General features: G+C 33.1%; 7 protein-coding genes and 1 non-coding gene across 8 annotated transcripts; 5 read left to right on the forward strand and 3 right to left on the reverse strand.

Moving 5' to 3' along the window:
* Nucleotides 1-18,145: 18,145 nt before the first annotated feature.
* LOC144546713 (phosphoenolpyruvate carboxylase 2) lies at nucleotides 18,146-25,196 on the forward strand. The gene is made up of 11 exons (XM_078295260.1): nucleotides 18,146-18,511; nucleotides 20,660-20,821; nucleotides 20,922-21,154; nucleotides 21,283-21,367; nucleotides 21,671-21,893; nucleotides 22,039-22,142; nucleotides 22,222-22,309; nucleotides 22,571-22,725; nucleotides 22,832-23,830; nucleotides 23,950-24,336; nucleotides 24,656-25,196. The coding sequence occupies exons 1-11, from the start codon at nucleotides 18,350-18,352 to the stop codon at nucleotides 24,947-24,949; spliced, it is 2,892 nt and encodes a 963-aa protein (XP_078151386.1). The 5' UTR covers nucleotides 18,146-18,349; the 3' UTR covers nucleotides 24,950-25,196.
* A 2,107-nt stretch (nucleotides 25,197-27,303) lies between these two features.
* On the forward strand, nucleotides 27,304-28,404 carry LOC144547068 (heavy metal-associated isoprenylated plant protein 28-like). The gene is made up of 3 exons (XM_078295680.1): nucleotides 27,304-27,408; nucleotides 27,626-27,701; nucleotides 27,927-28,404. Exons 1-3 carry the CDS (start codon nucleotides 27,403-27,405, stop codon nucleotides 28,280-28,282), a joined length of 438 nt encoding a protein of 145 aa, XP_078151806.1. The 5' UTR covers nucleotides 27,304-27,402; the 3' UTR covers nucleotides 28,283-28,404.
* A 3,480-nt stretch (nucleotides 28,405-31,884) lies between these two features.
* On the reverse strand, nucleotides 31,885-33,573 carry LOC144546714 (putative carboxylesterase 2). Its single transcript, XM_078295261.1, has 2 exons — nucleotides 32,946-33,573; nucleotides 31,885-32,402 (listed from the first exon to the last, which is right to left on the reverse strand). Exons 1-2 carry the CDS (start codon nucleotides 33,477-33,479, stop codon nucleotides 31,989-31,991), a joined length of 948 nt encoding a protein of 315 aa, XP_078151387.1. The 5' UTR covers nucleotides 33,480-33,573; the 3' UTR covers nucleotides 31,885-31,988.
* Nucleotides 33,574-37,479: 3,906 nt separating this feature from the next.
* On the forward strand, nucleotides 37,480-39,143 carry LOC144546605 (uncharacterized). The gene is made up of 2 exons (XM_078295147.1): nucleotides 37,480-37,919; nucleotides 38,391-39,143. Exons 1-2 carry the CDS (start codon nucleotides 37,893-37,895, stop codon nucleotides 39,141-39,143), a joined length of 780 nt encoding a protein of 259 aa, XP_078151273.1. The 5' UTR covers nucleotides 37,480-37,892.
* Nucleotides 39,144-47,860: 8,717 nt separating this feature from the next.
* Nucleotides 47,861-50,008, reverse strand: LOC144546606 (uncharacterized). Its single transcript, XM_078295148.1, has 3 exons — nucleotides 49,555-50,008; nucleotides 48,364-49,083; nucleotides 47,861-47,988 (listed from the first exon to the last, which is right to left on the reverse strand). The coding sequence occupies exons 1-3, from the start codon at nucleotides 49,579-49,581 to the stop codon at nucleotides 47,905-47,907; spliced, it is 831 nt and encodes a 276-aa protein (XP_078151274.1). The 5' UTR covers nucleotides 49,582-50,008; the 3' UTR covers nucleotides 47,861-47,904.
* A 4,731-nt stretch (nucleotides 50,009-54,739) lies between these two features.
* LOC144546890 (putative carboxylesterase 2) lies at nucleotides 54,740-56,835 on the forward strand. The gene is made up of 2 exons (XM_078295478.1): nucleotides 54,740-55,367; nucleotides 56,318-56,835. The coding sequence occupies exons 1-2, from the start codon at nucleotides 54,834-54,836 to the stop codon at nucleotides 56,729-56,731; spliced, it is 948 nt and encodes a 315-aa protein (XP_078151604.1). The 5' UTR covers nucleotides 54,740-54,833; the 3' UTR covers nucleotides 56,732-56,835.
* A 4,669-nt stretch (nucleotides 56,836-61,504) lies between these two features.
* On the forward strand, nucleotides 61,505-65,976 carry LOC144546715 (bifunctional riboflavin kinase/FMN phosphatase-like). Its single transcript, XM_078295262.1, has 10 exons — nucleotides 61,505-61,828; nucleotides 63,180-63,366; nucleotides 64,275-64,405; nucleotides 64,488-64,557; nucleotides 64,649-64,714; nucleotides 64,823-64,977; nucleotides 65,077-65,166; nucleotides 65,244-65,383; nucleotides 65,479-65,568; nucleotides 65,705-65,976. Exons 1-10 carry the CDS (start codon nucleotides 61,768-61,770, stop codon nucleotides 65,813-65,815), a joined length of 1,101 nt encoding a protein of 366 aa, XP_078151388.1. The 5' UTR covers nucleotides 61,505-61,767; the 3' UTR covers nucleotides 65,816-65,976.
* A 983-nt stretch (nucleotides 65,977-66,959) lies between these two features.
* TRNAM-CAU (transfer RNA methionine (anticodon CAU)) lies at nucleotides 66,960-67,031 on the reverse strand. The gene has a single exon. It is a non-coding gene; the product is annotated as a tRNA-Met (tRNA).
* Nucleotides 67,032-72,089: the final 5,058 nt, after the last annotated feature.

The following is a 72,089-nucleotide window of genomic DNA, read 5'->3' on the forward strand; positions in this document are numbered from 1 at the left end:
ATAATTGCGAGGCAAACAAATGTACAATTAATGTCCTTTATTTTAGCATTGATTTAGTATAACAAAGAAACTGATATATTGTAAAATTTTACATGGATTCATCCTTTAATATAACAAGATTAATGATTTAGATTTAAATGTAAGTTTCAAATTTCAACATTTAAAAATTAAGAAAGTCAATGATATTTTATAGTAACAAAAGTTTAATGATTAAGATTTAAAATGTAAGTTAATAAAAGTTATTTACTCGAAGGATCTGACATAATTAACTTAGAAAAGGAAAAATATTGCTTGTCGGTTAATATTGACACATTATTGCTAGAAAATAACTTGGTGCTTGCATGCGGAGCACTTACTTTCGGAGTATCATTATTTGTCTAGTCGGATAGTGGCTATCAGTTTAGTTACATCTTTATAATTACAACCGAAGTAGAAAAAACAACAGCACTCTAATACAAAAAGTAAAACAACCACAATAAACTTCTACAACAGTATAACTCTAACAGCTGTATAACCCTAACAGTATTGCAACTACAGTTGACATTCCCGCCTTGCCTGTGCAGCCATTATTTCTGCCGGACAAGGCGGAAATGTCAACTGTAGTTGCAATACTGTTAGGGTTATACAGAAATTGTCAAATAAACATAGTATTATTAGCCTCTGAAAAGTTAAAATATCATTATTTATCGATTCAATGATTGCATTAAAAAAAATTAAAATTATGATTAACGAGTCAATAATGAGATAATTTTCACAAGTCAAATATGAATTTTTTTTTTAAAAGAGAAATGCATATAATACCAAAAATATTGCATATATGTTTATAATTCAAGATTCTCTACAAAAAAAGCTATAGCGAAAGTTATGTTACATAACGTTTTCTTATTTTTATAAAAAAATATATCATATATTTGTACTAAATATCAACATTATCTAAGTCTCATGTAACAATAAATAATATCAACGGATCGGACGGTCCGAATTCGTTATGTCAAAACTCAAAATTTAAGTTAGTGCGAACGATTATAATTTAGTTTAACCAGGCCAGCAACTAATGGTTAAAGTTTTATTGGGCTTCAAGTTGGGTTAGCTTTAATTTAAGAGTAAACTATTTACCGGCCTCACTTCAAAAAAATATAATATTAACTCCTGGCCTGAAATAATTAGAAAGCCCATTTTGCCATTTCTGTCTTTTATTTGTTTGTATAACATTGTCACGACGAGAACTGCTGCTTGACAGCTTGAGTCTTTATTTTCGTTGGCAGTCATTTGGTCCAACATTTTCGAAAGGGATGTTTGAATTTTGAATTTATTTTAACAATAGCCTCTGCACAAAAAAATTCATAAAAGAGACGTGGAGAAAAAGCACTAATTGAGAAATTTATAAACGAACCAGACTGTATTTCTTATTGTGGCACTTATTATATATTTTTTTTCTTGATTCTACTTTTAAACGAACCAGACTGTATGACTAGGATGGCTACAATAATTGAGAAATTTATGTATATCTTTTAAAAAATTCAAAATTATGTATTTCTCCTTGTAAAATTCATAATGTCATATTTATCCTTCTACAAAAAAGTCATAAATTTACTCAATTTATTACTTTTCTATTCAAACTCATTTAAAAATAATATCACATTTATCCTTCTAAAATTTTAAATCTCACAAATTTGTCCAATTTATTCATTTATTTTCTTATGTATTATAACTCATTTTAAATTTATAAAGTTCTCATTTTATCCTTTATTTAAAAATAAAATAAAAACATAGGTAGTGTGGAAAAAATATTCACTCTTCTAATTGACTGGTTTGTAAAGACAAGCAGTTCATTTTCTAACTTGTGACGCACAATCAAACGCATGTATACATTTTTTCATTTTTTTAATTAAGAGTAAAAATGAGAAATTTATAAATTAAAATGAGTTTAATAGAAAGAGTAAGGCTTAGGTGCTATGGATAGCATATCTTATGTGCTATAGCTTCAAAAACCTATCGTATAAACTTCAAATTTCGATCTAAGTAGCTCAATAAATTATGTTTGAAAAATATTTATCCATGTAGCATAAAGTATTTATCCATGTAGTATAAAGTATTTATCCATAACATAAAGTATTTATCATTATGTCTGAAAAGTATTTATCCATAACATAAAGTATTTATCATTATGTCTGAAAAGTATTTATCATTGGGTGAGGGGATTGTTTATTTAATGGTCCCCAGTTGTGCGGGGACAATCCAAAAAAAAAAAAGGAAATTTTGTGCGGGGATAACTAACAAGTATTTATGAGAGGATTGTTTATTTAATTGTCCCCAGTTATGCGGGGACGATTCAAAAAAAAAAATTGTGCGGGGACATTTGATGGATTGATTTATTCTTTCATAAATAGAGATCACTGCATAGGGATTAATACTTTGCAAATTCAAGATAAATACTTTGATGTTTCAAGTTAAATACTACCAGTTTAAGAAACGTTTATTAATGACTGAGCGGCCTCTCCATAATTTTTTTGACAGTTTGTACGGAATTTTTTGCGGGGATAAAGCTGCGGAGATTGTTATCGGAATTTTTTTTTAAAATGCATTATTGCATTAGAAAAATTGGCGCATTGGGTACATGGAATTCTTAAAGTGCAATTGATACGTTGACTTAGGGAACAGCCGGCATGGGAAAATTTAATTGGAAGCAATTTTCTCATTTATTAAATTAAACAATTTCTTTATTGAATTATGCATTGAATTTAGAACTTGTGGACAAGATTGTCTTCTAAATTGACCAACAAATAGAAACAAAATTTGGAAAGCACCACCACATCTAATAAAGAGCAAATAAAAATGAAGTTTGATTCCTCTGGTCTAAATCTTTGGACCAAAAATTTTCAAATCCTGTCATCTATCAATTGATGGGAAGTTTAAACGGTAAAATTAAACTGTATAATTGTTTGTGATCCAAAAAAAAAAAAATCGGATTTGATAGATTACAAATTGTTTAATGTGAGTTTGCACGAATTTTAAAGTGCACCTTTGTATATTTCAAATAGGACTAAATTATTTTTTGTTTCAACTTTGACTAATTTTATGCGGTCAGATATCGAATATTCTCTCAAGAAAAAATATGCATTAGAAGTTTTGAATTATTCAGATATAAACAGATCAAGATTTCAACAATTCAACATTGTGATTAGGCGTGGATTTATTTTATTTTGAATTATTAGAGACATGATAAGGCTTTTTAATCACAGAAATATTAACCTACGTAAGTGTGAACATCATGATCTAATAAAGTATCAATTTTAATATGTCACTGTAACGTGTACCGATGCTTTGATGACTTATTATAAGTTATAAATACCGGCCACAAATAATGTCATTGATATTTTTATTTTTGGAAAGGAGATAGAAAGCTCCTAAGTCCTGTCAAAGACTGAAATTCAGTGAGACACAAATGTCAGAGTCTAAAAATATATATTTTTATTATGAATAATTATAAGACGACAAATCTTTTCCAAGAAGGTATGCATTGTGGGCCCTATCAAATTCCCCAATCAAATAATTTACATGTTAAATTAGGAATCTATGACCTACTAAAGAAAATTGTGCTCTTGAGAGATAAGTAGGAATCCGGATAAGTAGAGCATGAAATGAGACATCAAGCACCTAATAGCTTATTTGAGGAAATAAATTATGCCTTTAATATTTGATTAATTCCTTTTCTCTGTTATTTTTTTCATTTAATGTTTTAATAGCCTTTTATAAGAGCTCAATATTCCTTTCACATTTTAATTTTTATATCCCATGCCACTAGCAAATTAAGTAAAACTAGTTTTTAAGCTCATCAACATTTTTGGTGAGCTTAATTTTGAAATATCTCGGTTTGATTTCAAATGATGAATCTAAATCGTTGAAACCATTTTTACCTCATAAATGATACGTTTCCATGCAAAATTTTATATATTTATTTAAATTAATCTAATATAAAGTCAAACAGTTAAAGTGAGAAGATTTATAAATTAATTTTCAAAAATTATATTATTTATTTGGAATAATTATAAGATAACAGATATTTTCCAAAAAAGTGTGCATTGTGGGCCATATTAAATTCCAATATTCAATAATTTACATGTTAAAATAGGAATCTAAGACCTATCAAAGAAATTTGTGCTCTTAAGAGATATGTAGGAATCCAGATAAGTAACATGAAATGAGACATCAAGAACCTAATACCTTATTTGAGGAAAAAAAATGCCATTAGTATTTGATTTAATCCTTTTTTTTTGTTTTTTCTTTTCATTTCATGTCTACATCACAATGCCCTTTAACAAGAGCTTAATATTCCTTTCACATTTTAATTTTCACATACCGGGCCACTAGGAATCCTTAATTTGAGTAGAACTATGGTGTATTTAAGCTCATGAAACATCTTGATGAGCTTAATTATGAAATCTAGCTAGCAGTTTGATTTCAAATGCACAAATCTAAATCGTTGAAACTATTTTACTTCGCAAGTAATATGTTTAAAGGACTATAAAGTTATGTGATCAAATAAAGGTGTATAAGTTAATTTTGAAGATATTAATTTTTCTTTATTTTTTTATTGTTTGATTTTATACTAAATTAATTTAGAAATTTATTCCTTTTTCATGTAAATGTGTTACTCTTGAAGTAGATTAGTTTCAACGGTTTAAATTTGTTGTTTGAAACCAATTCAATATATTTTAAAATTAAACTCACTAAAAATTTAATGAGCTTATGAACATCCTAATTCTACTCCCTTTATTTATTTATTTTTTTATCTTAATTTTTTTTTTTTTGCGCTGATTGGATTTGTATTGCAAGTTGGAATTAAATACTTAGAACTTTATGTGCTGTTTTCTTATTATTTTATTTTGCGAGTTGGCACTTTATGCTCGACAATTTAAATCTATTTTGCCTTTTGTGGATTGGGAGATGCTCAAGATTTAAAGCACGTGGTAAGAAATCATTGGCCGATGAGAATTCAAAAGGCCGCCATTAATTTTTTACAAAAAAAAAAAAAATATAGTAGTGATTCTTATCAATTTTGAAATATTTTGTTCTCTTGGACTGTTGCAAAAAAAAAAAAAATATATATATATATAGAATCATAAAAAGAATCACAATATTTGGGACCGCATAAACTCTACGTGGCAAAAAATTTGATATGTGATCAGCAGCTCAAATCCCTATCTTATCTTCTCAAATTTTTTATATGAGAAGAGCATCATGCAAGTGATATACTATTGGTCTTATCAATTATTGAGCTATTTTATTCTAAGGCCGCAGACTTTGAAGACCAATTGATAGCAATTATTGAAGTATTTTTTTATAACTTCCGTAATTCTATCAGTTCTCAAAATTAGCAATTAATTAATTACATATAAAAGCTCCTTATGACTTACTAACTTAAGATGTCATATTTCCGATTTAATATTAATATTAGATTTTGGAAATGATTCTGATTTAGGATATTTTCCCCAATCATTTCATTATGTATGTATTACACTATTACGTATATATACTTCTTTAAATTCTGGTAAAAGAATATACAAGTTATTACGTATATATACTTATTTGAGTAGAATTAAAATATTTCATTGGTTTTGTATCACAATTATGCTCCGTATATTTATGATCTCCGTATTAAAATATGTTTGGAAACCAAATTTTATAATTTTTAGAATATTTTTACTAATTGTCTAGAGAGGTCGTACAAATCACTGTTTTTGAATGGTCTGAATCTTCTGAAAACAATGATTTTTTTACTTCTCTAAAAAATAATAAATCTTTTTAAAAAATTAAATTTGGTCTCCAAGAACATTTTAATATGGAGATCATGTTGAGCAGTTTTGATCGGATTTTTAGATTTTAAAAATAGAAATAAAGACGTAGGGGCATAATTGGGGCACAAACCAACATGGGCATTTAGTTGTCTTAATCCATGGGTGATAACTAAGGAAGTTTTAAGGAACTGATCTTCGGTTGTCATAATCCGTGGATGATAGCTAAGAAAGCAAAAGGAAGGGGTAAAGGTGCCTTAAGGCCCAGGCAAAGGATTAAGATCCGGGCAAAATGAGACTAAAATAAGTGATCTTAATATGTGCTGAAGAACATATGTTTGGCAGGATTAATTGGCTAACGAAGCTAAATGAGACTCCTTAAGAAAGTTTATGGAAGTCTGGCTGAACAACACCATATATATATATATGCTTCCAAATTTTATAGATAGATATTGACTGTGAGTAAGGTTAAAATGTCTCATTATTTTTGTGTTTCAATGATACCTCACAACCTTATCTTTATTTTTATAGTCAAAACAGTTAATCTAAACTACTCAGCATGATCTCTATATTAAAATATTCATGAAGACACATTTTATATTAAAAAAAAAATCCTTTTTTTTCTCTATAAGATTCTGAATCATTAAAAAGCAGTGATTATGTAATGTACTTATCTTATCTAAAAAATAAAAATTGGTCTTCTAGTATATTTTAATACAGAGATCATATAAAATAGTTCATATTGACTGCTTAAACTTTACAAATAGAGAGATGAGTGTGTGAGACATTACAATTTAATCTTACCCGTTGTCTATATAGTTTTAGTGATTTATACACCTACAAAACAATAACTCCAAAAGTTCCAACCATCGAATTTCGTTATTTTCTTTTTGTAAAATTAAAATGTCATTAGAGAAAGGGCACATTAATTGGGACCTTTTGATTATCAAAATGTCAATATTTTATACAAGAGCAATTCCATATTGAGATCAAATATCATTAAAAAAAATTAAAATTAAAAGTCCCGCTTTACTTTGTGTTATGGAAAGAGAAAAAAATAAATCTTATTGTACATATGTCCTGTATGATGTATTATATGTTATATCAGATCCTGACCTGAATTTGAAATATTATACATGTTTGAAAAAAAAAAAACCATGAAAAATTGATGAAGAAGTTGGACTTCTCCTTAAAAACAAAAGAAAAAAAAAATTCAAAATTAAATTTTCTTGATAATTTATTCTTTTAAATAAACTTTTTCTTTAACTCAGACATTATTATATTTTTTATTCACGAGTCTCGTACAAAAATTAAATATGAGTATTTCTATAAAGAGACGAATCCATTGTAAACATATATTAAATCAGATCTTGACCTGAAATTAAAATATTATACTTGGTTCAAAAATTGCCATGAAATTTGGACTTCTCTTTCAAAATAAAGAAAAGAAAAGAAAAAGATTCTCTACTTAATAAAAGTTGAAATTCGTTCTGAGGCAGTCTCTAATCTGGGAAGTCGGAAACGCAGACGCTGTTCATTATTAAAATTTAATTATTCCATTATTAGTTGTTATTTACTAATTTTGTACTCTGAATTCAATTCAACGATTGTAATGCTTGACTTCAATTAAACAAATCTAAGATTGATGTGACTTGATCGATCTGATCAATCTCTCTCCATATTACCGAAATTTGTATTAATATCCAAACAAAAATATTAAATTTAATAAACTATCAAGATTTTTGCATTTTTTTCAAAATCTATCCAAACCTAAATTTTTTTGACAGTAATTCAGTCTAAAACTGCAATTTTTTTTGCGGTTTTGAAATTTCAAAACAGAAAAAAATAATATCGGTTGCAAAAAGAAAATAAAAAACCGCTATAATTTTTACCGGTTTTGCATTTTTCATAAATTTTTGAGTAAAATATAAATATTTATAATTTATTTATTTTTTGATATTGAATATTAGAAACATTTTATATATTTCTTTGAAAATAGATGAAATATTATATAATTTAATTTATTAGAAATATTGCTACAAATAATCCGGATCAACATTTTTCATGTCGGATTTTTTGCTGCTGCAAGAAAATTTAATATATTTTTTTATGTGTTATTGGAAAAAAAATAAAAATATTTGAATTCTGAGTTATTGATCCCGGTTCAAAAGTCACTTCTAAGTAAATACATTAAATATTGTCATCATTCTAGTACATTTAATTTTTAAAAAGTTGTATCTATTTTTGAAAAAAAACAAAAAATTTAAGTTATTTAATGTTTGTTATTAAAAAGAATTTTCAAAATAGATACAACTTTTAAAAAATTAAATGTACTAGAGAGATCACAATATTTTATGTATTCCCTAGAAGTGACTTTTAAACCGTGATCAATAACTCAAATTCAAAGCATATTTATTTTTTCAATATAAATACATTAATTTTTCTTACAATTGCAAAAATCCGGCATGAAAAATATTGATCTGGGTTATTTGTAGCAGTCTTTCTAATAATTCAAATTATGTAGTATTCCATCTATTTTCAAAGAAATATATAAAATATTTATAATATTTCAATTTAAAAAATATATAAATTATAAATATTTCTATTTAACTAAAATAAAAATATGAAAAATGCAAAACTGGTAAAAATTATAGCGGTTTTATTTTATTTTTTTGCAATCGTAATTTTTTTGCGGTAATTCAGTCTATAACTGAAAAAAATTACAATTTGAATAAATTTAAAAAAAAACACAAAAATCTGAATAGTTTCTGAAATTTAATAATTTTTTTGGATATTAATAAAAATTTCGGCCATATTGAGTCCATTCTCAAATTCAAGCATGAAAATATGAAATGAGACGACACGTGGAATGTCATTCCCCACGCGAGTTACTAAATTACTATTAAGAGGAATCTGGATTTTCTGTGCCGCGTACAGGTCTCTGCATGGTGTAACGAGTGATGGGAAGAAATTATATGAGATGAAATTTGATGGGATGAAAATATACTTTTGAAAAAGTGAGAACTTATGAGTACAAATATGAACAAAATTAATTATGAAAATGTGCTAAGAGTATGACTCAAAAAAGAAAAATAATACTATTTAGTTTCCGAAATGGATCCAACACAAGAGATAAGATTGGAAAAAAAATGAGTTTGAGTCGATGTTTATGAACCTAAAAAATTGCAACTAAATTTGTTGTTATTCCGGCTAGAATAACATAATATTGTTTTTAGAGAGAGAAAGAGATAAAGTCTTGTTTTTATAGAGAGAGATGGGGAGAAAAACAAGACCATGTTATTTCAGTAGAAGTAACAACAGATTTAGTTTTCAAAAAAATACACTGAAATGGAAAATGTTGGGATGAAAATGTGAGTAAGATTGGAACAGTACTAAACAATCTTAACAAGGTTTGAACAAAATTGAGAAATCAAATTCAATCCCATCTAATTCTCATGAATTAGATGGCATCCGACAGGACCTAAGTTTTTTTTTTTTTTTTAGGAAAAATAAATGGTTTGTAGGTCAGTAGGTCTGTCTTTTTTCTTTTTTTTTTACGAGCAGTGGATAAAACCGATTTTTTTATTAATAGAAAATAAATAAATAAAATATCGAAATACAACATAACTTTTGGATTTTGTCGAAAACTAAGTAGAACGGGTTGTGTAAACCCGTCCCACCGGACGGGTCTAATTATCCCGTCCGATTAATTTATAGTTAGCGTTAAACTCAGCGGAGGAAAAACAAAATCCGGACGGTATGCTTCAACCCGTCCCAGATCAAAGAAAAAAAAGAAAAGAAAAAAGAAATCCGGACGGGTTATGTAACCCCGTCCAGGATTTGAAAGTTTAAATATTATATTATTATATTATATTATTATATTATAATAATATTATATTATTATATTATATTATTATATATATTATATTATTTTTTTGTTTTTTATATTATATTATATTATATTTTTTGTTTTTTATATTATATTATTATTAATATACTTATATATGTATTATGTTATGAATAGAACTAGTTTAGTTGTGCTTAAGCTCACCAGAGTGTTTGGTGAGCTTAACTCCAAAACTTATTAAATCGGTTTCAAATGACGAATTCAAACCATTAGAACCTACCTATCTTGCGAGTGATGCGTCTGCATGTGAAAATTTTAAACAGTTGAATTAATTTAGTATAAAGTCAATCGGTCAAAATTACAAGGTTAATAAATTAATTTTAGTGCATTTATTTTTTGAACGCTTTTTTACCGCTTGACTTTATACTAAATTAATTCGAACGTTTAAAATTTTCACATGTAGATGCATCACTCGTAAGATAGGCAGATTTCAACGGTTCGAATTCATCATTTGAAACCGATTTGATCGATTTTGAAGTTAAGCTCACCAAACACTTTGGTGAGCTTAAGAACACCCTAGTTTTAAACGTTCGAATTAATTTAGTATAAAGTCAAGCGGTAAAAAAGCGTTCAAAAAATAAATGCACTAAAATTAATTTATTAACTTTGTAATTTTGACCGATTGACTTTATACTAAATTAATTCAACTGTTTAAAATTTTCACATGTAGACGCATCACTCGCAAGATAGGCAGGTTCTAATGGTTTGAATTCGTCATTTGAAACCGATTTAATAAGTTTTGGAGTTAAGCTCACCAAACACTCTGGTGAGCTTAAGCACAACTAAACTAGTTCTATTCATAACATAATACATATATAAGTATATTAATAATAATATAATATAAAAAACAAAAAAATATAATATAATATAATATAAAAAACAAAAAAATAATATAATATATATAATAATATAATAATATAATATAATAATATAATAATATAATATTATTATAATATAATAATATAATAATATAATATTTAAACTTTCAAATCCTGGACGGGGTTACATAACCCGTCCGGATTTCTTTTTTCTTTTCTTTTTTTTCTTTGATCTGGGACGGGTTGAAGCATACCGTCCGGATTTTGTTTTTCCTCCGCTGAGTTTAACGCTAACTATTAATTAACCGGACGGGATAATTAGACCCGTCCGGTGGGACGGGTTTACACAACCCGTTCTACTTAGTTTTCGACAAAATCCAAAAGTTATGTTGTATTTCGATATTTTATTTATTTATTTTCTATTAATAAAAAAATCGGGTGGATAAAATGTTTATTTATATACCTGATTCAAATGGGTTCAAATGATTACAACGTTCATACCTGATCATTATACAATCAATTAACTAATATTTTGCAAACAATTTTGCGTTAATGTTAATTCTATAAAATATAAACATTAGTTGGATATAGTTTGTTTAATTCAAAGTTATGCATTGATTAATTATGCATGCAATAATAACAACAGCAATGACATAAAAAGTGCAAGTAGCTTGGATTAGTGGTTTGCTTTTACCCGAACGGGTATGACCCGTTTTACCCGACCCGTACCCGTTACCCGAGGTACCCGTACCCGTGCCCGGGTATAGGCGGGTAAACGGGTACACGGGTACGGGTTTGAGACGGACCGGACTCAATGATTCGGGAAAAAACCCGTCCAACCCGTACCCGTTTTACCCGTACCCGAAACCCGTCTACCCGCACCCGTTTTACCCGTACCCGCACCCGTTTACCCGACCTACTTTACCCTTTTACCCGTGTACTTTTACCCGTTTACCCATTACCCTTTACCCGTTTACCCGTTTACCCGTTTTTTTTAAATTCAAAATTCAAAATTATTTTGCCGCCGAAAAAAATAATATTAAAAACAGAAAAAAAAACTAAAAAACAGTATTAAAAAAAAAAAAAAAAAAAAATACCCGTACCCTACCCGACTACCCGTACCCGAGGTACCCGTACCCGTTACCCGGGACGGGCACGGGTTTGAAACGGGTAGGGTACACTTTTTTAAAACCCTACCCGACCTACCCGTACCCGCCTACCCGACTACCCGCCCTACCCGTACCCGCCCTACCCGACTACCCGCCCTACCCGTACCCGAGGTACCCGTACCCTACCCGAATTCAATCCACTAGCTTGGATTTAACAAGAAGTTGTTTACATAAGCATAATTAGATATCAAGTAGTTATATTAAAAATATAAATACAATTACAAAAATCAGCAAAATTTTAGAAAGAGTGACAATATTATTATGATAATATATTATACTTAACGACTTGAATTTTTGAAATCTAAGTCAACTAATAAGTCTTGAGTCTTGACAAATGATTAATCGAGTTTGATGACTGCCTAATTTAAGCAGACACAATGACTTGCTAATTATACTTAACAACAATTTGATGTTTTTTTGTGATTATAAAATATCCCAATGGGCCTTTTTGACCGTATTAACAACACTAATTCGGATCATATGTTGCAAAATTTAAAATCCAGTGTATAAGTAGTTTATATTTAATAAAAAGGGATTTACATAAACACATTAAGATTTATACTGTATATTAGAACTAGTTATATTTAAAATATATCCCTAAAATTAAAAAAATATTATAATAAGCAACAAAATTTCAGAAATGGTTTTCCTTATTTTATTAAGAACACTATAATTATTAGAACATCTATACTTGACGCTTGAATTTTGGATTTGCTTCGAGTAATCGATCTTGACAAATGAATAATTATGTTTGAAAATAAGCTAACTAATGAGATTCGGTGACCAATTAATCAGGAGTCTGGCTAGTATGAGATCGGTGTCACATAACACTAACTTCAAACAATGAATTCAAACCGTTCAAACCAATTTACTTCATGAGTGATTCGTTTACATTCAATTTTTTTTTATATTTTTGAGTTATTTTAGTATCAAATCAAACGGTAAAAATGTTGAAAAATGAATGTATTAAAATTAACTTAAAAACTCACACATTTGACCGCTTGACTTGATATCAAATAAATTCAAAAAGTTATAAATTTTACATGTAAAAGCACATCTAATGAAGTAGATTGGTCGTTTGAACGGTTTGGATTCATCGTTTGAAATCGATTCAATAGGTTTTGAAATTGATGTTATATCAACTAAAATGACACTGATATTATACTAGCCATACTCACTAATCAGACTTGATAATAATTTGACAAGACCGGTGTATCTAATTGACAACAACACTAATTTATTCGGATAAAGCTATTGACAGAGTTATTTTGACTTCATACAATACACAATCAATAAAAACAAAACACAAAAAGTATAGAACTCATGCACTGCACGTCGTCAGATCAGCTCTGTCAATACCTTTGCCCATTAATTGAGATCAAGCTTCAAATCTTAAAATTTATCGTTGACAACAGACTGTTACGGTTCACGCCTTGCTTTCATAATCCGACCCGTTGGCTGCTAATTCATGTGACGACAACTAAAAGTACATTACTTCTCTATCTCTCTCTCATTCTCATCTAAAAAAAAAGGAGAGGTCATCTTTCAATACACATGGAGCGCTCACAATCGCTCTCCTAAAAAATCAATCAATTTATGTTATCCGCCTCCTGATTTGTATGCATCATATTTGCGTTCAAATATGAATTAAAGGTTAAAGGAGATATATAACAAGCACCCAAAAAAATTAATAAATTAAAAATTGAAGTAGATGTTAATAAAACATGTATTTTTTTAAATAAAATAATTATAAAAAGAAAAATAACAATAATGGGGGCATTTAGATTTCAAGTGTCTATAATTTTGTTCCTCCACCGTGTCTTGATAATTAAAATTTAATAATGCAAAATATTTAAAATCACATAACAAAACATATATTTAGATCTCAAATACGACTTGTACAAATTTTTTACGCTTATGTACTATAATTGGAGTATTTTGACTTTATTTTGATAAGTGCTGGTTTGGATAATTTGTGTATAATTTTTTTTTTACATTCTCTTAATATATATGTGTGCACAAAAAGATAAACTTTTTTTAAATAAAAAAGAAAGTGATCCGAATAACATGTAAATTTTAGTTTGTTATTTGGGTTTCGCATTTTAATTTATCAAATATTTGCAAATTACACGGTTGAACCTGCTGATTATTTTTCAAATAATATGAATCCTCTGATTATAACAATAACAATTAGAAAAAAATAAACAAAAAATAAGGCAAAGGCTTCTATGGACATAATGACCTATTTGTAAAATGAACATATTTTTATTTTCAAAGTTCAAACAGTCGATCCGAACCGTTCATCTTGTTCTCCATATTAATATGTGCTTGGAGACCAAAGTTTACATTTTTCTGATGGGAACAAAATTTAATGGTCTGAATTTGATATTTTTTGTACCAATCTTAATAAATAGTAAAAAAATTCAGAAAAATGTAAAATTTGGTCTCCAATTACATATTAATATTGAGAACAAGATGAATGGTTCGGATCAACTGTTTGAACTTTGAAAATAAAAATATGTTCATTTTACAAATATGTCCTTATGTCCATAGAAGCATCACTCAATAAATAATATATAATAAATAAGTGGATTCTCTCTAATTGTAAATATATTATTTTTTGAGGAAGGAATACTCTCTATTATATTTTCAAATACAAATCTGATATGGCTTCGACTAAAAATATTTTTTTTTAATAACTAAAACCCGATTTTGCTTCTTGTACAAGCATGATCTTCTTTCTCCTTTTTTTTTTTTTTTTCTTTTTCTTTTCTTTTCTTTTCTTTTCTGGTACAGCATATAACCTTTCAAGTATAAAAATACAAAGTTGTTGTACGAAGGCTTTATTCTTGTGTGAGATAATGTACTTTAGATCTAATGGCCTTAAGTCCATGATACACATTTTTATAAACTGAATATCTAAATATAAAAAAATGTTGGGTTTAGGGGTTAGGGCATCAGGATTTTTTTGTGTGATGATGATAAAATTTTATATTCTAATAACTGATTTCAAACCTGTTATCTCTTACATAGAATACAATGCCTTTAATAATTGGCATAGGCTGATTTAGTAAGATGAATATAATGCCATAATTATTGGCATAGGCTAATTTAGTAAGATGAAGCGGAGGTTAATATTTTCCATTATTTTTTCCTAATTAGACATATACATGGAACACTATAATTGGCATTATATTTATATATGCATAAAAAATAAATCATATTTGACTTCTATAAAATGTGAAAATTATCTCATTATTGACCCGTTAGTCATAATTTTATCCTCTTTTTTAATGCAATCAGTACAGTGCAAGCATCTATTCAGATAATTTTGGTATGAAACGGTTTAGATTTACATAGGCATTTAAATTTATTAAGTTCTAAATTTTTTACATGAATCTCAATACAGATTGAACAGTTTGAACCCGACTTCAGACAAAATATTTCTAAGAACAAAATCTAATTCCATTCATGATTCTGCATTTTCAAAAAACGGACAAACCTGCATTATATGTCAGTGCTATAATACATGCTAGTAAAGATATTAGAGTTATTTTGAATTCACACAATACACTAGGCCCGCAAACGAACCGAACCAAATCGAATCTGCTCAGGTTCGAATTCGAATTCAAAATTATTTCGAATCAAACCCAATTCAAAATTGAAATGATTTCAAACCTAAAATGCTAGTTCGAATTTGGTTCGGTATAATTCGAACTAGTTCGATTTGATTCGGTTCAAAGTTCAAACAGTCGATTCAAACCATTCAACATGATGAATATGTTAAAATGTACTTGCAGATTAAATTTTATATTTTTCTGAATTTTTTAACTATTTATTAAGATATGTACAAAAATTCAATGGTCTGAAAACAATGATTTTGTAAAAAACTTAATAAATAGTAGAACAATTAAAAAAAATATAAAATTTGATCTGCAAGCATATTTTAATATATTCATAATGTTGAATGACTTAAATCGACTGTTTGAAATTTGAAAATAAAAAGTGAATTCGGTGTTAGCAAAAAAAAAGAATGTAATTGGATCCTTGTTAGTATCTTTATCTAAAATATCAGCGAGAGACTCGTTGTGATGTGTCGTAAGTCGTAACAGAGAATACCAGCATTTTTTGTAAGGTCGTCCTATTTTGACCAACAATGTGTCAGTCATCTGCTACAAACAGACCACACAACCTCTGTTCACAGCTGATCCGAGCAGTGATCTCGTGAGTCATGAGACCGATAACAACATGTACCGAAAAAGAGAACAGTAAAAGGTTATAATTGAAAGCGACCTGCTTCCCAGAACTTTCGTAAATTTTAGAAAGCGAATGGAAGAGAATATAATTGAGGTATATGCTCTCTAGTACTAGCATTAGCATCTCAGTATTATTGGAGCCGTTTTGGACTCTTAAACTGGAATTTGACAACGATGTTGTAATTAACAGTATTTAATTAATTATTGAGGATTGATTGGTAATCAGTTAATTTAATAATTTTGACAAAAAAAAATTGTTTAAATTTTGATATGTTAAAATTTTGTGCATAATTACATATTATCCATAGGTCATGTTTTAACGATTTTGAAATAATATAAAATGACACTTAAAATTTCATACAAAGCCAATTAATAAAGACCGACAAGTTATAATAAATTCATCCTATATTCTGATTATTTTTTTTGAAAAAAATATTATGAAGAGTACTTAATATTTGTGTGTTGTCGACTTGTCGTTCATATGTTATGTGCTTATTTATTAGTTAATTAAAATTGTATACTCTGATATTTAAGATAAGGATATGCAATTTTATTGTATCTTAAAAATTTTAAAAATAAAGTAAAACTGCTATATGAAAACTTTGCAAATATCCCTTGCACAAAAAATGTAACATTCATTTTTTTAAGAGCGAAAAATATATCGGCTAAATCCATAATCTTATTTTTTTATTATGTTTTGTGATGCATAAAAAAAATATAGGTCAAATATATAATTTATCTTGTTATTTAAAGTATTTACCCTGTTTTTAACAGGACTCCGGCTTGAGAGGCAAAAAATAAAAATATTTAATATAATCTTTTAATTCAATTTTATACTCTTAAAATTAAATACACATAATGCTAATTTAATTAATAGACCAAATACAACTTTTCCTTCTGTCATTCAACGAGAAAAAATAAAATGGTATTGCAAATTTAATTAATCTCAAAAGATAACATGAAATCTTCAAAAGCAAATTCAGAATTGGCTAATCGTCGAAGGAACTCCTTTACATATTTATTATCCAAATCAAATTCACCGTTTTATGTCAAATTTGAATTCTATTAAATGATACGGTTACCAAATCAGCATAGCAAAGATTATTTTATATACTGTTCTATTCTATCCTTTAATTGATTTTTCCAATAATTATGCTATTCGGATAAATCCAATCTGCTCCCTTTTACAAATCTATAATCACTGACATAAAATTATTACTTTTGTTTATAACATAATACAATGATTGATAATTTTGGAATAACAACTTAACCAATTATTTCATTATCAATTACAAATGTACAATATTTCTTTTAATTGGGTGACAAATTCATAAATTGTAAAAATCTGCAATTACAGGAATAACAGGTTGAAACCTCCTCTTGTATTCAGATTCACTATTTACTGCCTTGCCAACAAAAATTTAATCAATTAATTCCCTTCCATAATTGAGGAACCATTTATAAACAAAAACCAATTCTCCGCATATCAGAACAGTAATATTAGCAAATCAAATTAATTGTAAAATGCTGTAATTAAAATATATTATTTGAATATAAAATCAACAGATAATTTAACAAGATTAATTTATAGAAATATATTCCACAAGTTAATGTGATGATTATAAACATTAAATTGTATTCAAATTTAAATAGATCCCATAAATTGAAGTTAAGATAAAATAAAAATACTTATAAATTACTTAATATATTTATTATGCAATTCCCTCTAATTCCAATTTATAGAATTCCATAATTATAATTGTCATTTCAATTATATCCTATAATAGCACTGCAACTATAGTAGAACTAGAAGTGTACATGGCTAATTCAAACTATATTTGAATGTATAATCTTGTCTTACCCCATAAATAAGTTGCAAGTTAATTTGTAACCACATATTTTTGTTAGGCGTATAAAATCAAAGGCTACTTTTGTAGTTTTCTTCTCTTCCGAAGATATTTATGTAATTATTTTTTAAAACAAGCACCAACGGAGGAATAGTTCCCGATGGGAATCGGATCTATTTTGGGTCCGATAGGATCATTGACCGTCCGATATTCTTCAAGATCCGTGCGCACGAAATTGATGACAGATCACACGGATATTGAAGCGGAATACACGGATCTTAATGCTGATCGGATGGTCCTGGAGCCAATCTAACCTAAAGAAGTACTCCGCATTCTTCCCAAAATATTTCCTGGCTTTCCATTCTGAAGCCTATGTTTCTATAAATACCCCTTTCTAGCCTATGCTTCTATATCCATCCCTGTACCTCTGCACTTGACCCACTACTGGTACCAGTAGTACTTTCCATCTCTCCTTTGGTTCTTTCAACTTCCACTTTCTCTTCTACTCTCTACACACTCTAGAGAGTGCGAGAGAGAAGCTCTGATTCTAGTTTGCCATGGCGAAACTGGAGAAATTGGCGTCGATAGACGCGCATCTGAGGTTACTGGCACCGAGGAAGGTGTCTGATGATGACAAACTTGTTGAGTATGATGCTCTCTTGCTCGATCGGTTTCTAGACATACTCCAGGCCTTGCACGGAGAAGATCTGAAAGAAACCGTATGATTTTTTTATTTTTTACCTGAAAGCTTGTTTCTTTTGTGCATTTGTTGATTAATGATGCAATTGATTGATCGGCAATTTGAAATTTGTTTAGTGTCAACTTATCAGAAAAGGTATGATCTGAGGTTTGCATGGAGAGAATCTTGGGTCAAAAATATAATATAATCGTCAACTTGAATTTTTGTTAATTCTTAGAACAGTGATTGATTTTTAATTTCAAATTGTTCGGAGGAAATTTTTAGAAAATATGACATTTTGGAGTATGCATGTAAATAAGGGTTGCATGGAGAGGATGACAAAGAAGTGGTACAATTTTGTCTTCAAATTTTGCTTGTGTTCAAGTGTTTTGTCAATTTTGAATGGTTGCATGGAGTGTTTAGCAATCTATACTGATTTCTATTGTTAAAATTTAGATGGTATTTTGGTTGTCTCCAATAGTAATTGCTATATTTTTTTACTTCACCTTTACACAAGCACTTAAGGGTTTTATGAAGGAATCTGAAGCAGATCTCATTTATTTTCTAGTTGATCTTTTCTGTTGACTTTTAAGTAGATTTTGGTAGTGCAATTGTGAGTCTGATTTTGCAAATTGGTTGAATTTGTGTTATTGTTAGGAGTTTGTCAGCCAGTTATCCACTCTGTACTTAGGAAACTCCATTGTTTTTTCAGAGAAAATGTTGATTTAGTCATGGGATAGAACTTCTAGTGCATGCTTAGGAATTTTTTGAAAATGTTCACAAAAATTTTAAGATAAAAGAGAGCATTGTTAGCTGGGGTGATCTCAACTCTCAAGAAACTTAAATGGCAAATTCTTACAATTTCCTTTCTTTCTGATTTTCCACTTTGATTGGGACTGCAATTCTAAAATTTGACAAAAATTAAACATTTTTTATGTTCTCTAAAAGCCCTTTTTTAGTTTTCCATGGTGTAAATATCATTGAAAGACATTTTTAATATACAATTGCATTTTCATCTATCATAAGTGGCATGTTTGCATCTTGATCTGCATCTTTATCTATCAGATAAGTATAAAGAAAGGATATATCACTGACTGTGCTTTATGGAGATAAATCATGCTAGCTTGTTAGGTTTTGGTATTTTCTGTGGGCCATAGTTCTATCAATCAGTCTCAAGTTACTTTTTTTTATCATTGATGTGTTTAAGGCACATCATGTTAAAAAATTTCTCATCTTAACATCTTTATCACTTGAATTTCTATGTAGTTTGTAGTATGCAATAATCATAAATATGAGTAATTTTTTCTTTGAAATATTTAGTTAAGCCTTAAAAATTTTATAGGTATTTTTATACAAAGAAACACAATTAGTTAATATATTGTGTTAAATATTATAGTAATCTTTTGTTAAGTTGCCCACTTTGGGCCAATTTATTTGGATTAACTTTCTATAATTAGTCCTTATATTAGTTCATCTCTCTCTTTTATACTATATTATTTAAAGAGTGATATGACCAATCAATCCCTCCCTCTTTTAGTGATGTCCCACTTTGCTTAATGCTTGGCTTTTCATGTCCCCTTTTATTTGTTATATGCAAAAGATATGTTTTGGTACTCACCTTACCAATTGCCTGATTAAAATTTAAGACTTATCAAGTTGGAATAGAAAATGTGTATTATACTACTAGTGAATGCTCTTTCCAGAAGAACAACTCTATTTAATTATGATAGTATCCAATCAGCTGCTTAAGTTGAGCATTAGGCTTCCCAACTTCTGTTGGTTTAAGTTTTCAATTGTATGAAGAGCATTTTGGTTCAGAATATCAAAAAGTTCCTCTCTTTGAACATTTAATGGATTTTAAAATCAATACCTTTAGTTAATTTAAGAAAAAAAGGCAAAGAATATTCTTTTTTTTTGACTCAAACAGTATTCTTTTCTTGACTGTGTTCAATCTTTGACGATTTCCTTTCACTTTTATTTGTCATTTTTTTGGGTTCTTTACTAATCACTACTTAAAAGATAGTAATATAAATTAACTAATAAAAGAAATAAATTTTATTAAGAACTATGTCTAGCACGGTTGGCTAATATAATGAAACCCAGTGCATGCCACTCTCATCTCATGCCAAAAGAAAGAAGTAAAATTTATTAAAATTTGCACTAATAATTTTAAATTTAAAACTTTCAGGTGCAAGAATGTTACGAACTCGCAGCTGAGTACGAGAGAAAATTTGAGCAGGAAAAGCTTGATGAATTGGGCAATGTGCTGATGAGCCTCGATGCCGGAGACTCTATTGTGCTCGCCAAATCCTTCTCTCACATGCTTAACTTGGCCAATTTAGCTGAGGAGGTGAAATAACTCAATTACCCTCATTTTCTATATGAATTTGACTATATAGGTGATAGATGAAATGAACTCAAAATTTGACATTAATTGGCACTCTTAACAGGTGCAAATTGCGTACCGTAGGAGAATTAAAAAGCTTAAGAAGGGAGACTTTGCTGATGAGAACTCGGCCACAACTGAGTCAGATTTAGAGGAGACTATAAAGAGGCTGGTTTCTGATCTCGGCAAATCACCTGCTGAGGTTTTTGATGCTCTGAAAAGTCAAACTGTTGACTTGGTGCTGACTGCCCACCCAACCCAGTCAGTCAGGCGGTCCCTACTCCAGAAACATGGAAGGTATGATACTGTTTTTGCATCATGCCTTCATTTTGTGTACCTACATAGTCTATGAAGTTGAATACAAAATTGAAAAAGTGGAGAGTTCAATTTCATGCTTATATTAATTTAAAATATATGCTTTTCAGGATAAGGAATTGCTTGCAACAGTTGAATGAAAAAGACGTAACTCCAGATGACAAGCAGGAGCTTGACGAGGCTCTCCAAAGAGAGGTAAACATGTGTCCATTACAGGGCATTTCCAGTATTCATTTTCAAAATTGCCCCCCATACATCAAAATTTTATATGATCGACCCCTAATGTGTGTTTGACCCCCATAGCTTGAAAGTCTGGCTTCGGCCCTTTACAACTCTATGCAAAATGTTATATCAATGAGCTTTGCTGATGTAAAATTAAATTAAAAAATAGAATAGAGGAAACTGATGGACTTGACTATTGCTTTGGTTTATTCTATCATATACATATATTCAATCACATGGTTTTTAAAATTAAGCGATTGTTTTCTTTTAAATCAGATTCAAGCAGCATTCAGGACTGACGAGATTAGGAGAACACCTCCGACCCCACAAGATGAAATGAGGGCTGGAATGAGCTACTTCCATGAGACCATCTGGAAAGGTGTCCCCAAATTCCTACGCAGAGTTGACACTGCTCTAAAGAACATCGGCATCAATGAGCGTGTGCCTTACAGTGCGCCTCTCATTCAATTCTCCTCCTGGATGGGGGGAGACCGTGATGGTACGTACAAGCCTTATTCAAATAATTACATAAAAGGATTTGCTTTTTCTATATTTACTCTTCTTCAGATGAATGCATTAGAAAGCAAATCAGTTGAATATTACCAAACTAACTTCTATTGCTTTCTTTGTCGAAATTAATGTAGGGAATCCAAGAGTGACTCCAGAGGTCACAAGGGATGTATGCTTGTTGGCTCGATTGATGGCCGCTAACATGTACTATTCACAGATTGAAGATCTCATGTTTGAGGTACGTATCTATTATTTCTCTTGAATCCATGTCGTATACCAGGTCTGGCCTATTAATGAAGCAATTTAAAATTTTGCAGTTGTCCATGTGGCGTTGCACTGAGGAACTTCGCCAGCGTTCAGAGTTGTTGCATGCATCAATCAAGAAAGACAATAAACATTATATTGGTATGTACAATAACTTAAGTTTTTTTTTTTTAAATCATAGCGAACTTCAGTTAATTAGAGATTGCAATCATAGTTCATTATTGTTACTTGGTCAATTGATCTTGATTTTATTTTTTAATTTCTCTGTGCTTTGCTTCTATGAAAGAATATACTTGTTCATATGCCTCAACAAAATATTAGAGATACTGTAATACTGAATAAAACAAATTTTTTTTTTTTTCCGTTTCTGATGTATTGCCTATCATTTTGTCCTGAACCCAGAGTTCTGGAAAAAGGTCCCACCAAGTGAGCCATACCGTGTACTACTTGGTGATGTGAGAGATAAGCTGTACAACACACGTGAGAGAGCACGCCATATGTTATCCCAGGGGCATTCTGACATCCCAGAGGATACCACTTTTACCACTGTCGAAGAGGTACACTTCGAGCATTGCTGTTCCACTACATCCTTATAACAACACAAAAATATAATAGGTAGAAGATGGTGAGATTAATTTTGTTTTCTTTGTTAATATCTTGTAGTTTCTGGAGCCTCTAGAGCTGTGCTACAGCTCACTCTGTGCATGTGGGGACAAAAATATTGCTGAGGGTAGCCTCCTTGATTTCCTTCGCCAAGTCTCCACCTTTGGCCTCTCCCTTGTGCGTCTCGACATCCGTCAAGAGTCTGACCGCCATACTGACGTTCTCGATGCCATTACAACATACCTCGAAATTGGGTCCTACCGCGAGTGGTCCGAGGAGAAGCGCCAGGAGTGGCTCCTCTCTGAACTCACTGGCAAACGCCCCCTTTTCCCCCGCGACTTCCCTCAAACCGAAGAAATTAAAGACGTGCTTGACACACTTCATGTCATTGCTGAGCTGCCATCAGACAGCTTTGGCGCCTATATCATTTCCATGGCTACTTCTCCGTCAGATGTTTTAGCTGTAGAGTTGTTGCAGCGTGAGTGCCATGTCAAAGAACCTCTACGTGTCGTGCCGTTGTTTGAGAAGCTTGCAGATCTTGAAGCAGCCCCAGCAGCTGTGGCACGTTTGTTTTCGATTGACTGGTACAAAAACAGAATCAATGGTAAACAAGAGGTTATGATTGGGTACTCTGACTCTGGCAAGGATGCTGGTCGGTTCTCAGCCGCATGGCAGTTGTACAAGTCTCAGGCTGAGCTTGTACAGGTTGCAAAAAAATTTGGCGTAAAACTCACCATGTTTCACGGCCGTGGTGGAACTGTGGGAAGAGGTGGTGGCCCCACCCACTTGGCTATCCTGTCTCAGCCGCCGGATACCATTCATGGGTCACTCCGGGTCACTGTCCAGGGAGAGGTCATTGAACAGTCATTTGGTGAGGAGCATCTCTGCTTTAGAACACTGCAGAGGTTCACAGCTGCTACATTGGAGCACGGCATGCATCCACCGGTTTCCCCAAAGCCTGAGTGGGCTGCACTTATGGACGAGATGGCGATTATCGCCACTGAGGAGTATCGCTCAATTGTTTTCAAGGAGCCACGCTTTGTTGAGTACTTCCGTCTGGTGAGTTATTTCAATTAAAGTGCATAGATGAAATAAAGGTGGATCATTCTAATCAATTTTTCCTTCTAAAAGTGACAATAACAGCAACAGTTGAAAATGCCTTGTGTTATTATATACAGGCTACACCCGAGCTGGAGTATGGCCGTATGAACATTGGCAGCCGGCCATCCAAGCGCAAACCAAGTGGTGGCATAGAGTCACTTCGTGCCATCCCATGGATCTTTGCTTGGACCCAGATCCGCTTCCACTTACCTGTGTGGCTCGGTTTTGGTGCTGCATTTAAGCACGTGATTGCAAAGGATGTGCGCAACATCCACATGCTCCAGGAGATGTACAACGAGTGGCCGTTTTTCAGAGTCACAATTGATCTGGTGGAGATGGTTTTCGCCAAGGGTGACCCTGGAATTGCAGCATTGTATGACAAGCTGTTAGTTTCTGAGGATCTGTGGCCGTTTGGTGAGAAATTGAGGGCTAATTTTGAAGAAACCAAGAATCTTCTTCTTAAGGTATATTTTGAAAGATAGATAGGAATCATGCATTTTGGTACCTGTGCAAACTCTGAACCTGGTGATCAACAGTGTTAGGGCTTACAGTAATTTAATATTGCAAAGTCTCAATGCTATCTTAATATGCGAGGTAGCATTGAAACTTGATTTTACTTTGGCAAAAAAGTGTTAAATTAAGTGGGTTCCAAATACTTTGCTAGGTACATTCTTGCATCGTAGCCCCTCTTGAAACTCAGTATTTATTCTCAGAATTTCTATACGGATGCTACCAAAATATCAGGATGAAAGACATTCCTAAGGGTTTTTAATATGTTTCCAGGTTGCGGGCCACAAGGACCTTCTTGAAGGAGATCCCTACCTGAAGCAAAGACTGCGCCTCCGTGATTCCTACATCACAACCCTCAATGTGTTACAAGCCTATACTCTTAAGCGGATCCGGGACCCGAACTACAATGTCAAGTGCCGTCCCCACCTGTCAAAGGAGATCACGGAGTCCAAACCTGCTAATGAGCTTGTGAAACTCAACCCGACAAGTGAGTACGCGCCCGGTTTGGAGGATACTCTCATTCTCACCATGAAGGGTATTGCTGCTGGTTTGCAAAACACCGGTTAAGTGTGGGTCCCACTTGGTGTTTTATTATCTATCTTTACTTTTGATGAGTTGCCTGTTTTATATGGCACATGTTGCCGCGGTATGAGAGGAATAAAATAATCCCAAATGAACAAAATGTATGAGGCAAGATTATGATGTGGTGTTGTTGTGTTTGCATATGTTCTGAACTTAAAATAAGTCTATATATGCATTTTATCTTGTTGTGGTTTAATTTTAGAATCTTGCTGTTCAATAAATTTATTCAGCATATCTATTTGTGTTTATTTTTGGATCAGTCTCTTTTTCTAAATTGAGCAAAGTTGCATCTAACTTTGGTCCCCACAGTAGTTTGGCGAAGTTGTATCTAACTTTGGAAATTGAAATAATTTCAGTTAGACGATCAATATCGTTTATACATTTTTATTACAGTATAATTTGTGTTGCTCTTTTGGACGCCTCTGTTACTCTTTTTCTCTCTCAGTGATTATTCGGTGTGGTTTTGTCATGACGCGTGCCATGATAATTTTTGTACAGGTCCTATTTGGAGGTTATATAGAAATGTTTTTATGTGAATTGTGATGTTGTAGTCATAGTCAGAAGAGCATTTAAGCAATCCTATAAATGATTTTGATTAAAAGAAATTAAGCTAATTTACCGGCTTTAGGTCACGCTTAAGGTCGCAGCATCACTTCATTGGAACGAAAGGGCGGTCTGATGAGCACCAGAACAAATACAGTCCGATGTTTGATCGGAACTGTTTAATCGAATGTTTAAAATTGTTCACACGACGTCATGCTCATTGAACGGTTTTGATAGGACATTGAATTTAAAATATCATTTTAGGCTTTGACAAGACCATACATCATCATATCGAGGTATACATCTATGGTATCAGGGAATACTTTTACTGGCATGTCTCTCTGCCTGATTTTTGCACCAGTAAACTCAAGGATACCAATACTGATATATAGTCCGATACAAACTGATAGATTAACGTCAGCCAGTCTAAATAACCTATTACTCTGTTAATAACCTAACCCATGCTTACTTTTTTCTTAAATCTTCCCAATAGGTCCACTTAATAATTACTTTTCTTTTATAAAAAAGGACAAATATCAATCCTCTCTGTTCTACAGATGTGCTGTTGCAACGATCGCATCATCCCCGAGCTAGCCTGGTTGTATTCTCCGGTCTTTGCTTTGTAGATAAAAGAGTTAAGAGGAAGAGGAGGGCCACAAGGCTCAGGAACTATTCTAAAGGGTTCTCTTCGGCCGGAGTCTGAAGATATCACCGGCGGCCAATGGATTCAAGGGGCCCTCATTGATTTCCTCAGAAAGAACAAAGGCCAAATTTACATTTTTTTTATAATATTTAACTATTTATTTAGATAGATAAATCATTCAAAAATTTGAGATACAGTAATACAGATCCATAGTACGGACCCATGTGTGTTATTCACAGTACCATAGCTTCACTCTTCTTCCATTATATTTTCCTTCTTTTACCGTTTTTAGTACAGTATGCACCAAGTGCAGCTTTTGGAATCGTATTTAGAGTAACTTGAATAAGTCAACGCAGAAGAAATGTGCAGTGCAGTTGAGCAATCGATGCCCCGCTAACTTCAGAGAGAAATTATGAATGACGAAAACAAATAAGAACTTCAAAAAACATGATCCGCCACAATCGCCTAACTAATTAACCACCACTCTTCCTCTGTTCATGTCATCTCAAACAGCAATTATCAACCACACGTAAGAAGACATCTGTCCCCTGTCGATTAGTAGTTTACTAGTTTTCAATATGTACTGCTGCTTTTTGCTGTTTGCTGTTTGCTGTTTGTCACAACACACAGCGCATCTCAGATTATATAATTCATCACACTTGCCTTGCCTGGGCTTAGTACTGAAGTCGGCTTATTAGCGTGTTTTTCTCTTAAGCAACAGAATGCGCTCCTCATGTGAAACTGTTGCCTGATTGCATGTTAATGCGTGAATTTGGATAAAGAAAAACTTATTTGGGAATAGTCGGTGCATATATTATTTGTTTATGCATCATCGTACCAAAAAGGAACAAAAGAAATTTCAATGTTAAGTTATACCAACATGCATGGTTGTTCATTAAAAAAATGAAAAGAAGTTATACTAACATGGCTAGCTTGGTGGCCGTTACGCACGGGTAAAGATATTGACGGAGTAGTTTTTGCTTCATGCAGCGCACGAGTGTAATGCAGAGGTGTTTTGACTCTATTGTTTGTATCCTGCATGAAGCAAAAACTACTCTGTCAAAATCTTTTAACCGTTATGCACCTCCAAACCCTTTAGCTATATAAGATTGCATTAGAGAGAAAAACATCAACACCATTCACAAAACTACTCATCATTTCAAGAAATTCAATCCCATTTCTCAGAAAAGAAAGCAAATCACAATCTCATCTTTCAATTGCTCAAGCGTTGTTCTGATTAAAGATTTAAAATATGACGGTACATGTTTTCTTCCTCTATATATATCTTCCTAATGTTAATTACTCGCATATCAACTTTACTCCATTAAACAGATGTATATATATGCTATCAATTTGTTTCTCTCTTTTTCTGATTAGTAACACAAAATAATATTTTTATTTATTTGTTGATCGACCAATTTTTTAATTACTTGTTTTGCCTTTGATGCATATATGTTTGTATTTCTTCATTTCAGATTGTGGAGATGTGTGTTCATATGGACTGTGATGGTTGCCAGAGCAAGATAAGAAAGTCTCTTGAGAAGATTAGAGGTATATATAACATATAGTTTTGCTTCCATATTGCTTCCCTTTGTTGATAACTTATAAATCAACCATATATCATGATTAATTATCACATTCTATATATGATTTAATTCAACCAGAAAATAATTAGATGGAATAGTGGTCTATTTAGTTTACCTTGCCAATATTCAATATAGTATAATTTCATAACTAAACAATTATTCTATTTGATTCATTTAATTAATCAAACAGGAGTAGACAGCGTGGAAATCGACATGCCAACTCAGAAAGTCACCGTCACTGGATCAATAGACCAAAAAAAGATTCTAAAAACCGTGAGGCGAACCGGGCGAAGAGCAGTGATCTGGCCATATCCATTCAACAGCCAGGTACAAACTCAGTATCTCTACCAACAGAACCACCCGGCACTTGCTCAAACCAACTACATGGGATTTAATGAAAATTCTTCTTCTTCATATAACTATTACAAGCATGGATACGACAACTCACGCTTGCATTATGGTCACAATGGCCATTCTGCTGTTACCGGCGAGCAAACGGGTGATTTGTTCAGTGATGAGAACCCTAACGCGTGTTCTGTTATGTGAAGCTGTTGGCCTGTTGCTGTATTGAAGTTGTAACGTTGTACCTGATTTCTGTATCTGATGAGAGGCTACAAAATATGTTAATTTGTCTGAATGTTTTATATATTTTGACATGTTCATAAATTTTAATGATATCTGTTAGGTTTTCTAGGGTTTGAGAAGAGGAAGAGAGTAAGAGATAGAGATAACTGAAAGTGATATTCTGATTAGACTTAGTTCTCTCTCATGACAAGAGACTACATATTAAAGATACAAAGTCCAATGGGCCCGAATAGCAATTTGGGTCAAAACATAACAATCTCCACCTTGAACCAAATTGCATCTAAAACAAACTAAAACATAAAGCAAATGCATAAAGCAAACATAAAGATACACTAGCAACATGCTAGAAACAAAACTAGCTCAAACTAGCTAGAAACAAACCGACACCAAACTTGAACAAAGATTGAACTTTGCAATTGGAAGTGGCTTTGTGAGCATATCGGCCGGATTCGACTCGGTACCAATCTTCTTCACGGCAACCTTACCTTCCGAGATCACATCTCGAACAAAATGATACCGAATATCAATGTGCTTCGTTTTCTCATGGTACATGCGGTCCTTTGTCAAATGTATCGCGCTTTGATTGTCACAAAACACCGTAATAGGACCCTCGAAAGAAGACATCTCACCAACAAACGCCTTGAGCCAAATAGCCTCCTTAATAGCCTCGGTAATTGCCATGTATTCGGCCTCGGTACTTGAGAGTGCAACAGTGGCTTGAAGTGTAGACTTCTAACTAATTGCACAATTTCCAAGGGTAAAAACATAACTCGTCAAAGAACGCCTCTTGTCTAAATCACCCGCAAAATCCGCATCCACATAACCCATTAGTACCTTGCCATTACCAAACTCCAAACGAGTATCAATAGTACCTCTCAAATAGCGGAAGATCCACTTCACCGCTTCCCAATGCCCTTTCCCGGGACAAGAGAGATATCTACTTACCACACTAACGGCTTGAGCAATATCGGGTCGAGTACACACCATCAAGTACATGAGACCCTCGACTGCACTCGAATATGGAACCTTTTCCATATATTTCTTCTCAGCATCAGATTTTGGGCTTAAAGCGGCCGAAAGCTTGAAATGCGCCGCAAGAGGTGTTGAAACAACCTTTGCTTTCTCCATGCCAAAACGGCATAGCACTTTCTCGGCAAAACTCTTTTGTGAAAGAAACAATTTTCTTTTGGACCTATCCCTTGTGATCTCCATCCCGAGAATCTGTTTGGCGGCCCCCAAATCTTTCATCTCAAATGCCGAACTTAGTTGCTCTTTCAACCTCCTAACTTCTTTCAAGTTTGAGGATGCAATCAACATGTCATCCACATAGAGCAACAAGTAAACAAAATCCCCACCATCCAACTTCTTGAAATAGACACAACTATCATAATTGGAACGATGAAAATCAATACTCACCATAAATGAGTCAAATTTCTTGTACCATTTTTGCTAAATTAACACAAAGTATAACACACAACTCTGGTAAGATAATACAAAGTAACTCGGTATCTAGAATTGTATCACAGAGTCTATGCCAATCGAGTGTAGTACCTGTCAGTTACTTATCTTTCTTAGTGGAACATTAATCAAATAATGTTTTTAGTATCTCAAATAAGTAAAAAGCTTATTGAATTTAAATTTATTAGCTAATCAGATATTAATAAAAAAAATTAACATAATAAAAAATTATGGTTCTAAATCATGAGGTTCCCAAAATTTAATTATGGTTGTAAATATGATTCTAATATGATTCATTACTTCTTTGTGGTTTTTCTTTGGTATTTTTTTTGATAATTTGTACAAATTTGACTTATATTTTATTTAATAGGAGATTAGAAACATCAAATTTTGACTTGTATTTTGTTTAATAGGCCAACATATCTTTATTTTTTACAATAGATGAAGAGTAAGGCTACTGTGCCATGGGTTGCATAGAGGGCTACGGTGCTACGGCTCAATATTCGAGTTTTCAAAATCATAATGGTCGATCCGAACCATTCATCTTGTTCTCCATATTAATATGTGTTTCGAGACCAAATTTTACATTTTTTGAAAACTTTTTACTAGTTTTTTAGATAGGTAGAAAATCACTTGATCTAAAAAATTCTGCACCATTCAGATATTTGATTTTCTACCTATCTAAAAAAATAGTAAAAAATTTCCAAAAAATGTAAAATTTGGTCTCCAAACACATATTAATATGGAGAATAAGATAAACGGTTCGGATCAACCGTTAAGATTTTGAAAACTCAAATATTGAACCGTAGCACCGTAGCTCTCTGTGCAACCCATAGCACCATAGCCTTGCTCATAGATGAAGACAAGATTAAAGTAGAATTTCAATCAAAGAAGCCCGTTGTGTATTTTTGAGGCCCATTACTTCATTTATTTCATGTTTGGACTCAAGTTCCCCTTCTCTCTCATTTAATATGACATATGAAGTCCTCTAATATCAACCAATTATTTAATGTGACACATGGGGTCCCATAACTTAACCTCTTGATTCATAAAACACCATGTCTATTCTTATTGAACCAATCTTCTTCTTCCTCCAAAATTTACCTAAAATCAGAAACACTTGAAGAAAATAAAAAATGTGCAAGGATTTTCTTCAAATGTGCAAGGAATAAAGGGTGGAGGTGAAATTGGCTTCAAATACAAAATATTTAGTCCCGAGAGGGGCAAACTAATTTTCAAGGAGGGGCAAAACTGAAATCAACCTATTTTTTTCCACTATTTTTGAAAATTCAGGGGGCTTCCATTAAACCTGACAAACGGGGCCCTTGGAAACCAAACAATAAGAGCGACGGACACTCTCGTACCCTCTTTTTGCCAAAATTAGGGTCATAATTTTACAAACAAATCTTTGCTTGTATGTAGAATTGGACAAATTATCCTTTGCTAGTTGCTTTTACACTGCTATTTTACTTGAAAGATTATGACATATATTTTAAATCAATAATTTATATTGTGCTAAACAGATTTCTGATGTATTTCTAAAATAGAATCCAGACAAATATTGTTTCCGAAAGGTCTAAAGCCATAAAACATTTTATTGCCCCATTTTTGAACTCAAAAAGTTATCATTTAGTTCCTACCAGAATTTGAATACTTGGTCTCATTTTTAGTGAGAAATAAGATATACACAATGCCATAGAAGCCTCAAATGCTCTATATTTCTGTCAATGCCGGCCAAAGCAACAAGATAACGAATTCTAAAGCCAAATTCTATTGCTGAGTACGCCAAAAGTTAGTCTAAACCCACTAATTTTTTTGCATACAGTTATTCAAATTACATCATATACTATCCAACATTGCATAGAGCATTATTTAAGAAATCTTCTCTGAGACCAAAAAGTCACAATGACAAAGATCATTATTTAAGAAATCTTCTCTGCTATTATAATACACTCAAGTGATTTATAATAGCACTGTTATCAACTTTTATAGTCATGTATTTTTCTTTCATCAGAAAAATGGTGGCGAAAATGATATGACGTATAAAAAGAGTGCTTTTATAAAAAAAAATTGGATGAACGAATCCATGCATGCAAACAGCATCATATCATCTATTCAAATTTATTAACCACAAGTATATTGTCAATTTCTTGATCCCAATCCTCAAAATTAGCTTACAAATCAATTTATTCATTTGCCCACTTATCATTCAATCAATAAAGCTCACAACCTTTTGCAACATCTCAACTGCTTTGTCACAACTACTGTTTTGCAGATAGAAGACATGATCTTCCTCCTCAGTCTCGTAGAACTCAACATGACCGTTCCAATCACCAGACGACACGGCCTCGAGTAACTTGTCATAGTACAACTTCCCTCTGTCTCTGAGCCCGTCCTTCTGTGCCACTGCAATTAACACTTTCTCGCACTTGTACACGCCCTCCATTCGCTCTCTCACAGCCATCGGATTCATAAATGGATCGTCCAAACCTGTCGTCTCGGGGTACACAAACCGCCAAAATTTCAAACTGTTCTCCTTATTCACAGGATCTCGAGACTCCGAACCAATTGGCTCGGTCCCTCCAAACCATGGGTGACACATCAGGAGCCCTTTGATCTTTATCTGTTGGGAAATAATTTAATTTACTTGCTTACTCTTTCAATCTGTATTGCAAATTAACTTACCAAACCTAGTTGCATTATCAGATATTGGTCCCATTATATGCAATTTTTGTATGGTTATTTATTATTAACATGCATCAATCAGAGATTAGTCTCTTTGGGTAACTTATTTGAGGGCTTTTATTTGGGCCGACTATGCTTTACAAAGAAAAGGAAATGTATTAATGAATAATGGGCTTTGAGATAATGGATCGAGGTTCTGGTCTTCTAGAAGTACCGAAATATAACATAAATGTTTTAATTGTAAAATTGTAAGACTAGTCAAAGTAGCTTTACAGCAATTTTTGTTGAAAATCCGGGTCAAATTGGAATATTCATTAATTGCTAAAAACAAATATACTGACACCCTTTTTACCGCAATCTTTAAGGGAGTGTTGGATTCCAACTTTTCTTTATTGTTTATTGAGGCCAGAAATAGAACATGTCATTGAGTCATTCTAGTAAATATTGTTTTTTTTTTTTTTGTTTAACAAAAATCTGATACCCCATTTGATGTAGCTTTCACTGCCATGTGATGCGCTGTATTGCCGCCGGCACTGTCCCCACCGAGATACAGACGTCCCAGATCTCCATAACCCGACACCCACTCGTCAGGGAAGGAGCCACTCACTGTCGAAGCAAGCACTTCCCAACAATCGTCATATGCAGCCGGTAATGGGTGCTCTGGTGCGCGTCGGTACTCAACAGAAACCACAAGTATTCTGGCCCTCGACACGAGCAAGTTGAGGTAGTTGTGGTACGTTGGGGACGCAGCGGTTTCGATCACAAACCCGCCACCGTGGAAATAAACCAGAATTGGCAGTTTGGCATCAGAGGGGGGGTCAGGCGGGAGGTAGAGACGGGCCGAGACTCTGGTAATTGGGTTGATCAATACATCCCTGGAGGTCACGCCGGTGACTGGGTCAGTACCTGCTGGTACTGTGCTGGTACCGATCAACCGCTCCAATCGACCGGATTTGTAGATTCTTATGAAAGGGGGGAGGTTAAGCACCACAGTTGTATCTGAGTCATTTCCCATGAGAAAAGAGAGTATTGAATAAGAGGACACAGGTAGCTAATAAAAGAAGGTAAGAAAATTTGAGGTTGTGACTTGTAGGAATGTGTGAGCAGTGAGCCCAGTGGTTTGGTTTCCATGGTAGTAGATTAGTAGGAAATGTAAAACACATTGTGCTATTTCTCTCCATTGCATATAAACTGGTGGTGTCCAGTGTTCCTTTTAGTGGTAGCCTGGTTGGTGGGACAATTTGTTGACTTGTGTGCATATTTGTTGACTTGTGTGCATATTTTCTTTGAGGTCCCTATGTTTCTTTTCAGATCTTTAAAGAACTGAGGGTCTTTGCTCAATTTAGGATCGTTAATTGCAAAATAGAAAAAAAGAGAAAAAAAAGTGCCTTCTCAGTTAAAAAAATAAAGGAATTGTTGATGTTCTGATGCTTTTAGTAGAGGTGCTATCGGGTCGGGTAGGGTCGGGTACTATTATATTTGGATCTGTATCTTAAAAATATTATGGTATGAATTTCGATCCATATACTTATTTGTTTCAAATCGGGTCGGGTTCAGATTCGGATATTAATCTACCCGTGGATATTTTGGTTCCAATCTTTCGGTTCTGGGTAGATAGATACACATAACTTGTTTGTGGATTATCGAGTCCGATTTAGATCCGGGACAGATCCGGATTCGAAGCGGGTATATGTCGCAACTCACAAGCATTTGAAAAACCTTTTACGTTTAAATATAATTATAATTTCTTAAATATCCAAACATAATATATCATTAAAATATAAATTAAAGGAAGCGTCTAATTGTCCACATCCTTTTGTCCACCATTTGTCCACAGCTTTGACTTGCGCGAATACTGTAAAATTACTTCTACATGCTGTATAATTATACAATATATCACATAAAATATATCAGTTAATCACAAAACATCCAGCAACTATTTGAAGTGGTCCCCTGATAGTTAGAAAAAGATTGCAACTTGCACAATAGGACAAAATAAATATACTTTCAAACTGTACTTTCGAAAATTACAGTTATAAGAAGTTATTGGCAGTTAGTTATTAGCGGTTATTGGCAGTTAGAGTTAATTATTAGCGTCCGCACTGGGTTGAATCTTGTATACTGTAAAATTGAATCTTGTATACAGTAAAATTTTCAATTTAATCTTGTATACAGTAAAATTTTCAATTGAATCTTGTATACTGTACAATTGAATCTTGTATAATGTAAAAGTGAATCTTATACACAGTAAAATTTACAATTGAATCTTGTATACTGTAAAATTGAATCAGCAGAACTATAAAGTTGAATATTGTATACAGTAGAATTTTCAATTATATCTTGTATACTATAAAATTGAATCTTGTATACTGTAAAATTTTTAAATAATACTGTAAAATTTTTAAATAATATTGTAAATTTTCAATTGAATCTTGTATACTGTAAAATTTTGACATAATACTGTAAATTTTCAATTGAATCTTGTATACTGTAAAATTTCTAAAACTAAACCATAAAATAATATCATCTATACTGTAAGATAAAATGTAACAAATGCTACATTTCAGTTTAAACTACAACCTACAAAGAATCATGTATACTGTAAAATTGCAAAATATAAACCATAAAAGAATACCATGTATATTCTAAAATTGCTAAATCTATACATACATCCATCATCACACAAAAAATCTGTTCACCACAAAACAACATATGTTCACCACAAACAACATATGTTCAACACAAGATAAATATATTCACCGCAACATTCAGAATAGCATAATAGCAACAAAAAAACTATGAACAAATAACTTTTACATTAGAAACCTCTTGTGTTCATTGTTCGGATGAGTAAGAAGCCTCTCTATCATTTCTTTCCTCCAGATTTTCACAAGATGAATACTGTAAAATTACAAGATAAATACTGTAAAATTAACAAATCATTTCTTTTTTTCAGATTTCCACAAGATGAATACTGTAAAATGACAAGATGAATATTGTAAAATTAACAAGGCAATACTGTAAAATTAACAGATTAATACTCCATATCACCTCTCTATCATCTATTTCCTCCAGATTTTCACAAGATAAATACTGTAAAATGACAAGATGGATACTGTAAAATTAACGGGGCAATACAGTAAAATTAACAAATCAATACTCCATATCGCCTCTCTATCATCTCTTTTCTCCAGATTTCATTTAAATGCTAGATCTATTACTGCATATAACGAAAACAACAAATTCAACAAAAATAACTTACTAGATTTGAATTTTGCCGTGCTCTTCAACAAAAACAACTTCTATTCGATCGCGCTCCAAGATTGAAGGTTCCATTGCGATCATGTATAAAAAATGAGATCGAGTCAGTAATCTCAATTAAAATTGACATTGCAAAGGAAAAATGAATTAGAGAAGGTAAATACAAAAAAATAACAATTACGATTTCGTTGCCGTCACGGCTGATCCAGATTATTCTTCCGATCAAATCCGATAATCTCTTTCTTATCCACTCTCGTTGCCGTTGCAGCCCTCAGTAGAGAGGTGAGAGAGACGAGAGATGAGAGGCGAGAGGTGAGATCCGATCATCCGTTGCGACCGTCGGTAGAGAGGTGAGAGAGGAGAGATGAGAGGCGAGAGGACAGAGAGAGGAGAGATGAGAGGCGAGAGATATTTAAAAAAAAGATGAGAGGCGAGAGGTGAGAGAGAGGAGAGATGAGAGGCGGGAGGCGATATCTCTTTCTGTCGTGATTTTATAATTTGGATTTCCGTTAAAAGACAGTTAGACGGGAGTGAATAAGGTTGTGGACAAAACCCAGTGGACAGAAACATTTTCTCTAAATTAAAATATGCTTCAAAAATTAGAGATAGAGATTTCATTCAAAAATTAGAGACGGTAATTTATAATATAAATTATAATATATCATTAGAATATAAATTATAATATATCATTAGAATATAAATTAAAACATAATATATCATTATAATATTGAATGTGAGATAATTTTAGAAAGTAAAATATTAGAGATGGTGATTTCATTTTATGGTTCAAAAATTCCATGAATAGAATATTAATACTAATTTATTTCAATCAGAAAAGACCGCAATAAATTTCAATGATCCCTGCAGAAAGGCATATATATATGATAGACAAAGAGAAAAACAAAGGAATTAATTAGCTTTAAAAATTTATAGGCAAAAGTTGAACGTGACATTTGATTTCAATGATATGTGCGAAAAGAGCAACAGATTTTATTTACACGGGTATTTTTACGGGTATCGGGTTGGATTCGGTTATGGGTCAGATAATTAAATGAAATCCATATCCTACTCATTATGGTATCGGTTCCGGTTCGGATCCGAGTCAGATATTACATTATTAATTTTGTAACAGTACCCATAATTTAACTGATTATATTTTTTAAATCATACCCTATCCAAATTAATCGAATCTAGATCGGTTCTAGATCGAATCCGAGTAATTGAATAAAAGTAGCACCTCTAGCTTCTAGTTTAAACAAAACACATGAAAATGGTAATTGAGTAAATAGAATGATTATTCTCAATCCATTACTTGTATAAAGATGAAAAATATAATTTTTCAATGAAAATGTATTATTCTTACTTTAATCCTTTTCTAACAGTTTCCTCATTTGCCCTTTTGCATACTGTTACTTGAAAAGTTGAGAGGACCTTTTAGAATATTTCTTCATTTTCAACATTAATAGTTTGTCGGAAATAAATTTGCTGCGATCCTACATGATCGCAGGGTCCTTGCGATTCTAATCTCAACCGTTTATATATTATGAGATTCGTGCACAAAAACAAAAACTATCTTTTTTTTAAGATTTCTACATTCTAATAAATGAAGGGTTGAAATTGGAATCGCAGACTCTGTGATTCTGTAGGATCGCAACAGATTTGCTTCCATAGTTTGTCAGGGGTTTGATCTTTAAAAATCCTGTATAATTACTTCACTTAAGTTTCAGAACCCAAATTTGAAGAAGTTAATAATTGAGAATTAAGTTTACTCAGACTTCAAATTCAAGTAAAAGAATCAAATTGATTAAGAACAAGTAGTTTTATATATTGTTCTTCATAATTAACCTTGTTATAATTATTCATTTTGATTGGGCTTAATTGCAAATAGAGACTCAGGCTTTGATTAGTTGGATCATACAGTTGTATGCAGAATTGGGCTGAGAACATGGGCCAATTGATTTAATTTTACATTGGAACCCAACAAAATTTTGACGATCATTTCTGCAAATTGGATGCCAACATGAAAGTTTACCAGATGAATTTTTGTTTTTTTGAAGGTTAGTGACTTTTAACCAGATGAAAATTTACCTGCTATCATTCCTGTTCCTCTGCATATTTGATGATATGATATTTGACTCGATGAAAATTTACAAGAAAACAAACTTTGATGATTTGGTACCATGCCGATTATTCGGTAACTTTCTGATTCGATGAAAATTATGTCATTTTTTTTCCATAGACTAATTGAAGAACCCTCTCAATTTATAAACAATTTGCACAGCAATTCATTTGAGGAATAATATTATCCACACTCACTATATTAAAGGACGACGCCTAAGAATTAACATCCCTTTTTATTATTCCTCTGTGACTAGTGACTGATGGCCTTCAAAGCATTCCTTTGTGTGTGTGTGTGTCTGTGTGTCACGAGGTGACGGCAGTCTAAAGGTTGCATTGCTAATTAAGTGCTACTTAAGTTCCAATATATATTCTATAATCTGTATCGCCGTATCAGAAAATAGAAAAGAATCCTGACCGTCATTTTGTGTTCATTAAAAGATCTTGACAACGTTTCATTGTTTATCCTATTAAATATCGATCCCTCAAATTATGATTGATTTGACAATAATATAAGATACATCTGAACTGTGTAACCACTAACCAGGCACTCTTCAGCATGGCCAGCAACAGCAAACTCAAACTGAAGCTTCTGATAGAGAAGGAATCTCAGAAGGTACTATTTGCGGAGGCCAGCAAGGATGTGGTTGATTTCCTCTTCAGCCTCTTGGCCATGCCAATCGGATCAGTTATCAAATTAATAACCAAGGAAGCTATGGCTGGTTGCCTAGGCGCAACATATGGCAGCCTGGAGCAACTAGACGACACCTATCTCCTCTCAACCCAAACCAAATCCAACCTCCTCAACCCCACCAGTTCAACTGCTGCATCAACCAACTCCTTGCTTCTCTCCATGACTGATGTCCTATCCAGTTGTGACAAACTAAATGGATACTATACGTGTCCGGGTAAGGATTCATACCACCTATCAACTCCCAAACGCAGAAACACTATTCTTTCACAAAAAAAACGTCCCTCATACAGTCCCCGGGACCATTACTATGTCACCGATGCATATGGGTCTGCTTGTCCGGCATGCCGAGAGATGATGACCGTTGAACTTGAGTTTGTGGCGGGGTCGAATGTTAAGAAAGAGGAGAAGAAAGAGGAGAAGGGTTTTGTGAAGGGTGTTGTCACGTACACCGTTATGGATGATCTGTCGGTAATGCCGATGTCAACCATATCAAGTGTTACTCTTCTCAACCAGTTCGGAATTAAAGACCTCTGCACTCTTCAAGAAGAAACTGTCGACCTCGGATTCCCTGAGGTATGTATGCATGCATTTGCAAGAATGATTTAGATTATGCATGCATTTGCTTCAGTTAGCGCAAATTGATATTCATTTTATTATTTATTGAATATCAATTTACGTTAACTGAAGCAAGACCGTCCCATAAGCGCTAAACAGCGGTCATAATTCATGAAAGGAACTTTTAATGTTAAATCAAGTGATGTCCAAATTCTGATACACATATTGAAAATTTATATATAAATACCGAATATCAAAATTCTGTTCTATTTAATTCATTTCCTTTGTTAATGTATCTTATATTGCCATTTGCAGTATTTAACTATTTTTTTCATCTATGCTTACTTGGTGCATATTTTGAAGAAAATAAAGTGCGGATGTCAGGTCAGATGGAACGACTGGTAAGAGTACGCCCACGAAAAGAATAATTCAGATATCCCACACCTGAGGGGGCTGGAGTCTCTGTCGCCAATAATCAGTGTGCTCCGAACTACGGGACCGTCGGATCGGCCCACGGGTCGGACTCGTACGGAGTTGACAGATCTGTGATCACGTAATTTAAACTAATTAATATCTACGCTAATTTTATTCTAACCCTCGTCCCAATTAATGTGCAAGTCAATTCCTCAATTATTATGTTAACTTGTTGTTAGTTATGATCTAGTTATGAATTTCATGTACATAGCTTGACTTGATTAATTAAAAGTATGTGTATGCTTACTACTCAAGTTGCATTGTATATAGTAATTCGACGGGATTTCTTCAATTTTGTTTAATTTAAAAGAAAACTAGCTAGGCAATAATTAATAGTAGGGGTGGCAACGAATCAAACTGAATCGAACTTATTCAAGTTTGAGTTTAAGTTTGAATAAGATTTGAATCGAATTGGATTTGATTGGTTTCGAATCGAACTAATTTCAAATCGAATTAATTACGAACTACACATTTTTCGAATAGAAGTCAATTGAATTACGAGCGACAAGCCCTTTTTGTCTTCCCTAATTAATAGTACATTATATATTTAATTCAATATAAATTGGCTATAAATCCGTTAATTTACACTATATTTATTTTTAATATTTTAATCAATTCACTTAATCCTAAAAATTCATTTTGGTTTTAATACAGTATCCCAAAATATAGGCCGTTCTAAATGGAGCCGAACCTATTTTTCATTTCAAATGCTTAACGTTTTACGCATAAGTCCTTCACATTGGGAGATATTACTAAGGTGTACATTTTAAAAAAATTCACCCCTTAATTTATAATATTAACACCATCGCAGAAATTTGCATATCATATCCTCAATCTTAAGGAAATTACAAAAAAAAAAGGTCCCTGTTAGTTCAAACCATACCAGAAAACTGATACCGAACTGGTACCCATTACTAGTCACCACAATAGAAAGAAGATTTAGAGGGATGTCAAGTATATTTGAGGTTTGAACCGAGGGATGTCAAGTATATTTGAGGTTTGAACCGGATATCACAATCTATACGTTCCCAAGTCATTTACTACCGAAACCCCTTATTCTAAGCAAGTAAAGAGATAAAATAATAACAATCACCACCAAAGATTTAAGCAAGCAAATTCATGATGGTCTCACCAACAAGGAATAGATACGAGACAAACAAGTTTGGTTCAACATTTCGATTCACAAAGTAACAAAGCCAACAAGAATTCATAATGCACAAGTCGAATCAGCCCCACGGCTTGGCTAAAATTCAGAAATTCACAAGAAATTGATTTACCCGAAATTGCTTTTCGATCACGGCTAGGGATGAAGCATGGTCGGTATGAAGGTTGCGACTCTCTCCACGACCTTGCGTTTAGGCTCTTCTCATAGTCTCCGAACATCACCAAGCCAAGAACGCACGACTTCGTCACCGAAATCACAAGGACTACTCTAACAGGTTGGATTAATAAAATCAAACTCACAAGAAAGAGAGGGACGGAGAAGTGAAGAGAGAGATGGTTTTCTCAACGCATGAGCGAAACTAAAAGAAGCAACAACCAAAGGAAATGAAGGAGAGGGACTTATGTAACCACAATAGGCATGAGAGAAAGGGGTTTAGTCACCCTCAGAGAGTGGTTAGCCTACCCACGCGGGTCAGCCGCGATTTTCGTCGCCCAGGGCAGTGAAGTCAAGGGAGGGGGCGTGGGTTTACTGACAGCCGACGAGACGGGCTCGTACGGCGTAGAGGCGAGAGCGGGGAAATCAAATCCCGTCGTTTCTTTCTTCTGGCAGGAAGGAAAAGGGAGAGAGGAAGGCGGAGTGGGCCCCGTGCTCAGTGGCAGAGATGGAGAGAAAGAGAGAGACCTCTCTTGCGTGAAAGGGAGAAGGAGAAACGGGGAAGGGAAAGAAAGGAGGGGTGTGGGGTCCGTTGTCAGTGGAAGAAGAAGAGTAAAGAGGGAAATGGAGAGGTTTATACTGCCGGACCCGAACCCAATTTCAAATTGGGTTAATTCCCAATTTTTTCCAATTACTTCAAATCAAGGGTTGTGATGTCTTCAAGATTCGTGTTAGATCTTAACTCCAAGGGTTCAGAAAATTCAGAATTCCAATATAACTCATTTAGTTTGTTTTAAGAATCCGTTTCTTTTATAAAATCAATCGAGAGTTCGCAAAACATTATAATGTCGTACTAATATTTCATATGTTTATTTCTCAAGTTAGGATTCGGATAATTCGTTCTCAATTTATATAATTATATATATTTGATTAAATCTCAAAAAAATTCTTAAATGAACTAGTTTTATAAATTCTATATTTTTATTTGTACGAATAATATTATTCGTATAATTATACTCTTAAATAAAAATTCAATTATTTATTTATTCACACGAATCTAATTAATTCAATTTCATCTTCTTTCTAAAATGCGAAGGAACTTGTAACAAATTTTTCTAAGTTACGAATTTATCGAATAGTTATAATTTTATTCATGGTGCTACATTTTATTTTATTTTTAAATCTCTAAATTTTAATATACATAATTTCATAACTCAAATTTATATTTCAAAATTTTTAGTTTCGTTTTAATCAATCAGATAAAATATGAACCATCGTTAATTTAATTAAAAATTTTATTTAAGCGAAATGATCAATTTAACAATTTAATCATGTTTTAAAATTTCGGAATATAACAAGAACAATTTGTAATTATTTGAAAATCACACGATTTCTTTCTTAAGAACAGAAATATTTAAAAATTGAAAGAAAAAATGAAAGAACATATATATGCTAAACAGTCTAGTTAGAACTCTTGAATGGATCAGTGATTTATTTCCTCTTATAACCCGGTTATAAAATTTCTCGACTAATAGCAAGATTTAATTTGAAACAAAGATAAAAGACAATATATAAGAGCAAAAATGATTTTAGGAATAAAAAATTCTCTAAATTTTTTAAAAGACAATATATAAGAGCAAAAATGATATTAAGAATAAAAAATTCTCTTAAATTTTGTGCCCTAAAAAAATTATTCTCATTTCGCCGAATTTTCTGATTAAATTCCCCACTGAATTGTCTTGGAATTTTTTACGAAAATACTGTGGTTCAACGTGTAGCGAGTCGATACCACGGTATTGAAATTCTCGCGCATAGGAACCACAGGACCTTTACCCTGTGAGATTGGAACACGTGGCCACAGTTGCAGAAAGGTAGACAATAGGATTCAATGTGACTTATACTGTATAACTTGTTCGTAGAACTAGAAACTGTTGATTTGTTATAGTTGATTGTCTAATTGCAACACCAATAGGTCTTTGCTACACCGCGATTTCCTCTGGCATTTTCTGTGTAGCAAAAATGAGAAATCGCGGTGTACAGATCTGGAAACAAAATCCAGCGCCCAGCCCTGTCGGTTCTTGCGCGGTTCACAGAAATTCTTAAGTCGCGTCTTGTAGCGACAAAGGAGATCGCGGCTCAGCCTTGCACTCGACACAGCGACGCAAAATAGATCTGATCAGAGAAGCGAAACTGAAACCCTAGCGGCAGCGGACTGATCTGAGAACCCTGAAACCACCGATCGAACAGCCGGTGGCGAGATGGCTCTGATACCAATTTGTTAGATTTTTTAGGATTTGAGAAGAGGAAGAGAGTAAGAGACAACTGAAAGTGATATTCTAATTAGACTTAGTTATTTCTCATGACAAGAGATTACATATTAAAGATACAAAATCTAATGGATCCGACTAGCAATTTGAATCAAACCATAACAATATCTTTATTTAACAGTGCCTGGATTTTGCCTATTCTGCTTTTTGCAAATTTCAGTATGAAAGTAAATTTGTTTTGAATCTGTTTTAATAAAGCAAAAGCATCTATAAAAAAGAAAAAAAAGAATGCAGTAATTTCTCCACTGCATTTTTTTTCAAGTGGACTTCAAATTAAGATTCTTGTACCGTCAAATATCTTCATTATAAAACTTGCAAATCTTAAAAAGAATCTAATATGCTTAATTAGTTACTAGTATTGTGCCCGTGCGATGCAACGGGATATATTATAAGAAAACAAAAACATATTTTTATTAAAAAAAACATTTCAATGAAAATAATAATTATTTTGTTAAAAAAGTAATGATATCACATAATTGTCTGAAATAGAATTTGACATGATAGAAAAGGAATGCAAACATTACATTTATACTAACATGATATAAATTGGACCCGACATTAGTTGCACCTATAGCTGCTAGTGCTATAAAGCCTTCCTTCCATTCCCCTTCCAGTAGCACCTATCAAATATATACATAAGCGAAAATAAATTGTTTAAAACGGAATATATTCCCTGACTCAATAATTGATTGAGGTATCGAAGTTGTATGAAAGAAAGAGTGGGGCTATGGTACTTTCATGTAGCTCAGATTGGTCCGTACTACGGGTCAATATTTTTGTTTTCAAAGGTCAAGTAGTCGATTTGAACTGTTTAACGTGATCTTCATATGAAAATGTACTTGCAGACTAAATTTTATATTTTTTTAGAACTTTTTACTATTCTTTTTGGGAGGTAGAAGTCACAACTTTTGAATGGTCTAAAAATTTAGATAAAGTGATTTTCTACCCATCTAAAAAACCAGTTAAAAATTGTAAAAAATGTAAAAAAAGGTCATATGTAAATCAAGTTAGAAACTTTGGTCATGGTGATGGATTGGGTGAAAAATCTGCCAACTAAAAATTGAGGTGTTCTTAAATCATCACTAAAAATAGAAAGCAAGTACACCAAGTACGTGGAAGTCTAGACCGACTTTGTCAAGAGAGGTCAAAAGCTACAAGCAAAGTCTTTACAAATCTATTGTCAAGTGATCCCTCCTCATCTAATAATGACATAACAAAAACATCATAAGAGACACTCACCTGATAGCTTCTTATCAATATAAAACACTACCCGGTTCACTATATACACCTACAAACATAACAAAAATACCTGAAGTTCTTCCATATCCACCTCAATAAAAGGTAGCTGGCATTTGACTCTCGTACCATCATCACTAACAACCTTCAAAATTTTAAAAATATAGAATTACTAACAATAAAATTCAGGAAATTATAGAAATAATTGAGAAAAAAAAACAAATTAATAATTTCAGCTTCATAAAACATAAAAGCTCTACTTAAAAAATAGTGAGGTGGATATGGAAGAACTTTGCTTATATATAAAATATATAAAATGGGTAAATTTGTGAGTTTTGGAAGTTTGGAGGAGGGAATACTTAATTTTGAACTTCTTGAGGGGTATACATGAAATTCTCCCTTTCTTTATTATCTATTTTTAACTTGAAAGTATTATGAAGAATTCTCCAAATGAGATTCAACGCCATAAATCAGTATATGCCAAATAAAATGATGAAATACCCAAAATAAAATTACCCTCAAAACATTAAATTTCATTAAAGCACCGCCTTTAGGCATAATTTAGCTTAAGATAAACCACATTCTCAAATTATAATATTAAGCAACAATTCTAAAACTGATATGACCTTAACATTCAAATTATTATATACAAGCATATGTTACCTCATCCAATTTCCTAGTGAAAAGAGTTTATCTAATATTTCATTCACAACTCGTCTTCTGATTCGTCAAAAAGCTCACCATTTTCCTAAAAATGAATGGATTTCATAGAAACAAAGATGACATAATTCAGGCAAAGCTTAGAAGAGGCTTAAATTGGTGTTAATAAATAGTAAAAGGAAATGAGAAACTTAAATATGAATAAATATATGAGTCATCAGGTTGCATTAAACAAATGGATGACCTACTTCCTATCTAACCTTTATTATTTATTTCTAAATTTAAACTTCCTAAATGGCTTGATATTTACCCAAGAATAAAATTATTAATATCTTCAAGTGTAACTCAGTAGTTGGCATAGCCTGTATTCTATGTCAGACTACATCAAAGGGGCATATCCATGATAATGCACAGCATGTCAGGACATAGTAAGTGTAAATTTGACCAACTTATTATATTATATTACATATTGATACAAAATATTATATTATAAGAAAAGAAGAGAAGAGAAGAACAGCATACCCATAATGATGCCTTGCGCTCCTCTGTAGTATGAACTTGTCAATGTTCTAAACCTCTCATGTCCAGCTGCAACACTCATTGTATTTAATTAACTTTCAAAAAACACAAATAAATTTTTGGAAATAAAGATTTAACTGTTGCAGAAATTTTACATGTTTGACATTGAATGATATACCAGTATCCCAAATTGCAAGCTTAAGCTTCTTCCCTGCCATGGTAACCATTTTAACCTTGAAATCCACACCTGAACCGATTAAAAATAATATGTTGTCAACTAATAATAATTTTTAGCCATAATTACCTCTTTGAAGAAGTGTAATAAAATTTGCATTTTAGGTACTATTTCCAACTACAGTTTGGATCCAGAGAAGTATAGTAGAGCATTTTCATTCACATTTTCAGTGAGTTAATTATAACATTACAAATTATAGCAATATTTTCATCATCTGGAAAACACTATACCTCAATTGCTGATGAAAGGTGTCCAGAAAATGATCCTAAATAATAAATCAATTTCAGAAAAATGAATAATGAGAATTTCGAATAAAACTGCTTTCTTACATCCCAAAAGCTGCTCGAATCAACGAATTACAAAATCGCAGCTATGTATATTTCCAGTACATATAATCCTAAAACATCACAACGAACACCAAATTCCACTTCCAATTTCAATTTCCATCCCAGGTTCCCAGCAATCAATAATCTACACATAAAATCATCACTTCCCCAATCAAAAGAGGAAAAAAATAAAAAGATAAGTACCAATTGTCGGAAATTGATCGTCGAACGAATCAGAGGTGAATCATAGCAAGAGACTACTCTTCCCGACACCAGAATCACCGATCAAGAGCAGTGTGAACAAATAATAGAAAACCAGAAAATAGAGGGGAATAGGGCAAAAATCTCAGCACATGAGCACAAATAAACAACAAGCAAGCAAGCAAATCCAAAACGAGAGAGAGAAAGAGGTACAAATACTCGAGGAGAAGAGAGAGGCGCCCCAAACCGTACCCTTCTCTGCCATGGACAAGATCCGCGTCAATTCGAATTCAATACGGGCGGCCTCCTCCATTCCTTTCTCCAAGAAGCAACAAAGAGAGAGAGATAGACCGACTGGGGTCGGAAATCAGAGGGAGAAGGAGCGTGGAAGTGAGAGGAGGCAAGAGGGGTGAAGAGACGGAGCGGAAGGAAGAGAACGGGGTGAAGAGGGAGCGCCAGGAAGTGTTTTAGGTTTTTAGGGATCCTATGTGGCGCGAACAGTGGGGTCTTATGCGTTGAAGAGTAAAATTTAGAAAATTCTGCTATATGTGATCTGAAAATTGAATGGCTGAAATTAATTCCGAAAATTTAACTTTTAATCACAATCCTTGCAGGATCTAGACATTAAGCTCCTTAATAAGGTAGTGAGATATTGTTTATAGATGCCGAGGCAATAAGAAAACAGAAAACATAAATTATTCCCTTAAAGAAATAAATAAAGTAAAGTAATGCGTACATACCTCATTTAATTTCACCATTCAATCAATATATAGCAACCGAAATCTTGTTTTCTTCTCTGGAATTTGTGATTGTGCGAAAAAAATCACGCTATTACAAATTGCTATATATGTTCTTTCATTTTCTTCTCTGGAATTTGTAATATGCTTAATTAGTTATATATGTTCTTTCATTTTTTTCTTTCAATTTTTAAATATTTCTGTTTGTAAGAAAGAAATCGTGTGATTTTCAAGTAATTACAAATTGTTCTCACAAATAAAAACTGATCAAATTAAATCCACGCTATTAGAAACAGACTCTTCCAAGTTCCAACCGTCAAAATTGTAAGTTATCATCTGATTAGTGAATTAAGTTTTAAAAAAAAATTCCCTTGCATCGAGCCCATTTATTGTGGGCCCAACTGATAATTACATCGAGCCCATTTATTGTGCTTCGGACACTTAATAAGACTCTCTTTTTATTAACAAGAAATTAAAGTGAAGTCTTTATGGATGGGCAGCATGGGCTTGCTTGAAAACCATGTAAAAGGTGATTATATCTGGAACTCTTTTTTTAGGTTCTTAAATGGACAAAAATTGGGCCCAATCAAAGTAATAGAAAGGTTTCGCTAAAAGTGTTTCGCCATAAACAACAATAGAATAAAAACATATAAGAAAAAATATCACATTATCATTTAATATATATATATAAATAAAAGATGTTCATATATGTAAGCATCGTCATACACAAAATCAAAGAAAAAACAAGATTTGTCTTCAAAATGAAAATCATGTTTTGTTTAAGCCATCATTTTCTTCTTTGTCAGAAAAACATCAGTGAGCACATTCTTAGATTGCAGGGAAGCTTTTAGTAGCTCTAAACCCTAGTTAGATAAGAACAACCATAATTAATGGCAAATTATAAAGTAATTTCTAGCACAGATGAAAAGAATAGTTAAATACTGCAAATGGCAATATAAGATACATTAACAAAGGAAATGAATTAAATAGAACAGAATTTTGATATTCGGTATTTATATATAAATTTTCAATATGTGTATCAGAATTTGGACATCACTTGATTTAACATTAAAAGTTCCTTTCATGAATTATGACCGCTGTTTAGCCCTTATGGGACGGTCTTGCTTCAGTTAACGTAAATTGATATTCAATAAATAATAAAATGAATATCAATTTGCGCTAACTGAAGCAAATGCATGCATAATCTAAATCATTCTTGCAAATGCATGCATACATACCTCAGGGAATCCGAGGTCGACAGTTTCTTCTTGAAGAGTGCTGAGGTCTTTGATTCCGAACTGGTTGAGAAGGGTAACACTTGATATGGTTGACATCGGCATTACCGACAGATCATCCATAACGGTGTACGTGACAACACCCTTCACAAAACCCTTCTCCTCTTTCTTCTCCTCTTTCTTAACATTCGACCCCGCCACAAACTCAAGTTCAACCGTCATCATCTCTCGGCATGCCGGACAAGCAGACCCATATGCATCGGTGACATAGTAATGGTTCCGAGGACTGTATGAGGGACGTTTTTTTTGTGAAAGAATAGTGTTTCTGCGTTTGGGAGTTGATAGGTGGTATGAATCCTTACCCGGACACGTATAGTATCCATTTAGTTTGTCACAACTGGATAGGGCATCAGTCATGGAGAGAAGCAAGGAGTTGGTTGATGCAGCAGTTGAACTGGTGGGGTTGAGGAGGTTGGATTTGGTTTGGGTTGAGAGGAGATAGGTGTCGTCTAGTTGCTCCAGGCTGCCATATGTTGCGCCTAGGCAACCAGCCATAGCTTCCTTGGTTATTAATTTGATAACTGATCCGATTGGCATGGCCAAGAGGCTGAAGAGGAAATCAACCACATCCTTGCTGGCCTCCGCAAATAGTACCTTCTGAGATTCCTTCTCTATCAGAAGCTTCAGTTTGAGTTTGCTGTTGCTGGCCATGCTGAAGAGTGCCTGGTTAGTGGTTACACAGTTCAGATGTATCTTATATTATTGTCAAATCAATCATAATTTGAGGGATCGATATTTAATAGGATAAACAATGAAACGTTGTCAAGATCTTTTAATGAACACAAAATGACGGTCAGGATTCTTTTCTATTTTCTGATACGGCGATACAGATTATAGAATATATATTGGAACTTAAGTAGCACTTAATTAGCAATGCAACCTTTAGACTGCCGTCACCTCGTGACACACAGACACACACACACACAAAGGAATGCTTTGAAGGCCATCAGTCACTAGTCACAGAGGAATAATAAAAAGGGATGTTAATTCTTAGGCGTCGTCCTTTAATATAGTGAGTGTGGATAATATTATTCCTCAAATGAATTGCTGTGCAAATTGTTTATAAATTGAGAGGGTTCTTCAATTAGTCTATGGAAAAAAAATGACATAATTTTCATCGAATCAGAAAGTTACCGAATAATCGGCATGGTACCAAATCATCAAAGTTTGTTTTCTTGTAAATTTTCATCGAGTCAAATATCATATCATCAAATATGCAGAGGAACAGGAATGATAGCAGGTAAATTTTCATCTGGTTAAAAGTCACTAACCTTCAAAAAAACAAAAATTCATCTGGTAAACTTTCATGTTGGCATCCAATTTGCAGAAATGATCGTCAAAATTTTGTTGGGTTCCAATGTAAAATTAAATCAATTGGCCCATGTTCTCAGCCCAATTCTGCATACAACTGTATGATCCAACTAATCAAAGCCTGAGTCTCTATTTGCAATTAAGCCCAATCAAAATGAATAATTATAACAAGGTTAATTATGAAGAACAATATATAAAACTACTTGTTCTTAATCAATTTGATTCTTTTACTTGAATTTGAAGTCTGAGTAAACTTAATTCTCAATTATTAACTTCTTCAAATTTGGGTTCTGAAACTTAAGTGAAGTAATTATACAGGATTTTTAAAGATCAAACCCCTGACAAACTATGGAAGCAAATCTGTTGCGATCCTACAGAATCACAGAGTATGCGATTCCAATTTCAACCCTTCATTTATTAGAATGTAGAAATCTTAAAAAAAAGATAGTTTTTGTTTTTGTGCACGAATCTCATAATATATAAACGGTTGAGATTAGAATCGCAAGGACCTTGCGATCATGTAGGATCGCAGCAAATTTATTTCCGACAAACTATTAATGTTGAAAATGAAGAAATATTCGAAAAGGTCCTCTCAACTTTTCAAGTAACAGTATGCAAAAGGGCAAATGAGGAAACTGTTAGAAAAGGATTAAAGTAAGAATAATACATTTTCATTGAAAAATTATATTTTTCATCTTTATACAAGTAATGGATTGAGAATGATCATTCTATTTACTCAATTACCATTTTCATGTGTTTTGTTTAAACTAGAAGCTAGAGGTGCTACTTTTATCCAATTACTCGGATTCGATCTAGATTCAAATCGGATCCGAACTAAAACCGATCTAGATTCAATTAATTTGGATAGGGTATGGTTTAAAAAATATAATCAGTTAAATTATGGGTACTGTTAAAAAATTAATAATTTAATATCTGACCCGAATCCGAACCGGAACCAATACCATAATGAGTAAGATATGGATTTCATTTAATTATCTGACCAATAACAGAACCGAACCTGATACCTGTATAAATACCTGATAAAATGATAATACCATTTCTTTTATAATTATTTAATATAAAAATATATATTAATAATTATGAAAAGACAATCATTTGTAATTTTTTAATTTTGTAAATAAAATATGTTGCTCTTTTCGCACAGATCATTGAAATCAAATGTCACGCTCAACTTTTGCCTATAAATTTTTAAAGCTAATTAATTCCTTTATTTTTCTCTTTGTCTATCATATATATATGCCTTTCTGCAAGGTGTTAGTGTAATAATCTAGAAGTCAATAATACGATAATTGATTATATAAAGTTTTGTTCATGAATTGGATGATTAATATCATTTTGTTGCATTGAGTATTATTGTATTTATGAATCATTTCGAGTTCATGACTGAAATTGCGAAACTTCATAATATAGATGATATATACTCTAAAAAAGTCAATGACCAAGTTAATTAGCAGGAACACTAATTATCACGAAAAGGTTAGTATGTGGATTAAATGATGGTCAAGTTTTACAGACCATAGACAAGGAGTTGTCATTTTAATCACATAGATATATGTTCCTGGAACATGATATCTGACAGACCCCGAATGAAACATTATACGGAATTGTGTTCGTGTCATTAATGCTTTCATTCAGTGTTAGGTTCTAAAGTATGAGGTATTCATCTTTCCTACTAAGAAATGTATATGTGTGATTGTTATCAAACACTGTCGGTAAAATGCAGTTATAACGGTAGCTCTTCGATATACATGGCTTAGCTGAGGTAGTGATGGTTTACCAAAAGTACTATTGTCCCTCGTATCTTTATACGAGCTATAGCATCACTGGGCCCCTTGATAGAGTAAGATTATCTGCTAGCGGTATAATTACAAGAGTAATTATATTTGATAATCTGCTCAAGATCAAGAAAAGATTCAGTTAGCACGGATGACACACATCTACCTTGAAACTAATATGATAGCTATGAGACAGAAGAACAGACACAAGTAAATAGTTTACTGGATCGTGATATTGTACAGTATAGTATCATCTGTGTAATTGGATGGTCATGATGTATACTGCCAGATACCGCTCATGATTATAGAAGTTAAAACAGTTTTAACTCTATTTACCAACATAACACAGATCCTATTGGGTCACACCATATAGGAGTTAATCGGAGAATCTTATTGTGATTGATTATAAATTGGTTATGATCAATAGTAAGATGGTTATAATTAATTATATGTGTTATAATTAAATTATAAATGTCATATAAGATAACAAGCAGAAACAAATGTTAATTTATAAACGTACACGTTACGTTGTATAAAAGTTACCGAACAACAACCGAAAATAAATATAATTGTACATGACAATTATATATATATTTGATTTGGATTTTAATTGTTAATTATGGATTTGAATTATGGGTTTAAAGTCCAAAAATAATCAAAGCGTTTATTAAAATTAAAAGCCCAAAGTCAAAGCCCAATTTATAAAGCCTTTTACTAATCATGACACACCACCTTCCACACTCTTCTACATGCTTCTACACCCTAAGGTGTCATGCAAGGTGGCACGGAATGAAAGGTGGCATGGCATTTTGGTAAATAGACCGAACTTGAGGGGTATTTTGGTCATTGACGAACCTCCTCAAATGCCTATAAATAGAGGGGTGAGATGAAAGAGAAAAATTACTAATTCACGTGTTATCGAATAGTGTTTCTGCATAAAACCGCGGTTTACGGTATTTTTGGCAAAAGAAATAAACCGCTCTCTAGTTAGTCTTGGTGGATAACCTATAGAGGCACCATACATTTGGTGCTCCGAGGAGAATCATTCCCGTGATGTAGCTCTACTCGCTCGGTCTGCATTCCAACTGTGATTTGGAAACAAGGTATAAATATGTTATATTAATCTATTTAATTGGTAAGTAGATTAATGTTTTAGAAATCAATCATGGAGTAGATCTGTAAAATGATTAAATTGGGTTTTGATGTCAAATGAATACTGAAGGTGGACCGCCTTGGAAAGTTTCCTGACATACCCCGTTTAATCCTTGGCTTAAGTTAGAAGTAAAATTTTTGTTTTACGTTCTTTCTGCAGCTTAAGTCTAAACGGATTTTGGTTATCTCGAACCCAACACAGGGATCATTGACATTTATTGCGCTCTTTACTGATTGAAATAAATTAGTATTAATATTCTATTCATGGAATTTTTGAACCATAGAATGAAATCACCATCTCTAATATTTGACTTTCTAAAATTATCTCACCTTCAATATTATAATGATATATTATGTTTTAATTTATATTATAATGATACATTATAATTTATATTATAAATTACCGTCTCTAATTTTTTAATGAAATCACCATCTCTAATTTTTGAAGCATATTTTAATTTATATTATAAAGATATATTATGTTTGGATATTTAAGAAATTATAATTATATTTAAACGTAAAGGGTTCTCAAATGCTTGTGAGTTGCGACATATATCCGCTTCGGATCTGGACCTGTCCCGGATCTGAACCAGACTCGATAATTCAGAAACAAGCTATGTGTATCTATCTACCCAGAACCAAAAGATTGGAACCGAAATATCTACGGGTAGATAAGTATCCAGATCTGAACTCGACCCGATTTGAAACTAATAAGTATATGGATCGAAATTCAGACCATGACACTTTTAAGATACAGGTCCAAATATAATGGTACCCGGACCCTACCCGACCCGATAGCACCTCTACTAGAAGCATCAGAACATCAACAATTCCTTTATTTTTTTAACTAAGAAGGCACTTTTTTTTTTTTCCTATTTTGCAATTAACAATCCTAAATTGAGCAAAGACCCTCAGTTCTTTAAAGATCTGAAAAGAAACATAGGGACCTCAAAGAAAATATGCACACAAGTCAACAAATTGTCATTAATCTCATTAACCAGGCAGGGGCGGAACTCGACTTTGAGTATGGAGGAAGCTAACTGACTAGACATTATACATTTAAAAAACATTATATAAAAACCAAAATCTATATAACAAGAGATAATATGATTTTTCACTATATAATTTTATAAAAGTTACAGAACTGGCATTACCAGATTAAACTAAACATATTCATATAAAAATGACATGTTTATAAAAAAAAAAGTCTCATATTTCTGCTTATTTTAAATTTTTCTATAGTTCTCTATTTCTGCTTTTTAATCCGTGGCTTCTCTTTTCTTTTCTCTTCTTCTAAATTTCTAAATTTAATAAGTTAATAGAAAAAAAGTTTTTTCAAATTTAGAATGCACGGTTATTAGAAAGCAAAGAAAAGAATTTTTTTTTCTAAATTTAGAATGCACGGTTAGAGAATCCATGACTTCCTTATTTTAAATTTCTAAATTTTAAATAGCGAAAGAAAAGAGAGTTTTCAAGATTTTTTTTTCTTTATTTTAAATTTTGACTTCGTTAAAAAAAGGAAGCTAAAGAGTATAATTGGAAAAAAAAACTTATTTTCTCTAACCGTGCATCCGAAATTTCAATAACATTAATTTACTTCTATTAGGTAAGCACACCGCTATTATTTTCCTAATTTATTTTGTACATTTCTATATTTAAGAGCTTTTCAAGTCAGTTGTTCACGTGATTTGATAAGTTGGTAAGCCAAATCAAAAGAAGGAATATCTTACTTTCATACATGTCCTTTAAATTTTGTGTATTATCATAGGAGTAGCTAGTATAAATAAAATAACAATTTTAGTAAAATTTCTTTTTACCTGTTAACAAAAATTGAAAGCCTTGGAGTTTACTTAGCTAACTTTATCTTGCACTACCTTCCGCCCTGTAACCAGGTACACAAGTCAACAAATATGCACACAAGTCAACAAATTGTCCCACCAACCAGGCTACCACTAAAAGGAACACTGGACACCACCAGTTTATATGCAATGGAGAGAAATAGCACAATGTGTTTTACATTTCCTACTAATCTACTACCATGGAAACCAAACCACTGGGCTCACTGCTCACACATTCCTACAAGTCACAACCTCAAATTTTCTTACCTTCTTTTATTAGCTACCTGTGTCCTCTTATTCAATACTCTCTTTTCTCATGGGAAATGACTCAGATACAACTGTGGTGCTTAACCTCCCCCCTTTCATAAGAATCTACAAATCCGGTCGATTGGAGCGGTTGATCGGTACCAGCACAGTACCAGCAGGTACTGACCCAGTCACCGGCGTGACCTCCAGGGATGTATTGATCAACCCAATTACCAGAGTCTCGGCCCGTCTCTACCTCCCGCCTGACCCCCCCTCTGATGCCAAACTGCCAATTCTGGTTTATTTCCACGGTGGCGGGTTTGTGATCGAAACCGCTGCGTCCCCAACGTACCACAACTACCTCAACTTGCTCGTGTCGAGGGCCAGAATACTTGTGGTTTCTGTTGAGTACCGACGCGCACCAGAGCACCCATTACCGGCTGCATATGACGATTGTTGGGAAGTGCTTGCTTCGACAGTGAGTGGCTCCTTCCCTGACGAGTGGGTGTCGGGTTATGGAGATCTGGGACGTCTGTATCTCGGTGGGGACAGTGCCGGCGGCAATACAGCGCATCACATGGCAGTGAAAGCTACATCAAATGGGGTATCAGATTTTTGTTAAACAAAAAAAAAAAAAACAATATTTACTAGAATGACTCAATGACATGTTCTATTTCTGGCCTCAATAAACAATAAAGAAAAGTTGGAATCCAACACTCCCTTAAAGATTGCGGTAAAAAGGGTGTCAGTATATTTGTTTTTAGCAATTAATGAATATTCCAATTTGACCCGGATTTTCAACAAAAATTGCTGTAAAGCTACTTTGACTAGTCTTACAATTTTACAATTAAAACATTTATGTTATATTTCGGTACTTCTAGAAGACCAGAACCTCGATCCATTATCTCAAAGCCCATTATTCATTAATACATTTCCTTTTCTTTGTAAAGCATAGTCGGCCCAAATAAAAGCCCTCAAATAAGTTACCCAAAGAGACTAATCTCTGATTGATGCATGTTAATAATAAATAACCATACAAACAAAAATGAGGAGGGTTCAAATGCCTCCATGTTTTTGTGCCTCCATCATGCCTCCATCTCTCTCCATCATTTTCAAAATTCAAACAATCGATCCAAACCGCTTAACCTAACCTCCATACTAAAATATGTTTGGAGACCCAATTTTATATTTTTAGGAATTTTTTTACTATTTTTTAGATAGATACAAAAATACTGTTTTTAGATGGTTCAGATTTACTGATTTTGTACCTATCTAAAAAAATAGTAAAAAAATTCCTAAAAATATAAAATTTGGTCTCCAAACATATTTTAGTATGGAGGTTAGGTTTAGCGGTTCGGATCGACTGTTTGAACTTTGAAAATGATGGAGAGAGATGGAGGCATGATGGAGGCACAAACATGGAGGCATTTGAACCCTCCTCTACAAAAATTGCATATAATGGGACCAATATCTGATAATGCAACTAGGTTTGGTAAGTTAATTTGCAATACAGATTGAAAGAGTAAGCAAGTAAATTAAATTATTTCCCAACAGATAAAGATCAAAGGGCTCCTGATGTGTCACCCATGGTTTGGAGGGACCGAGCCGATTGGTTCGGAGTCTCGAGATCCTGTGAATAAGGAGAACAGTTTGAAATTTTGGCGGTTTGTGTACCCCGAGACGACCGGTTTGGACGATCCATTTATGAATCCGATGGCTGTGAAAGAGCGAATGGAGGGCATCTACAAGTGCGAGAAAGTGTTAATTGCAGTGGCAGAGAAGGACGGGCTCAGAGACAGAGGGAAGTTGTACTATGACAAGTTACTCGAGGCCGTGTCGTCGGGTGATTGGAACGGTCATGTTGAGTTCTACGAGACTGAGGAGGAAGATCATGTCTTCTATCTGCAAAACAGTAGTTGTGACAAAGCAGTTGAGATGTTGCAAAAGGTTGTGAGCTTTATTGATTGAATGATAAGTGGGCAAATGAATAAATTGATTTGTAAGCTAATTTTGAGGATTGGGATCAAGAAATTGACAATATACTTGTGGTTAATAAATTTGAATAGATGATATGATGCTGCTTGCATGTATGGATTCGTTCATCCAATTTTTTTTTATAAAAGCACTCTTGTTATACGTCATATCATTTTCGCCGCCATTTTTCTAATGAAAGAAAAATACATGACTACAAAAGTTGATAACAGTGCTATTATAACTCACTTGAGTGTATTATAATAGCAGAGAAGATTTCTTAAATAATGATCTTTGTCATTGTGACTTTTTGGTCTCAGAGAAGATTTCTTAAATAATGCTCTATGCAATGTTGGATAGTATATGATGTAATTTGAATAACTGTATGCAAAAAAATTAGTGGGTTTAGACTAACTTTTGGCGTACTCAGCAATAGAATTTGGCTTTGGAATTCGTTATCTTGTTGCTTTGGCCGGCATTGACAGAAATATAGAGCATTTGAGGCTTCTATGGCATTGTGTATATCTTATTTCTCACTAAAAATTAGACTAAGTATTCAAATTCTGGTAGGAACTAAATGATAACTTTTTGAGTTCAAAATTGGGGCAATAAAATGTTTTATGGCTTTAGACCTTTCGGAAACAATATTTGTCTGGATTCTATTTTAGAAATACATCAGAAATCTGTTTAGCACAATATAAATTATTGATTTAAAATATATTTCATAATCTTTCAAGTAAAATAGCAGAGTAAGAGCAACTAGCAAAGGATAAATTGTCCAATTCTACATACAAGCAAAGATTTGTTTGTAAAATTATGACCATAATTTTGGCAAAAAGAGGCTACGAGAGTGTCCGTCGCTCTTATTGTTTGGTTTCCAAGGGCCCCGTTTGTCAGGTTTAATGGGAGACAAAACTTCAACAAAGTGGGGCAACTGAATTTTTAAAAATAGTGAAAAAAATAGGTTAATTTCGGTTTTGCTCCTCCTTGAAGATTAGTTTGCCCCTCTCGGGACTAAATATTTTTTTATTTTGAAGCCAATTTCACCTCCACCCTTTATTCCTTGCACATTTTCGATTTTCTTCAAGTGTTTCTGATTTTGGGTAAATTTTGGAGGAAGAAGAAGATTGGTTCAATAAGAATAGACATGGTGTTTTATGAACCAAGAGGTTAAGTTATGGGACCCCATATGTCATATTAAATGATTGGTTTATATTAAAGGACCTCATATATCATATTAAATGAGAGAGAAGGGGAACTTGAGCCCAAACATGAAATAAATGAAGTAATAGTCCTAAAAAATACACAACGGGATTCTTTGATTGAAATTCTACTTTAATCTTGTCTTCATCTGTGAGCAAGGCTACGGTGCTATGGGTTGCATAGAGGGCTACAATGCTACGGTTCAATATTCGAATTTTCAAAATCCTAACGGTTGATCAAAACTGTTTATCTTGTTCTCCACATTAATATGTGTTTGAAAACCAAATTTTACATATTTTGGAAATTTTTTATTATTTTTTTAGATAGGTAGAAAATTAAATATCTAAATGGTGCAGAATTTTTTAGATCAAGTAATTTTCTACCTATCTAAAAAAATAGTAAATTTGGTCTCGAAACACATATTAATATGGAGAACAAGATGAATGGTTCAGATCGACCGTTAGGATTTTGAAAACTCGAATATTGAGCCGTAGCACCGTAGCTCTCTATGCAACCCATAGCACCGTATCCTTACTCTTCATCTATTGTAAAAAAATAAAGATCTGTTGGCCTATTAAACAAAATACAAGTCAAAATTTGATGTTTCTAATCTCCTATTAAACAAAATATAAGTCAAACTTGTACAAATTATCAAGAAAAATACCAAAAAAAAACCCACAAAGAAGTCATGAATCAGATTAGAATCATATTTACAACCATAATTAAATTTTGGGAACCTCATGATTTAGAACCATAATTTTTTATTATGCTAATTTTTTTTATTAATACCCGATTAGATAATGGATTTAAATATGATTTCTTTCCCTCCCTGGCAGAAATCTTGTGTTCGTCCCTGCCTCTATTCTGATTGGTTCGGGTCTCCGGGTTTGCTCACCTCAATTGGAAGTTTGCATGTGTGGTTGCTTGCTTCTATGTAGTCCTAGTAGCTATTTATATTTGAACATGCTTTAATTTTCTGGTATGTCAAATATTATTTTATTTTGGTCATGCTTGAATGTAGTGGATTAGTAATGATCTCAACATGTTCTTTGTTAAAAAAATTCAGTGTGAATAGATCAGTTTGTATGAATGAATATCTGACTTATTTGAGATACTAAAAACAGTATTTGATTAATGTTCCACTAAGAAAGATAAGTAACTGACAGGTACTAGACTCGATTGGCATAGACTCTGTGATACAATTCTAGATACCGAGTTACTTTGTATTATCTTACCAGAGTTATGTGTTATACTTTGTGTTAATTTAGCAAAAAGGGTTATCATCTGTCTCAGACTCCAGGACATGTCTGATATGTCTTGTTTTTAGGAGTACTGATCATATCTGAACGTTTTGTTGAGCTACACATGAAATTATTACTAGCTCAATTATAGTAAATTTAATCTTTCACTTGTATATTTTTGCGGTAATATTATCTTCTTAATCCTTTTTTGCTGAAGATGATATGAGTATTTACTTGGATTTAGCTGATCTTTTTTAGGAAAATATAAAATGTTGCATAGAAGATAGAGGGAGGTATTTCACCACACCACACAAAAATAACGAACATAAAGCTTGAAGAGGGACATAATAGTCATTACCATCCTCAATTGTGTGTGCATGTGTGTACGTAATAGTCTCACGAGGTGACGGCAGTCCAAATTTGCAGTGGTAATTAATGCTAATTAAGTTCCAATAACAAAAGAGGTAACCAAAGTACCAATTGGGGGGTGTCAATGGGTACGATACGGGTAGGATAAAAGCATTTTCATACCCATACTCACCTAAAATTGACTTATCCATAACCTACCCTTACCCATTAAGAATTGACCTTATCCTACTCTACCCTTACCCATTAAAATTAACGGGTAACGATACGGTAGCGGGTGAATAACGAATAATATTAATATAATAATTAATTTTCTTATATTTATAAATGGAATATCAAAACTCATTCGTTTCACACATGCAATCATATTGCTAATAAAAAAACAAATGTGCAATCAATTTCAACTAAATTAATTTTTAATAAAGCAAGAAAATTCAGAAACACGAATATCTTATCGAACCAATTCAATTATTTAACTAAGTAATAAGACTTGCAAATAAAACAATATGTTTAACATTTTTCTTATAACAAAAACCATACACTAAATAACAAAATTACATCCATAATTATTGTCACATATATTACTTTCTATTTTAATGATTGAGTAAAACGGCAAGCAAATGAAGAGGAAAATAAAAATATACATAACACAATATAAATATTTCATATTTGGGATGTGCTGGAATAGAAGAGGCAGTGAGGCACAGTCTAAGGAGATGAAATGGAAATAAATGTGTGCGTTAGGCCTAGCTGGAGTTTAATTGAAAAAAATAAAAAATTTCCAAAATTATAAGGTTAAATATAATAATAATTTTAATAATTACTCTATATGGTAATAGGTACGAAATAGTCATTAGCCATACTCTTACCCATTAAGCTAACGAAAACAAATCCTTACCGATACCCATACCCATATCCAATAAACTAACGAGAAAAAATTTATCCATATATATCTACCTTATCAAATACGATACAGGTCGGATAAACAGCTAAAAGGATATCATTGACAGCCCTAGTACCAACCGTCATAGATTCTTTTATCAGATGACAAAATTGGATCCTTAATTCATGATGACCGTCATTTTCTTCAATTAATCAAGTCATAGTGTCTCGAAATTAAACATGCGTTGCTATGGAAATTAATTAAGTCAATAGTGTCTTAATATGACTTGATTAATTAATCAAGCTATATTGTTTGGAAATTCATAATTTATATTTTATTCACAAATAAAACATAGAATATTTTTTTTTGTATTTTATTCGATATTCGATCAAAATATTAAAAAATAAATTATACACAAATTATTTGCGTACGATGGTACTATTTTTCACATCATCTAATTTTACGCACCAGTGAGGTCTAAATCAAGTTGAATTCCATTGCTTATCCTCTGAGATATCTCATATTTTGCGTATCCGGTGCCTATTTGCGGATATCCCATTGCGTATTACTTGAGCTTCGAGATTCGTGCAGAACGTATTTGAACAGTTGAAATTATCCGAAAAGTCGCGCAAAATATGAGATATTTCAGAGTACGAATTCCATTTGCATCTAGACCCACGAGTCACAGTTTCTATGCGCGAGACCTTTGGTAGTAGAACTGACGCGGGTCTTTCAATAAACGGTTATCGACTTGCTACACGTTGAGCCACAGTTTTGTCGTATCATATATCACTCTCTAATACTAAACGAATCTACTTAATCTATGAAATGGAACTATGGAAGTGATGGAAATAAATCTGCTGCGATCCAAAAATCCCTGCAATCCTGCGATTTCAAATCCGTCCGTTCATTTGTTTAGAGATTTGCACATAAAAAATAACTCCTTGAGAGTTGTGCATTGTAGAATGTGAGGGGAGGGATTTGGAATCGTAGGGATTGCAGGAATTTTTGGATCGCAGCAGATTTATCTCCGTGATGCGCATGACGCCATGACACGTCTATTTTAAGCGCCGTTGCGCATATGACTCACGAGGCAATTTCTTCTATTTTTAAAAAGGCATAACATGCTCTCGCATATTTTTATAATATGCTTCTTCCCCTAATTGCAAATAGCAATAGAACAAATTCTCAGCTACCTTCCTTTCTTCTCTTCTCCCATTATATTGCTTTGCTAACCCACCTCACCTCACTACCTCACTAACTCATTTCAATTTTCATTCGCCATTGGAAATAATCAAACAACCCAACCCCTTCTTCATTGATCAGCTCCGTAAAATTAAATGGAATTGCATCGCGTTGCTGCTGTCATCTTTGATCTTGATGGAACCCTCCTAGATTCAGGTTCCTCTCTTCATCATTCATTTTAATTTGGCACTGTTTTCCATCCTTTAATTTACTACCATTTTGAAATGGCGAAAGCTTCCAGCAAATCCACTGAGACCTGATATAACTGGTAAAATCATAATAAAAAGGTTATAAATTAGGAATTGATGTTGTTATAGTTGTACAAATAGGAATTCTCTGAAAAATGCTTACAAAATTTGAATCAGTAATATCTTGTATTCTATAAGAGCAACTTAATTAACTTGGCTAAGATTAATTACCAAAGGGTGTTCATTAAATTAATCATAAAGAAATTTTGTTTTGCTCCAACTCTTTCTCCATTTGTATGAGATGTTGATTTGCCTCCGACTTTTGGGTTCAATTAGGTCTTTTGATATTGACAGTTGGCCCCAACAACTAATTCATTTTTTAGTCCAGCACAAAAATATGGCAAAAGGAATCTATATCAAGTGTTAATATATTTTACAAGTTATACTCTTATCAACAATTTAAATGTTTTTATGCTTAATAAAAGAAATAATTATATTTTGTTATAAAGTAGGTATAAATACTTATAAGCATTTGTATACAACATAATCTAGAGTCTAAACTTATATACAGTGTACTATGATGATGTTCATATCTACTGTAGAAAAGATATAAACATTTTTGCCATCGGGTATATATACTTTGAGAAACAAAAGATAAAAACTTTTGAAATGCAGTAACGAAGTGTGGATGATGCGATGTAGATATAATTTAAAAACATTGTCAAAAAAAATATATATATAATGTAAAAAAAAAAAAAACTAAGAAAAAGTTCATGGAATCTAAATGAAGTATATTCTTTGGCACTTGGGGAATAAAGGTATCTCTGAAATATTTGGTGATAGAAGTGGGGTTGGTGACTAACTTATAAGTTAGTGGCTTAATGGGCACATAAAAAAAAACAATTAAAATTTTTAACTTAAAAGAACATTCATCCGTACAAAATATATAATTTATTAACTAAGTTTTCTTGCTTTAAAAAGTTAAGTCTTCCAACTCTCCAAAATCTCGTTTTGTTGGTCAGTGCTATAGAGAGAATGAACCTAGATGCTATTTTCAAAGACACTTCAAATTTTTAAACATATATATGAAGTCAGATTTCTTTTATTATTTATTTTTAAAGAACAACAGATGAAGTAAGTTCTTTTGATTTATCTTAAAAAAAAACTCGTTTTGAACAGGATTCAAGCACTATATTCTGTTATCTCCTGCAATTCATCCTTGTATATCGTACTTGAGAACATTAAAAAAAATTCTTGCTTGAGGTAAGAAATTACTTATCATTATTAATTTTTCAGTTCTTAATCTGTTGATTCTGTAGAGAGGGCCACTTGTGGAATCATGAAGGAGTTCTTATTGAGGTATGGAAAGGTTCCAGACATGGCGAAGGAAGAAAAAAGACTCGGACAAATGCACAAGGAATCAGCGGCCGGAATTGTGAGGGATTATGAGTTGCCTCTCACACCCGAGGAATACACCGAGGCAATAATGCCAATATACAAAGAGAGGTGAAATTTTCATTCATGGCAAAAAAATCCATTAATTAGTGACTTAGATAATAAATCTGTATATATATTTTAGTTTGAGTCAGACTACCATGTATTGGAAGCGTTATCATAGTACAAAAACTAGCTTTTATAAATACTTATGAGTGAGGCTATGATATTATGCATAGCGTATATTGGTCCGTACTATGGATCAATATCTCCATTTTCAAACTCTAAACAGTCGATTTGAACCGTTCAACATGATCTTCATATGAAAATATACTTGTAGATCAAATTTTCCATTTAGAAATTTTTTTTACTATGTTTTTAGATAGGTAGAAACTCACTCGAATCTAAAGATTCTAGACCATTCAAAAGAAGTGATATTTTACCTGTCTAAAAAACTAGTAAAAAATTGCTAAGAAATAAAAAATTTAGTCTGCAAGTACATTTTCATATGGAGATCATATTGAATGGTTTAGATCGGCTGTTTGAACTTTGAAAACAAAGATATTGATCCATAGTACGGACGAATGTGCGCTATGCATGGTACCATATCCTCACTCTATATTTATTTTGGTTAATTATATGGGAAAATAAAGCACCATGCATAAGCCAAGAGAGATGCTAGGTTATTCTGGGATACAGTTAAAACCCGTAAGCAAGTACCAATATATCCAAATTTGTTAGGTTATCAATAAACGATGGTTTAGTAATGATGACAGTATTAAGAAAACCGATCAACAACAACAACAACCAAACCCTTAGTTTAACCCAAACCAGTACTATAGATGCAATACATGTACCAATTTTTCGTACCAAATTTGAAAAGTTTAGATAATCCAGATGACGGAAGACTTTTAACATTTTTTTAGCTGGTAATTGGTTGATGCCAAATTTTGAACTAGTCTCATTTATTTAACCGCCAGGTGGCCACTAGCAAAACCTGTTCCTGGTGTTAATCGGCTTCTAAGACACCTTTACAAGCATGGGATTCCACTTGGACTTGCATCAAACTCCCTTAGGAATCATATAGAGATCAAAATTTCACATCAAAAAGGTTTGTCTCAGTTTAGAAATTCAACTCTTACCAAAATAACAGAAATAATTAAATTAAACCTGATCTTGATTGTTATCTACAGGATGGAAGGAATATTTCTCTGTTATTCTTGGAATAGATGATGTGAAGAACGGAAAACCCTCCCCTGATATGTAAAGCATATTCCCGCATTAATTAATTCACATGTATTCTTTCTTGGTTAGCATCATTAATTAATTCATTATATTCTGGTAATTTTTTCAGATTCCTTGAGGCAGCAAAGAGGATTGGAGTTGATCCATCTTTATGTCTGATCATTGAGGATTCTCCGTAAGTATTTTCATCAAGAATTTATAATTCTTATTAGTTTTTTAATTTGATTGTAATATTTGGATTAAAAAAAAGATTAGGCTGAGCTTTTTACTACCATTTCAATAGAGTTGGGGTCAGAGCTGCAAAGGAATCTGGCGCGAAGGTATTGGCCGTGCCATCTCTCCAGGGGCAAAAGGAGCGCTATTCAATTGCAGATTTGATTCTTCATTCTCTATTGGATTTTGAGCCGAAGCTGTGGGGCCTTCCCCCATTTGGAGATTGTACTGTTACTTCTTTTATACTGTGACCTAATTTGCATTTACTTCAGATAATTTTCTCTCGTATTTTTCAGTTACAACCATTTTTTTTAATTGCATCAGGGGTTCAAAATTCTCTCCCAATGGAACCTTTATATGCCGGTAGCCTAATAGCAGAGGGTTTTTCGTGTAATGCTCTCTCAATCACCACAGGTCTGTACATGATTTGTCAATATACAAATTTATCTTAATTAGTTAAGTTTCTTAACATTTTAATTTTGAATAAGCAGATAATTGCTCATATGATTCTATTGCTGATCAAGTATCTGGAGTTTTCATTGGTTGGGTTAAATTTGAAGAACACGGTTTTTCCAAGGCTGTGATTAGCACTGGCTGGGATCATTCCTCGCACAGTCTAAAAAGAATGATGGTACATACTGCGTACCAATTAGTACTTTTAAACACAAATTATAAGATTCTTTTTTTCTTTGTTAGCATTAACATTTAGAGTTCTTTTTATTTTAGGAAGTGCATTTGATCGATTCAAACTATACTGTCAAGAAAGAACAGTTCCAACTGTTGCTAGTCGGATACATCCGGATGCTCCCAGAGGAGGTATATATACTACTGCTGTATCAAAATACATCATTACATTTTCTTAACTGTATTGTATTAAAATAAGAAATTATAGCTGTTGAACTGTGTCGGCAACTCATTATATTTCTAATCTATATAAATTCATGACATGCAGGAAAAAATATCGGATGCACTCAAAATTACTGAGAAAGACGAGAGCATTGCGTGTGCTGCACTTGATGTCCCGATCTTCTCTCAGTATAAGAATGGCGATCTTTTTCTGTAACAAAAGAGTTTCCAATTTGATTCAAATATTATGATTATTTACCCTAAGGCAACCATGCTATTAATGTTAGCATTTGCTATAAATTGTAAAACTGTAATCTGAAATCATTAATTTAAGAAAAAAAATTTATCAAAGAAACCTCTTTATTGTTGTCCTTGGGCTACTGTGGTTTTCTAAGATATCCTTTATCTGAGTTTTCTTTTGTCATGGGACTTTATTAGGCTTGATTTTAATTTCTGCAGCTGGCTTGTAAAACAGTCTATTGAAATTTGCCAGCATCACAGTCTATTGAAATTCAAATCAGTCTCTTTTTTTTTTTTTTTTTGAGAAGTAGTTTTAGCCAAAGTTGCAAGTTACAAATTACACGACGGTACAGTTTACATTGGATTGTATCCCAAATTAATTTGCCAGCAACATTAGACTAATATTCCAAATTAAGAGGTGATTCCTGCTATATACATTCCTCATTCATGCTTAGTAGGACCCCCTATGAGGCAATGATTTTCCCTGAACTGTCAGATACATCCTGATAAGCTGTAGGTTGCGCCAGATGGCACTTTGCCAACAACTGAAATTAACGAAAGGATTTGATTAAACCAATTTCAAAAATCCAAGGGTTAATGGGAGGTAATAAAGTTCACTAACCCGATTAAACTAAACAAAAGGTTGCAGGACCATTTAGACTTCCCTGGTCTGCTTTTACAATTTTATTTGACCTAACAAGCAGTAATATTATTCTTGTATTACCGATACATATAACATGAAGACTATGGTAATAAAGTTCACTAACCCGATTAAACTAAACAAAAGGTTGCAGGGCCATTTAGACTTCCCTGGTCTGCTTTCACAATTTTGTTTGACCTAACAAGCAGTAATATTATTCTTGTGTTACCGATACATATAACATGAAGACTATTGTTATTGGCCTTCTATGGATGAGCATTTGTTGTTCATTTGATTCATTTTCGTCTTTCACAGAAAAGCAAATCTTAGTACAAAATTGTGAGAACCGAATTTGAGATGTTGAGAACCGACGATGTTCATTTGATTAACTGACCTGACGATGCTCAATTGATTCGCAATTGAGTCTTTGAAGTTGAAATTGAAAAAAAAAAAAAATGAGTGCGGAGGAAGCCTTCTCGTTTATCAGAGCCAGGTTTCGATCCTGGGACCTGTGGGTTATGGGCCCACCACGCTTCCGCTGCGCCACTCTGATTATTGTATTAAGAAGGATACTTTATATTTACATAGTCTTTTAAAGCATAAACCCATTCAAGGAGTAATCCAATCAGAGTTTATTTGGGCCGAATTACGCAGTAACCCAATCAGAGCAGACGACAACAATAAATTACACCAGGCGGCGAATTTTAGGAAATCTTCTAAGATATCATTTATATGGGTTTTCCTTTGTGATGGCCTGATGGGCCTTTATTAGGCCTTATTTTAATTTGTACAGCTTTTTTTTTTTTTTTTTTTATTAAATTTGTACAGCTTTGTAAAATTAATAAAGTTCCTCTTCTTTAAATAGTACTTTCCTTTGTTCACCATAACTGTAGTACGTGTGACAACCGGCGTCAAGGTGATCTTTCAGAAAATGTTTCTTCCATTCTCCCACAATATTGTTCATAAACAAGTAAAAGAACCAAAATATATAAGCTTTGATTTTACCAACCAATACCTGGTACCACCACCATTCCACAATATTACTCCATTCATATTTGTGCTTATGGTAATTGTTTTGCACTTTTGCTTGCATGTTAGTGGATTAGTAGTACAAATACCAGGACAAAAGTGTATATATCAACCAGCAAAAAGGTGCAAAAAATATATATATACCAAGAAAAATGTGCACCTGAAGAAGCCTTGTGAGCACAACCTGGAATTGGACATCCAGACGGGCAAAACTCACATGTATGATGTATCAGTGTGCACTTGCCTCTGTGAGTAGGAAACATACTTGCAACAACCGAAATGGGCGTAAGTGCAAAGAACTTGTACCGAGTCCAAAATTCTGTCAAGTGCGATGCAGAACGACACTACCGGAGCCTTGCAGGTGTGACACTTGTGTTTTAGTTTAATCCAACAAGTGCGACACGCCACATGACCATTCGTGCACTGACAAAAATAAGTTAATTTGTTCAGTTTTTGTTTTTGTTTTTGTTTTTGCAATATGAGGTAAAAACATAACGAAAATTGAGACTGATCGAACACTCATCATTCTTTTGACATAATAATTGCAGATGACATCCAAACAAAAAAAAGGAGAAGCAAATAGAAAGATTTGTCATCTTTTTACCAACTTTATTATTTTCTAACAAGTTCAAACAAACTCAGAGTCGAGTACACGCCAATGCTAATTTCTGAGAGAGAATGAAAACGAAACCTTGAAAATAAAAATACCTGATTAACTGGAGAGCACAAGGGACGGAAGCAAATAGGGCAGTCCAGTAAGTCGGGATCGATCCTGACTTGAATCTCTCTTTGAGAAGAAGGATTAGAAGTCTCTCCTTCAGTATTTTGTGCCTTTCTCCGCTTGGGCGCCATGGCAGTCCAACACAACAGCAACTAATTAACAGGTGTAGACTAGTAGCTATAAATAAAGATCATGCAATGAAATTATGAAAGAAAGAGAGAAGGTTATTAGGATTGTATATATAATCTCACGATATGAATAGTCACGTCAATTGAATTGGGTGAATCTTTTAGCAGTACATTGGAACTTGGAACTTGGAACTTGGAGTCTGTAGCATTTAAAATATAAATAAATAGTCTTATATATGATGTCAATTTTTTTTAACAAAATTCGTACATCTCTCTATCTCCTTGATTTGTTAATTGGCCTTAATAATTCTTCTCCCTGAAGGTTAGAATATTAGAACAAAATTTAATTTTGTAATTTTCTAGTTTAATTAGTAAAATTAAAAAATGTACATACCAAATTTAAATTATGATTTAGTGTTTTATCTAATCTGCTAATAAAATTAGAGTTTCATAGACCAAATTGATTTGGGATATATTTAATATTTTTCAAATTATGCAAATATCTTTAGTATATATGTCATGCTGTCTTTTAAATATTTAATTTAAGCTAAGCTGTGTGTGCTTGCATGCATGCCGCCATGCAAGTATGCAACACCATTCGTTCTTTGTTATAGATCTGGACCGTGCGATTGAGATCCGCATTAATACTAGAGAGCTATAGGTGTGGGCTCCGATCATGATCAGACGGCTGAAATATATTGAACTCAAAAGATGCTCTTTTCAGTTAATGCAGAGGATGCGGGTGCTCCGATCCTGATCAGCCGGGCCTTTCCCTTAAATGCTACCAGTTCATTAAGCGGGAATTGAAGAGGAGGCGTGCGAGGAATTCGCATCCTCTGAGATATCTCATATTTTGCGTGACTTTTTGGAATATCTCAACCGTGCAATACGTTCTACGCGAATCTCAAAGCTCAAATAGTACTGGCCCCCTACGTCATCCCTGAATAGACACCGGCTACGTCGGTCATGCAAAATATGAGATATCTCCAGTCTTATAAAATGCGGCTTCTACGCGGTATGCACAAGGCCACCGCATACTGCATATATGGTATACAGTCGCATATGTGGATTTATATATGCGGAATTTAAAATAAGAATTCATATATATTTAGAAGCATAATCTCATAATAGGAATAAGAATATGCATGTTTGTAGAACTATTTTATATTCATTATTCTCTAATATAAAAACAACATACATATATAATAATACACAACAGCAAAATCATATGCAGATCATATGCGGTATATGCAGTTCATATGCGGATCATATGCGGCCTGGGGTGAATAAGATGGTTAGATTATTAGGCCGAGTTATGTAAACGGCCCATTAAACTAGGCCCAATAAAGATGGCCCATATTGGTCATTTTCGTCTCCCAACTATCTCCTGTTTTCGGGACCCACCCCGCTAGACTCAGCCCCAACTACTCAACCATTCTGTGGCGTCCGTGCACTGGGTATCAATTGATCGTTTCCCTCTTTCAGATTTAGCGATTATCATCCATAGCTCAAATATAATAGATCCACTGGTATAGTTGTTTGAAATTCTTTGAGTTCAGATTTTGCATTTTGCCCCTTAAAAATTATTAATCCTGTCAAATTTTGGAGATTCTATTTGCGGTCTGCATATAATCAAAATGTTTTATATGATTAGCAGTATGCTAATTGATCAAGAGAGGTTCTTATTTATTTTTCCCAAATTTTGACTCTTGTTTGATTAAATTAAATGTTGTGCATAGATGGTTGAATAGATCAAGAGACCAGAGAGGGAAAAATTGTCTAAATATGCAAATGCATTTACTTGGTATCCATTTTAGGTGTCAGTCTAGATATGTCATCATGCATACTACCTCTTTGGGTTGCTAAAATGCAATTCAGATTGTCCTATTGATCCTTTTGCATTGTTAGTGTATGGTACAAGATTCATGTTTCGATCATCTCATGATTGTGTAAACTAAACTAGCTTTGTCTATTCAATTTCAGCATTCAAAACCAAATCAAGATGGAGAGGGCTAAAATTTCAAGTGGAGGAAACTGTGACTTCATAAACAGATTGCCCAATCGATAATTCATCATTTTTGGACTGCTCAAGATTGAGGAAGCGGTACAGAGATACATGTTGTCGAAGAGGTGGGAACACCTCTGGACCTAAGTTGTTTACTCTCTTTACAATATGTCAATATCTGATCCTTCTCATGTTAGGTTGTGAGTCATCTTTGATACAGTAATCGTCTTTGATAGTTTATATATAGAGGCTGTTGTGAAAAATTTAATTAAAAAGTATCGTACTTGAGTTCTATTGAGGTTTTGGGCAAATTGTGAAACCTAGAAGAAAGCTTACTAAGAGATTCATGTCATACTACCTATGTTAATCTAAATTAAAAAAAAAATAAGATTTCTAAGCAAGTTTTTGGACTTGAATTCTATTGGGTCTGTTAGGCTCTGTTCAGGATTTATTTTTTATTTATTTTTTAAACTGAATTGCACTTTGGTGCTAAGAATAACTTTCAAAATAAAATGTGAATAATAAATATACACAATTATAACCGAATAAACGAGATACGAAAATTACTTCATAATTACAATATTCTCAGAAATACTAACTGAACTATGTTATTTTTAAGCAAGCACAGATTCTGATGAGACCTTCGGGAGCAAGTGATATTGTTAGGTCATGCTTCTCAGGATGTGTTGAGATCTCACGGTAATGTTCTAAAACCATTGATCTGGATAGAAGGCGTGTCAGGTCACTGACTTGACGGTGCTCAATTGATTTGTTATTGAGTCGAAGAACCGAGTACTTCAACAAATTTGAGAAAAATCTTACAACTGGATAAAAAATGGAGAAGGGAAGAACACAGAAACGAAACCACAAATTAACTTGATTATTCCCCATACAATGTTTCAGTATTCATAGACGATTAGAAGGGATAAAAAATTATAAGAAATAGTTACGAAAATTGCTCTAAATGATAAAAGCTTACACATCAGCTGCCAACTCAGCGCTATCGCTGATATGTCACTAACTGATCTCATCACTCGCATCTCGTCTCTTCTCCAGTTCCCATCTCTCCGTTTCTCTCATCGTGGGTCCCAGATACTCAGCGAAACAACAGCGTAACGGTCTCGAATTCTAATTGGCAGACCCCACTTGTCAGCGATAAGAACTTAAAAGTATTCTGACCGTCCACCTGCCCTATCTGCCCTATCTGCCCGGCATTTTCGCCTGCTTCATTGACCGAGTTAAAAAAAAAAAGAGTTCGGAGGAAGCCATCTCAGTTATCAGAGCCAGGTTTCGATCCTGGGACCTGTGGGTTATGGGCCCACCACGCTTCCGCTGCGCCACTCTGATTGTTGTACTAAAAGACGTAGTTATTTCTTTAGAAAGCATTTTAAGACATAAAGTCATTAAGGAGTAACCCAATCAGAGCAGACGACAACTGTAACACCAGGCGGCGAATTTTAGGAAATATTCTAAGATATCATTTATATGGGCTTTCGTTTGTGATGGCCTTATGGGCCTTTATCAGCCTTTTAATTTGTTCAGCTGACTTGTAAAATTGTTGGTTTGCTGTCTTGCGCCTAAATCAGCTCTGGACGGCCGAAATTAATCAGCACCGCAAAGAAGCGAACTTTTATTTGCCGATTTTTATTTGAGCTAATTAATTAAATCAGTTGACTTGAGTGAACATTTATCATAATGTTTACACTTTATAGTGATTGCAAATGTGAG

Source organism: Carex rostrata, chromosome 30 (genome assembly GCF_964058835.1).
Source record: "Carex rostrata chromosome 30, lpCarRost1.2, whole genome shotgun sequence".
NCBI classification, from domain to species: Eukaryota; Viridiplantae; Streptophyta; class Magnoliopsida; order Poales; family Cyperaceae; genus Carex; species Carex rostrata.

Coding starts and splice junctions, on each gene's coding strand:
- LOC144546713 (XM_078295260.1), top strand. CDS start 18,350: ATGGCGAAACTGGAGAAATTGGCGTCGATAGACGCGCATCTGAGGTTA. Junction 20,822..20,921: donor TGGCCAATTTAGCTGAGGAG/GTGAAATAACTC, acceptor CACTCTTAACAG/GTGCAAATTGCGTACCGTAG. Junction 22,143..22,221: donor TTGAAGATCTCATGTTTGAG/GTACGTATCTAT, acceptor AAAATTTTGCAG/TTGTCCATGTGGCGTTGCAC.
- LOC144546606 (XM_078295148.1), bottom strand. CDS start 49,581: ATGATTTGGTACCATGCCGATTATTCG. Junction 49,084..49,554: donor GGTACCATGCCGATTATTCG/GTAACTTTCTGA, acceptor ACCACTAACCAG/GCACTCTTCAGCATGGCCAG. Junction 47,989..48,363: donor TCGACCTCGGATTCCCTGAG/GTATGTATGCAT, acceptor TTATCTAACTAG/GGTTTAGAGCTACTAAAAGC.
- LOC144546890 (XM_078295478.1), top strand. CDS start 54,834: ATGGGAAATGACTCAGATACAACTGTGGTGCTTAACCTCCCCCCTTTC. Junction 55,368..56,317: donor TGAAAGCTACATCAAATGGG/GTATCAGATTTT, acceptor ATTTCCCAACAG/ATAAAGATCAAAGGGCTCCT.
- LOC144546605 (XM_078295147.1), top strand. CDS start 37,893: ATGATTTGGTACCATGCCGATTATTCG. Junction 37,920..38,390: donor GGTACCATGCCGATTATTCG/GTAACTTTCTGA, acceptor ACCACTAACCAG/GCACTCTTCAGCATGGCCAG.
- LOC144547068 (XM_078295680.1), top strand. Junction 27,702..27,926: donor GTCTCTTGAGAAGATTAGAG/GTATATATAACA, acceptor TTAATCAAACAG/GAGTAGACAGCGTGGAAATC.
- LOC144546715 (XM_078295262.1), top strand. CDS start 61,768: ATGGAATTGCATCGCGTTGCTGCTGTCATCTTTGATCTTGATGGAACC. Junction 64,406..64,487: donor CAAAATTTCACATCAAAAAG/GTTTGTCTCAGT, acceptor TGTTATCTACAG/GATGGAAGGAATATTTCTCT. Junction 64,715..64,822: donor CTGATCATTGAGGATTCTCC/GTAAGTATTTTC, acceptor CCATTTCAATAG/AGTTGGGGTCAGAGCTGCAA.
- LOC144546714 (XM_078295261.1), bottom strand. CDS start 33,479: ATGGGAAATGACTCAGATACAACTGTGGTGCTTAACCTCCCCCCTTTC. Junction 32,403..32,945: donor TGAAAGCTACATCAAATGGG/GTATCAGATTTT, acceptor ATTTCCCAACAG/ATAAAGATCAAAGGGCTCCT.